Below are 72,089 nucleotides of genomic sequence, written 5' to 3' on the forward strand. Positions count from 1 at the left end.
CTCCCCCCAGCTTAGTGTCATCCATGAACTTGCTGAGGGTGCAATCTATCCTATCATCCAGATCATTGATAAAGATGTTGAAGAAAACCTGCCCCAGGATCAACCCCTGGGGCACTCCGCTTGATACCGGCTGCCAACTAGACATCGAGCTGTTGATCACTACCCGTTGAGCCTGAAATCTAGCCAGCTTTCTATCCACCTTATAGTCCATTCATCCAATCCATACTTTTTTAACTTGCTGGCAAGAATACTGTGGGAGACCATATGAAAAGCTTTGCTAAAGTCAAGATATATCACGTCCACTGCTTTTCCCATATCCACAGAGCCAGTTTTCTCATCATAAAAGGCAGTCAGGTTGGTTAGGCATGACTTGCCCTTGGTGAATCCATGTTGACTGTTCCTGATCACCTTCCTCTCCTCCAAGTGCTTTAAAATGGTTTCCTTGAGGACCTGCTCCATGATTTTTCCAGGATCTGAGGTGAGGTCTGTAGTTCCCCGAGTTCTCCTTCTTCCCTTTTTTAACGATGGGCACTATATTTGCCTTTTTCCAATCGTCCAGGACCTCCCCCAATCACCATGAGTTTTCAAAGATAATGGCCAATGGCTCTTCAATTACATCAGCCAATTCCCTCAGCACCCTCGGATGCATTAGATCTGGACCCATGGACTTGTGCATGTCCAGCTTTTCTAAATAGTCCTTAACCTGTTCTTTCACCACTGAGGGCTGCTCACCTCCTCCCCATACTGTGTTGCCCAGGACAGCAGTGTGGGAGCTGACCTTGTCTGTGAAGATCAAGGCAAAAAAAAGCATTGAGTACTTCAGCTTTTTCCACATCATCTGTCACTAGGTTCCCTCCCCCATTCATTAAGGCCCCACACTTTCTTTGACCTTTTTCTTGTTGCTAACATACCTGTAGAAACCCTTCTTGTTAGATGCTCAGTATTTTTTAATATTAGGCCACTGGCTCATGTTAACAGTATATATTAAAAAAAAAATCTTAGGGCTAAATGAAGGCCTGGTGTAAGTGGGTGCAAATCCATTGAAAGATAACGGCGTTACACCTGCTTACAGCAAGACTGACATTGGCTCTTGGTAATGATTTCCCCATGAAGTGGGTACTATTACATGTAGGCCATATTCATTCCAAAGTCTCTTTGTTCCTAGATTCAAGTTTCTTTGGCACCTTGATGGTCACAGAGGGTGAAATTCCACCCTGCTCGGAGGTCTTGAACCCGGACTATATGACATTTGTATCCCATTTATTTCATCATAGGGTTTAAGTAGAGATGGTTAAAAAATGTCCACTGAAACGTGAAGTTTTTTTTATAGAATGTGACTTTTTGATTAAATTTTCATTAAAATTTTGTTTTTGTCAGTTTCTGTTAAAAAAAAAAAATTCTCCCAGTTTTTGGGGGGTTCATTTTTCAAGAAAAACTAAAATATATATATATATATAGTCTCACAGAAACAAAACAAAAATAATGATTTCCATTGAAAATTTTCACAGGGGTGTGTATGTGTTAAAACAATTAGTTCCTTTCCAGCTCTGTATTTAAGTGAGACTGAAGTGGAATATAGGCCTTGCATGGGCTTAACATTAACGTTAACATTAACATTAGCTATGCACTATTTCGGTATGAAGTAAAGATTCCTTTAAACAGCATTAACCTCACCCAGTGTTTTCCCCAGAAATTGAAATTGGGGGGGTGTTCGAATTTACAGGGGGTGGGTCAGAGCTGATGAGGGGTGAGACTGTCAGGGTGAAGGTGGGCTGTATGGCACCAGAGTAAAAACCTGAAAAATGTTTTATGACCATTTTATTAGATTTAAGTCATGTTTTAAAATCATCACACAAATTAAAGTTGGCTACTCAAGCCTTCTATGAAGCACTACATCTACATCCTTCTTGGTTTCTTGTTATAATTTTGCACAACTCTGTTAATGAACTTCTTAAATGCAATGCGTTCATCTTTGGTGGCTTCTTGTATGTCCGGTACTTCCATTCCTTCAATTGATATGCTCATTAGTTCATTCACATGACCAGGCAGAAGGCGACTTCTTTCAGAACACAAATTCTATTCAATGAGGAAAAAGAACACTCAACTGTAGCTGTTGTGACTGGGAGTAGCAAGAGATGAATTCCTACTTCTTTCATCCCAGGAAACATAGCATAAAGATCGGGTCGAGCTACTAGTGATGATAAAAAAAAAAGTTGAAGTCAAATCTTCATTCATTCGTTGTATAATATTCCACTCTGTGTTCAAATTCTCTATTTTGTCCTGAGCACATGGAAGCTCCATTGCTGGTAGTGCCTCACTCCATTCAACTGTCTGTGTTTTATAGGCCAGGGTTCTGTAAAAGCTACATAGAGGTTGAGTAGAATCTAGAAGTCACTGTTGTAGATTTTTAAGAATCAAATCTGTGTACTTCTTCAGTTGTCTTAACAAACACTTCTTGTCCTCTTCACTTAAGGATTCAATATAAATGCCTTCATTAGTCAACTTCTGGACTGAAGTCTTTGCTTCTTCCAGTACTTTTTCAATGGATAGCTCTCTGATTGATCCAAATGTAGCTTCTATTGCTGGACAAAGATTTACTAGTGTTGTAGCAGATGCCTGGATGGCATTGTTTAATGACCCAAATGGTTTCAACAGTTGACTTACAAGAGAGAGAATGGCAATAGTCTTCTCTGAACGTAGTAGCAAAAGTAATCCACCAGCCTCACTACTTAGATCCATCCCATCTTGGTAGATACTTTCCAAAGCCAGTAATAATGGCTGGAGTAATTTTAAGACAATAGCCAAGGATCGCTCATGAGAAAGCCAGAGAGTTTTCCCAGATTGGACTAATTTGAACTTCAGTCCCAGTATATCTTCTATATTTTCCAAGATATTCAGTCTTTTTGGACCCTTGCTGAAAAAAATATAATGAAGATATTAAATTTATAGCTTTTTTAATGTCTTTTGAAGAGTCTGCAGCTCATACTAGCACTAGCTGGAGTAGATGGCCTCTGCAGTGTGTATAGGAGAGATTAGGTTTACACTTTTCTCTGACCAAAGCTTATACTCCACCATGTCTTCCAGAGAAGTTTGCAGCTCCATCAAATGCACAAACAGCCATCTGTTTTGGGTTCAATTGACAAGCATTTAACTCTTCTAAGATGTGCGTTGTCACAGATGCAGCCGATGTGTCTTCTATAACTTGAACATCTAGAAATGCATCTACTGGCCTACCACTGACATCAAGATAACGTACACAATGACTTAATACTTGATGACCATTTGCATCAGTGCATTCATCAGCCATGTATGCAAATTTTTTGAATGTGGTGAGAGAGTTCTTCACATTTTCAACTGTTGAGTCTTTCACTGTTGCACCACATGCTTCTAGCCAGTCAGTTGAGTTTCTTGCAGAAAGATAGTGAGCATTTGCTGGTCTTGTTCGGAACCAGTGTTCAACTTCAGGATGAACAAGTAACAATGCACTTCACATTGGCCTCCAGTTTGTAGTGTGTGGTATCTCTTGCTTAAATAGAAAGTAGGATGCCACAGCCATGTTTGTTCGCATGAACTGTGTTGTGTCTCCAGCATTCTTAACAGCCTCATTAACACTCACCGGAGTTGTCCTTGGTCAGTGGAGACTCAGAGTTCAGAGGTGCTTTCACATGAGTTCACCTCCCAGGTGGGGGGCAAGAAGGCACCTTGCTCGTTCCTCCAGCTGCTCACTGTTTGCTCTGGCCACTGTTCACTCCATTGCTCAATTGCCAATGGCCCTGCGCCGTCACCTTCTGCTGCCACCTGCCATGGTGGATTTCAACAGCTTCCACCCCACCATCAACCTCAGCCTGGACCAATCTACACGGGAGGTCCACTTCCTAGACACCACCGTACAAATAAGCGATGGCCACATTAACACCACCCTATACCGAAAACCCACCAACCGCTACGCCTACCTTCATGCCTCCAGCTTCCACCACACGATCCATCGTCTACAGCCAAGCACTGAGGTACAATCGCATCTGCTCCAACCCCTCAGACAGAGACCAACACCTACAAGATTTTCACCAAGCATTCTCAAAACTATGATACCCACACAAGGAAATAAAGAAACAAATCCACAGAGCCAGACGTGTACCCAGAAGCCTCCTGCTACAAGACAGGCCCAAAAGAGAAACCAACAGAACTCCACTGGCCATCACCTACAGTCCTCAGCTTAAACCTCTCCAACGCATCATCAGTGATCTACAACCCATCCTGGACAATGATCCCTCACTTTCACAGACCTTGGGAGGCAGGCCAGTCCTCGCCCACAGACAGCCTGCCAACCTTAAGCATATTCTCACCAGCAACCACGCACCGCACCATAACAACTCTAACTCAGGAACCAACCCATGCGACAAACCTCGATGCCAACTCTGCCCACATATCTACACCAACAACACCATCACAGGACCTAACCAGATCAGCTATAACATCACCGGCTCATTCACCTGCACGTCCACCAATGTTATATATGCCATCATATGTCAGCAATGCCCCTCTGCTATGTACATTGGCCAAACTGGACAGTCACTACTCAAGAAGATAAATGGACACAAGTCAGATATCAGGAATGGCGATATACAAAAACCTGTAGGAGAACACTTCAACCTCTCTGGCCACACAATAGCAGATGTAAAGGTAGCCATCTTACAGCAAAAAAAACTTCAGGACCAGTCTCCAAAGAGAAACTGCTGAGCTCCAGTTCATTTGCAAATTTGACACCATCAGATCAGGATTAAACAAAGACTGTGAATGGCTATCCAACTACAGAAGCAGTTTCTCCTCCCTTGGTGTTCACACCTCAACTGCTAGGAGAGCACCTCACCCTCCCTGATTGAACTAACCTCATTATCTCCATACTGATTTATACCTGCCTCTGGAGATTTCCATTACTTGCATCTGAAGAAGTGAGGTTCTTACCCACGAAAGCTTATGCTCCCAATACTTCTGTTAGTCTTAAAGGTGCCACAGGACCCTCTGTTGCTTTTTACAGATTCAAACTAACACGGCTACCCCCTGATACTCAATCAACACAGGCTAAGTACAGTTCTACTGCCCTTTACTCATACAATAAAAATAACATTTCGTTACCCCTGCCCCCTCGCATTCAAGTGATTTGTAACCCAACCAAAATCTATCACTTGGGCAACACAGCTCTGTTTGCTGGATACCTAGGTAGATTAGGTGTGAATGTAAATACAATCTGGTCCTGAAGCGTTTCCCCCCAGCTCATCACTAGCTGTCAGGGAAAGCTCATTTAGACTTACAAATCATAGTTTAAAATGATTAGGTTGGCCAACAGCACCGACATGAATGCATTGACATTGTCATAAAAAACAACAGCTGTATAAGGAAGCTAGTCTATGTTTATACTTTTCAAATCTATTATACTTTTTCAGATACACGTATTTTATCATACACTTTATATGCTTTTAAAGTGTGTATTAATGTTTCAATTTCAATTCAAATTTCCAAACAATCACTAAATTGGCAACACTGCATATAACTAGTTCACAAAACTGGGGGGTGGGTGTTGGGGAATTTCGGGGGGGGGGGTCAGGAAAATCCACCTCTTTCAGCTCTTCATAGGTTATCGCCATAACATTTTCATCATCCATATGCTTGTTCCATTCAACTAAATAATCAAAATAGGAGCCCCGGGACACTGGAGGAAAAAAACCAGAAAAATAGAATCAGTCAATAATAATGAGGTAAAGATTAATTGCGACAGGGGACATGGACTGCTTTTATAGGCTTAGGCTGACTTCTTGGTATCAGACAGTGTTTTGAGGTGAGGACTACAGTAATGCATTTTGCCACTGCTCTTCTGAACAGGAGCCATAAGTGTTCCTTCCATCTGATGGCTAGTACTGGCCACTAATGGAGGAGCACATATCTGCTAGGTGGAAAAGACTAAACACCCTTTTAACTACCTTAGGGACATAGCGTAGATTTTAGAAGCTGGAAAGCTAGCCAGCTGAACATTCCAGTGCACATCCTGTCTGACTGCTGGCTGGGTTGAAAAGGAGGCTCTCCTTTGCACTGATCCCAACTACAACTGAGTGAGTGATGGATTTTTTTGGTTCAGACAGTGAACTAAAAAATTCAAAAAAGAATATTGTTTGATTTGAACCAATAACAATGTTTAAATTTTTTTGTTGAATCAAAAAAGTAGAAAAAAATTAGTTTAGAAGCAACCAAAATGTTTCACTTGACTCCAAACAAATTTTATTTTGAATTATTCACTTTGATTCAGACGTTTTAGGTGCTTTTCACCCTTTTTTGTGGTAATTTAAAAGTGAAGTGCCATTTTGAATAGAAAAGTTGAACAAAATATTTCAAACTGAAAAAGTCAAAATGAAACGATTCAGAATGATTGAAACAAAATGTTTCCTCTGTTTAGGACTTTTGTTTCTAAAATTAGAAAATTTCTAAAATTACAAAATTTAAATTCTAAAATTTAGTTTCAAACAAAATTATTTATCAAATTCAACCTGAAATCGGCAAACATTTTTGGCCCCGCAAAAACAATTGGTTGAAAACATTTCGCTCATCTCTATTCCCAAGAATTTTAGCCTTCGATCCAGTAAATGAATTCAGCTTATGCATCGATTAGCAGAAAGAAAAGTTATAGGGTGAAGTTGTTTTGAGTGGGAATATTGGGTTTGGATTTCTAGGCCAGCATGCTTATGTCTATTTTAATAAGTATTAGCATAGTTGGTAATATAATTCATATTTAGTTTCCTAAATATGTGTTTCAGATTATATAAGATTCAGGGTAATGGTGGTCAGGCCATAAAAGTTTACATGACTTATTCAAGATCACAGAGGGAGTCAGTGTCAGTGAATAAATTCTCTCTTGATTTCAGGGGTCACAGTCTGATTTCAATTACATCATTTATAAATCTAGAATAACTTTAAGACCAAGAAGCTTTTCTTGAATTATAACAATACAACTGAGATCAGAATCTGCCCTACGTCTTCCTGAATCCCAGTGCCCAGTTTTGCCAATGCACTAATTAATCAGAGTAGCTAAAAAAAAAAAACCAGAAAAACAGAGTGTACTTTTTCCATGCATAAAAGCTGCAAAATACTCATCCCATGAGCCGAAGGAGGGAAGTGTAGGCATATTGTTGTGAAAATGGAAGTAAGATACAGCAGTGTCTTTTGGACTTCAAACTAGCAGCAGTATCTAAAAAACATAAGTAAATGAATTATTTGTTTAAAGGTTGAAAGTTAATACAAAAAAGTTTGTACTTTTCCTAGCACAATGAGCACTATGGTAATACAAATAATTAACAATAATTAGGTAAGAAAAAGTTTATATCTGTTTAACAATCACAGCATCAGTAGAATCAGTTTAATTTTGCCTTATTTGAAAAATAAGGAATGGCAAAGCTCATTAGCAGGATATTTCTGCTGAAATGATAGCAGAGAAACAGTAAACATTTAAATTGTCAGCATTAGGTTTCAGTATTCATGCTGAATGGGGCCAGTTTACTTCCAACCTAAAGCTATTCTTTCAGCTGTTTGCCGTCCCAGTACATAACACTGTATCAGTTCACATGCAGAAATCTTATCTTCACGACCATAAAACCTAGATGGAATCATAGAAAACACAAGGCCCTGCATATAACATAGAGGAAATCCAAACGGGTCTGAAAATGCCATTACAGTAGGTATTTTCTATGATACTGTAAATGAGGACTCACCTTGGCCTTGCTTTTGAAAATAGATTTCGGCAGGACTTGAGGAGGGAGATGTGTTGTTATGATTCTTCTGACAGGTAATTCCTTCATCCTCTTTAAATAAAATTGGAAAGAAACATAGAATTAAATAGCCTCTTTAATAGAATTTTATCATTTTAAGAACTGTTTTTAAAAAAGTAGACTTAGCAGGAAATAATATTTCTTTCCTGCCAATCCAGAGGGTGACTATTTCACTACCATTAACATACGGCAGAATCTAAGACTAATTAGCATTAATTTTTCCAAGGCCTTCTTGAATCTCTCATTTCTTTCAAACATTAACTACCATGCTCACAATTATTAATATTCCTTTAATTCCCTCTAATGAATGTGGCCCCATGTATGTTGCTCCTCCAGAGGAAATACTGTGCAAGACCCTGTTCTAACAGTATTTCCAGCCTGACTAGAAATAGGGGGCCTGTTCTTTTGAGATGTCCAGCTGAGTTTAGGCAGAACCAGTGATACACTCATTATCTAATGGCTGACAATAAGCACTTCTCCAGGACCTCTTAGACATTCAGATAAACAGAACTAGCAAACCAGTCTGCAATAGCATGACTCCCAGTAAGGGTGCATCTAGTGGCTTTGTGCCCTAGCAGATGGATAAAGCAGTACTGGTATTCAGGAGACCTGAGTGTTTGTGTGCAAGTCATTTCTCCACTCTGTGCCTCAGTTTTACCTTCTGTAAAAGGGGGATAATGATACTTACCTCCTTTTTAGCTTTGCAAGCTACTGGTTAAAAGTGCTATATAAAAGCATGGTATTATTATGCCTGTCTAATCAGTATCTTTCTATAGTTCCAAAAAGACAGGTCACCGTGTCACAAAAATCAGCATCATAGCTAGGGCCCTACCAAATTTATGGTCCATTTTGATCAATTTCACGGTCATACAATTTTAAAAATCATAAATTTCATGATTTCATCTATTTAAATCTGAAATTTCCCTATGTTCTAATTGTAGGGGGTGGTGACCCAAAAAGGAGTTGTGGGGGGGTTGCAAGGTTATTGTAGGGTGGGTTGCTATAATGGTACCCTTACTTCTGCACTGCTGCTGGTGGCAGCACTGCCTTCAGAGCAGGGCAGCTGGAGAGCGGTGGCTGCTGGCTGGGATCCCAGCTCTGAAGGCAGAGCTGCCTCTAGCCACAGCGCAGAAGTAAGGATGGCATGGTATGATATTGCCACCCTTATTTCTACGTTGCTGCTAGTGGGATGCTGCCTTCAGAGCTGGGTGCCCGGCCAACAGCCACCACTGTCTTGCCACCCAGCTCTGAAGGCAGCGCAGAAGTAAGCGCGACCCCCCTAAAATAACCTTGGAAACACACACACACACCACCGCAACTCCCTTTTGGGTCAGGACCCCCAATTTGAGAAACGTTGGTCTCCACCGTGAAATCTGTATAATATGGGGTAAAAGCACACAAAAGACCAGATTTAATGGGGGGAGACCAGATTTCACGGTCCAAGACAGGTTTTTCATGGCCGTGAATTTGGTAGGGCCCACGCACAGCTCTGTCTAATTGTCCTTAGAGATGGGAAATCCAGTTCAGACAGAGTAAAAACAACCTAAATCTTGAATCAAAACAATTTTTTTTTCAGTTTGATAAAGTGAAATGCAAGGGGCGGCTAAAGCATAGTACTGGTAGTCTGAAGACCTGGGTTCTTCCCTTTCTGGCTCCATCACAGACTTCCCATGCTACCACTTTCCGATAAAGGAGAGACAATGTGGCAGTGGGAGGAGGAGCATTACTTGAAGACTAGTGAGCTGATGTTGGGAGTGTTTTGGATGGATGAGAGAAGGAAAGGTGGAGAAGGATGGAATATGGGAAATGGGAAAGTCGAAGGGGGAAAGAAGTGGATTTTTCAAAACAATTCAGATTAATCTGAATGAGCATCTAATGGACCTGGAGACAGGAGGATGTCCCTGCTACTGGAGCAGAGCCTTCTAGGTCAGGGTTTGAGATCCATTGACAGGACAGGGTGAAGATGTTTGCATTGCTTGTGTTATGAGAGCTTTTTGGCCAAACAGAGGGCCCTATAAGATGAAGTAATCGATACGACACCTTTCTCAGGCAATAAAATCAGTTACTTGCAGAAATGATAAAATAAAAGCACACACAAATTCTGTCTACAGGGAGTGTACGTGGCATATCAATCAGCTGTTCAGCAGCTGCAGATTTTGTGAGCTTTGTACTGGTGTTAGAGGTTGTTCATCTAGGATTAATCATTTATCTCTTGAATTTTTGCTCCTGTTGATCTCTATATTTGACAGTGAATGAAACTTCTCCTTATGACATGGGAAGTAATATTTGTCCAGTAATTGTTATTCAGTCATGCTCCGACTATCCCTTTTTATTTACTCATTGACCTGCACATGTATCCCTAATGTTTGGGCGTTTTTGCCCATTGACACCTCAGAAAATCCACAGAACGAGAGAAAGTATAGATCCAAATATCTCTGCTGCAGTTCTAGCTTCCCACCAGATTTATGGACTGGTCATGCTGCCAGCCAGGGGCGGCTCCAGGCACCAGCGCAGTAAACAGGTGCTTGGGGCGGCCAATGGAAAGGGGCAGCATGTCCGGCTCTTCGGCAGCAATTCCGCAGCGAGTTCCTTGATCCCTCTCAGAGGTAAGGCCCTGCTGCCAAATTGCCACCGAAGAATGAAGTGGCAGCAGTAGAGCTGCCGCCCATTGTGGCTTTTTTCGATCGTGGCTTCTTCTTTTTTTTCCACCGCTTGGGGCGGCAAAAACGCTGGAGCCAGCCCTGCTGCCAGCAGTAGATACGCGGAAGCAGGAAGGGGTTCAGGGGCAGGTCCACCCAGATAGTTGATATGGTCCCTCAGTTTCACCATATGTGTCCCCAAAAGGATCAGTGTTCCCTTCACACCCCTCCCCGCCCTCACTCTTGGACAGATTACTACTGCTGTCTTCTGTGGGAGAGCTGTGCATGGGCCTAGGGTTAGCACCCTGCTGTGTTTACCCCCTCAGTCTGCTCTCAGTTTTGGCCCTAACACCATTCAGTGTTATCTAATGTCCTTTTCCTGCAATAGATGAATGCAATACCAAATCTTGATCTTGCCTCTCTGTGAGTGTGGAGCCCTTCAACAGCTCTATGGCCCATCTAGATCTGCGGAACAGTGAAGAGATTGAAAGGGGAAGACCCTCAAGGGCAGCAGCCATAGAACTATTCCCTACTACCTTTTTCTCCAAAGGCAGAGTCTGAGTGCTTTCCCATTGCCTCCCCCAGTAACTCTGAAATAAGGGGAGGGATCTCTCCAGCTGAGTGAAATCCTGGGAAACCGTGATGCAGAAAATCAACCCTGGAACTGACTGAGAATTTAAAAAGGAGCTGTTAGCAACCAGAATGGGAGACTCCTAGGTCAAAGACTACTAGGCCATTTTCCTATCATGTAAAATTAAATGGAGAGGGGGTAACAGAAACTCCCCTAAACTCCTAGTCCCATTCACAATTGCTTGTTTTGGAGTGGAGGGTCTCAAATCCCTCCTCTCCACATAGTCAGCTCTATGGGGACAGTAGTAGGGCAAAAGAGAGGGAGAGCGACAGATCAGGATTTAAGGAAACCCAGTGGTGTGGAGGTCATTTTCATGAATTCTCCACCCCTTGTCTGAACTTACATGGTTTATAGTCATAGACTGGCTAAGCAAATGCACTGCACCCTGATTGTGCTGACCTGATCACACCTTGGGGGAAGTAAAAGTTCTCCATAGTCTGTAAAATTCAGTCATTACATTTTATCAATTCTTAAATATATCAAACAGTTCATATTAACATTTCTAATATCATCCTGTGCTGACCTTAAATTTCTCTGGATCCCCAAATTCTAGACGTAGAAATACCGATAATTCATTTGTAACATTAATTCTCTCATTAATTTCCTCCTCTGTATATTTTGCATCTGTAATTTCCAAGTCATGTAGGACTTGATCAACCCAGTTAGTACCTGAAACAAAAGAGAAACTGGTTTAAAGACTATGGAAGTGAAAATTGTCACAACAAGTGTTGAATGTATTTAGTTGCAAATACCTGTGTGTATGGTATCAATTACTGTGCAAGAAAAAAACATTAACATTCATGGATAGTAGCTAACTAAACTGAAATCTTACTTTGATACAGGAATATTTTCCTGTTGTATATGACACAAGCTATGAGTGAACAGAAGTGTCATATAATTGGGCCAAGTAATCTGTCAACAAACAGGAACAGTCCTGTTTGTGAAGCTCATAGTTCTTTATGACAAACCATTAGGTTATAATTCACTAAATTAAAAACCATGTTCTCTGGGTGAATTCAAGTCACAGATAAATGCAGGCACCACCATTGTCACTGACTAGGCTCCTACTTGCCAATCCAGGGTAAGCCATTAGTACTAGCTTGACCAAAAGCCAAATATACAATAATGGTTTCTAAAAAGAAGAAATCAATTTGGGGGAAATGGACAGAAACACTTGTGATCACAGTTATGTGAAATCTGGATACCCTCATATCTGTGAGTCACATTGTGCTTTTTCTCACATCTCAGTTGTGTAAATTTGGAATCATTCCACTGGCTTCAATTGAGTGTTTGCAGATTTACAGCAGTGCAACTGACAGCAGAATTTGATCCAATTTTTCCATGTGAGACTTGCTGAATTAATAAGTGAAGGAATTGTTTTTCGAACCACCAGCCCTTCAAAGTCAGTCAAGCTGTCTTCTTCTCAGCTCATTCATCATCACAATGCAAAATATTAGTAAAGGTTTGTCGTCTGCATTAAATCAGATCTACAATGAGACACAAGAATATTTTCTCTAAACTGATAAACACTGAACATATATAGTTACTTAAAATGTAAATATTCAAAGGCAGAAGAAAGAAATTGACAGTTATTAATGGCTGAAATTATTATTCTCACCTCATTCATCTGAACAATCCCTAATACAATATCTTTATGATGGACCGCATTTACTATAAACTGCAGCCATGTATAATCATTGCATTAAATACTGCCTAATCATTCATAACTACTGTATAACATTTCACATTTAGTTTTTGTAACAAGCTAGCAATAGTCACCACTTTTAGGGTATGCTGCTAGGATCACATCGTCACTCCTGGCTTCAAAAGAATCAAGAACTTGCAACGTTTCCGGGTTGCAAAAAGTAGCAGGGCACAAAATTCTCTTATAGGAAAATAGCAGGTCTTCAGGGGCTACCTTTTCACTATCAGCCAATATCTTATCCAGATATTCAGCTACAGTCTTCCTGCTCTTGTCCATGTTTGTGAAACTCTCTATTCAGAGAGACTGAAACACAGGCTGACTTTTAGCGAAATAATTGTGGTAGTGATGTCTGGTGTAATTTAATGGTGAATGACACTCACTCGGGCATGAAGGTAAAAGTTACTGATTAATTTGGAGTGTTTGAGATTGAAAGGGGCTGTGGCCTTGTGTACTGAGCTTTCTAGATATCTGGAACTATAAGCATCCCAGAGAAACACACACTGCACTTTGCATTCAGCAGTTCCCACCTGAGTTAAGGGAAGTCTTCAGATACTCAACAATTTTGAAAATCAGGCCATTTATTTAAGTAGCTATAATATGGATTGAGGATACCATTTGAAAACACAAATCCTTGCTCAGTATATTATAGTTACGCTACAGTTTTCTTATGCTTCATATAATCTTTTACACATATCAGCTATCTGTGCTACAACCACACCTTGACTTGCAGTGTACCCCAAAATCTCACGCCAGGATCTATATTTTGGTTTGAAACGGCAGGCCACAGCAATTTAGTACAAGTATAGTCTGACACCTAGTGGTTTTACAAAAAGAACTAGTGGATAGAATTAGTGATATAACTAAGGCCTGGTCTACACTGTGGGGGGGGGAGGGTCGATCTAAGATACGCAAATTCAGCTACGAGAATAGCGTAGCTGAAGTCGACATATCTTAGATCAACATAGAATCACTTACTTCGCGTCCTTACAGCGCGGGATCGATGGCCGCTGCTCCCCCGTCGACTCCGCTTCCGCCTCTTGCCATGGTGGAGTTCCGGAGTCAACGGCAGAGCGATCAGGGATCCATTTATCCGTGTCTACACTAGATGCAATAAATCGATCCCCGATAGATAGATCACTACCCGCTGATCCGGCAGGTAGTGTAGACGTACCCTAAGTGATAATTTCTGGAGATCCAATTCTTACTTACCTTGAATCATGCCCTGAAGTCAGTGGTACTACTCATCTGAATAAGGCAAGTAGGATTTGTCCCCCAAGGGGTGCTGGGTTTCTGGGGTTGTGTGAAAAAACAGTGAGAATCTGTGAAATAGTGTAAAGACAGTTTCTTAACTAAAGTTTGATTGTATTATAGCTATAGCAGTCGCAATATCAATAGTTACAGATGACACATAAATGCATATAGTGCTTGATGCTGATTTCACACCACTTTTATGCCAGAGTAAGGGTAGCTGTTTGAAATGCAACATAACAGGCAAGTTTGAACTAATTTAGCTATAGTGCCAATATTTCAACACTGGCCAAAAACACACTTCACAATTTGATATAGCCATATCCCAAACTGTCCCCCTCAACACCAAGCATTTCTCATTAGAGTCAAGGGAAGAGTATCTAGGTACTCAGAATTTCGAATATCAGGCCTAATTTCCAATGCCTAAATTTGGACTTAAGAACCTAACTTTAGGCTCCTATTTTCAAAAATCTTGGAAATTTTAAACTGCTGTGTTGTTATACTGCAGTTTGACTGAGTTCTGTTCCACTTTGCAACCCTAACTTCAATTTAACAAAGTTTGTTTGTTTTTGTCTGTGAATAATAAAAGAAAGCTTGTCTTTGAATAAAGTGTTTTACATTATTTAAAAATAAAGGAAGAACTACATTTTCTAAATAGTATTAATATTTATTATTTATATTATACTAGTGCCGGAAGGCCCCAACCAAAATCAAGTCCCTGTATTGCTAGGTGCTGTATAAACAAAGGAAGAGACAGTTCAGTTCCTGCCCTGAAGAGCTTAAAATGTAAATAGACAAGACAAACAAAGGATGGATGATAAAACAGAGGCTTGGAGAGAAGAAGTAATTTGCCAAAATTCACGAAGTAGGCCAGTGGCTGAGCTGGCAGTAGACACGGGTCAACTGACTCCCAGGTTAGCACCCTAGCCAATAGACCTGAAGCAATAGCTAGCTTTTCGTTAACGATGAGTTTCTGGCTGCAGGAATAATAGAGGAATAGAGTTCATAGTCCAGTATTTTAAAAAATGACTGCCCAGAGCTAAAGGGCACATGTTAGCTTTGCTGAACTGAACAAAATACATCAGGCTTGATTATTCACTGCCTTGCCCTTTGTCTAGTATATCTATAAACTACTGTTGTTATTTTATAATATTTCAGGCACAGGCAAGTAGAGCCACATAGAGGGGAAATATCACCTCTTTGTTTCATTAGGATTTTCCCTTTGCACCCTAAATTTGTACTGACCATTTCACAGCAGCCATATAGTATTACAAACTGAAATGTAGTTTGCTGTCCACTTTCATCCCTTTCAGCATTGCTGCTTCCTATATACTCCCACTGATTATATGTGTTTGAGATTACTTTTCCCTAGGGAAACAGTAGGCATTTATTCAAGTTGATCGCTATTTTGCTATACTCTGGCCATTTTTATAATTTCTCTCTGACCCTCTGTATCATCTCTTTGCACTTGGTGTTCTTGGCTCCAGTATTTGAACAACTGCCTTATCTTGATGTCAGGTCAGCATGCCTGGAATTTTATTCTTGTTAACAAATCTGTTGAATGTTAGTGCTTAGGAAAGATGCTGAATTTAAGCCATGGAAATTAATGTCTTCTCTTTATTCATATAATAAGTACTATATGGGCCACAAGAGCACCAGTGTCCTTACCCTCCCCTGTCAATCAGCTTTTCCCTGCCTATTGCACGGAAAGCCAAGGGTATTTCAGTTTCCCTGTTCACTCAATTATTGCAATTGTTAACATATCCAGTTAGTGCCTTACATATTCAGCACACTTCAAACACCTTTTTCTGAAAGCTATTATCCCACTAGCGACCCTAAGCATCAGGATGGACTACCCCGAAGCCTCAAGCCAAGTTCTATATCTCAGAGACCAACAGAATCTGTGAAATAGCGTCTAAGCCATTGCTAGACTATAGTTTTAATTGCATTATAGCTACAGCAATAACAAAAGCAAGAGTTACTTCAATGTAATTCTACTGATGTCAGTGGAATTACTCCAGTGTAAAACTGCTATAATAGAGTCCATCTCATTAAGCTTCACTGACTAATACAGTATAGCACATAAAAAGGAAAATGCATCTCATTTAAGGAAATAAAGTAATTACTAGGACTTTATGCAGTACAGTTTTGTGAGGCAGCATTGAGCAAATAAAGGGGAATTACTTGTCTGAATTCCCCTTAGCAGATGACTGTGAGACTGGTATTCACAGCAGCAGCATCAGTGTAGTATGCTCTCCCAAGAGAAGGGACAAGAATCATAGAATCATGGAACTGGAAGGGACCTCGAGAGGTCTTCTAGTCCAGTCCCCTGCACTCATGGCAGGACTAAGTATTATCTAGACCATCCCCGACAGGTGTTTGTCTAAGCTGCCTTTAAAACCCTCCAATGAAAGAGATTCCATAACCTCCCGAGGCTATTTATTCCAATGATTAACTACATGGGAGGAGTTTTTCCTAATGTCCAGTCTAAACCTCCATTGCTTCAATTTAAGCCCATTGCTTCTTGTCCTACCTTCGGAGGTTAATGAGAACAATTATTCTCCCTCCTCCTTGTAACAACCTTTTGTGTACTTGAAAACTGCTATCATGTCCTCCCTCAGTCTTCTCTTCTCCAGACTAAACAAACCCAGTTTTTTCAATCTTCCCTCAAAAGTCATGTTTTCTAGACTTTTAATCATTTTTGTTTTTCTCCTCTGGACTTTCTCCAATTTGTCCACATCTTTCCTGAAATTTGGCGCCCAGAACTGGACACAGAACTCCAGCTCAGAGGAGAGCAGAAGAATTACTTCTCCTGTCTTGTTTACAACACTCCTGCTAATACATCCCAGAATGATGTTTGCTTTTTTTGCAACAGTGTTACACTGTTGACTCATATTTAGCTTGCGATCCACTATGACCCCCAGACCACTTTCCGCAGAAGGGTCCTTCCTAGGCAGTCATTTCCCATTTTGTATGTGTGCAACTGATTGTTCCTTCTTAAGTAGAGTACCTTGAATCATAGAATATCAGGGTTGGAAGGGCCCGCAGGAGGTCATCTAGTCCAACCCCCTGCTCAAAGCAGGACCAATTCCCAACTAAATCATCCCAGCCAGGATGTCCTTATTGAATTTCATCCTATTTACTTCAGATCATTTCTCCAGTTTGTCCAGATCATTCTGAATTTTAATCCTATCCTCCCTTCACCTCACACCTAGCACCTTTACGAGCAGGGTAGAGCTCTTCCTTCCTGTGCCTATTTGTGGGTTTGGGTTAATGGCTTAATTGGCTTTTCTGCCCTGCCCCACCCACTAATTAAGCACAGGTCTGCCTTGTCAGCTCCAATCAGCTATGCCTGATTGCAGCTGCTGTGAACTGAGTGTTTATTCAGGGTTCCTACTTAGCACTCTGTCACACAAGGCAATAAAAATGTATCCCCCAACATTCTTTGGAGAGATCTGCCTCAAAATCCTTACCTACCAGTGAAGGGAGAGGGGAGTTCCAATTCACTCTGTTCATAGATCTTTAGCCTTGGGCCTAAATCTAGAGCCTTATAAACTCTAGATTGCTCCTGTGAAACTATGTCCTCCTTGTCCTCAGTGATTTTTATAAAAATGATACATGTTCCCAAAATGAGTCACTCATTAAAGAAGATTGTCTGAAATTTTGAAGATCCTTCTATTAACCTCTGTCATATTTGTGATAAATTAAAATGAAAAAAGCATAATGAATCTGGGTTACAAATTCCATATTTTCAAATTTAGTCTACACATTGAATAATTGGCATAGGTAGAAAAAGGAACAGTACTTTTTCCAGTCATGAAAGCTGTGAAGAACTCATCCCAGGTCTCATAAGACGGAAGTGGAGACATGACATTGGTAAAATGGTAAAAAGATGTTGAACAAGCACCAGTATCTAGAATATTAATATATATTTCTGGATCTAGACCTAGCAAAACAGCAATATCAGAAAAATATTATTTAATTATAATATTGATAATTTCTTGGACCTCATATATTAGGCACATAAGTAACAATTTTATCCTAGATGCAAAGGATGCAATTCTTTCATTATTCCTCCTCATTAGATTTTGAAGATTACTGGCTAAATTCACTTGTGTGCTTGTCCAGAACTTCTTGGAGTCTCCAGTAATTAAAGATTAATCTTCTATTAAAGATTGTGTCATGTGATAAAACCTCCAGGAATATGTCCAAACAAAACTGGCAACCCTAACCAGGCTTTCGACAAACCCCCTCTGATTGAGACAAGATAAACCAATTAATAACATTTTAATACACTTATAAAAGGACACGTACAAATAATGAATGCAAGCAGAAAAAAAGAAACAGAAAAGCTGCTTGGCTAACAGTTATCCTGGAGGGAATCAGCCTCTTCCACCAGAAGATAGCCAGATTCAAGTCACTGTTAATGATAATGGCAAAAACTAATCTATTTGATGGAATTTCTATCACTTTCGGACACCTGGATCATCTGGACACTCTAAGCCTAATTCTGCACTGACTTACATCAAATGCAACCTCCAGGAACTTCATGGGATTTCTCAGTGCAGAATTGGCTCTCCGATTAAATTGTTTTTGATAGAATGGTTTAATAACTGATGGTGCTTCTGGCTGATTCTGCCTCAGAATAGCGTATATGATATTGAAGTCTACAGCTCCTTTCTAAGGCAGTGTCATACAATGGGCATATGCATACTTAAAAGATCTATTAAGCATGGTGAGGTATCACATTTAAAGCACACATCTGTCATAAATTACTGGTATTAAGGACCAGAACATAATGATTTACACTTGGATACACAGAAATTTAGATGATTTTTCCAGTGCACAAAGCAAGTGAACAGATCATACTAAGGAAAACAGATGCATTAGGTTTTGCTCTTTAGGCCTTGCAATACAACCCATATTTCATCTTTTCTCCCAGTTTAGTTCCTGCTAAACACTCTTCAAATTTTCTGTCCATTTCTTTATTCTGAGCTTCAGAGAAATGGTCCTTCCAATCACCAATAATTCCTGCAAACATTAAAAAAAATGTATATATAATCATTTGTTAGAGAGAAAGGATCATCACTCCTTGGTTGAAGTTGTAATTAGCTTTCCATTGCAAGGCTGATTTTTGCACATCACAACCTTCATTCCCTCATCTATATCCCTAAGAATTGATCCTTTCTTCTTGTGACTCTACATCTAAAGTTTGTGACCACAGGAGAATTCTTTCAGCAATCTATGAGGTGAATTGGAGAAGCCATTTCTAAGATGTAGGATTTTTTAAAAATACAGGTAAAGTTCTTGGTATATCTTATTGATTTGGTCATACCATATCTCAGAAATAACTGGCCCCAGAAACATCCGTTTTGTTATATTCAAGAGTCATTACACCAGATCTGATTTGGCCCCAAGTCTGTAGCTTTTTTTCTTGATAAGATGGTATTCAAACTTCAAACTAAGCATGTGTCTTGTTAGATGTGGTGCTTATTCTTAAATAAATGTAGGGGAAAGACATCAGATTCTCCATGCACACTCCACCATTAGCAGCAGTTCTTCTGTGCCAGCCTCATCCTGTGGCAGCCAGAGATCTTAACTCAGGGCCTGATAAGGCCCCATGATTCATAACCCACAGAGGGGAACTTCCACACATGAATCTGATGTATTCTCTGTGGAAGGTAGGGTGAACTGTCTTCACATCATCTTGCCCTTTCTCTACAGCCCATCTGATCCACACATCAGGAGAGGTGGGCCAGTGGTGAGGCTGAGGGAAAGACAGACGTAGTCTCCCCACCAACGGACGGGATTCAGTGAAATCCCAATGCAAGATAATAGAGCCCCATGCTAATATGAGCTACAGGTAACTCCACTGTATCTCGGATTACTTCCTGAGCTAACCAGTGGCAGTGCCAGAGTCACTGCAGCAATTGTATTAGGCGATTTCAACTTCTGCACTGATTGTGGCTCAAGTTTCCACAGCCACCAATAACAGACAGTCTGGCTCAACACCTATAGTTGGATGCACTCTGAATTTTGTCTTTGGCCTGGGATTGGAGGTGTCTGTTACATACTCATCACAGTGGGGGTTATCATTGCTACTCTAGTGGCATCAGAGAGGCCTTTCCCTGGCCATCTGCCCAGCAATAAAAGGTTCCTGGATACTAGCCCAGCAAGACAGATGTCCTGAGCCACTAACCCTTGCAGAGGACTGTGCCTTCACATCACACCAGCGAGCTAGAGTTGCCAAGCCTGTGATGTCACAGAGGGCCAGGCTTTTACAACAGCCCTAAAAGATGGGATGCTGCAGCCAAGACCTCATCAGAACCTGCGCCTTCAGTTCACCCAGCCAGCTAGAGGTGCTGTGCCAGTGACTTCACTGCCAGAGACTGGTGATCATTTATAGGGAGTTTTCAGAAATGTACCTTTACGGAAGAGAATTTTCCCAAATGTTCCATGAGTTTTGGAGGATTTCTCTTTCATAGCTTTGAAGCTGCTCTTCTCTGCAACAGTCTGAATCTCTTCCTCACTTAGGGAGAACCCAAAGAAGTCAGCTATTTTTTTCAGTCCTAACATCTGATTCTGAAAAAAAGGAAGATAAGAATGAATATTATTGAAATAATATTCCATTTGGATCTCACCTGTGCAGTGAGTATCTCTGCAGGGTTTGTACTTTCACAGAGCAGAATTACTGTGAAAAATCTGCAACTACTTCCTTTTGCATCACTGAGGAACTCTAAGAAGTGTAACTTCTAGGCAGGTTCTGTACGGCGGGCCTTGCCCTGAACTCCTTACTCATGGAAGTAGGATACTTTGTCTAAATGAAGAGTGGGCTCTATACTTTTTATATGTGGCTGTGCATACAAGTGAGTAAGAATAATACCTAGAGCTTTTGAGCACATGATTGAGTCCAGAAAATTTATACCTGTTAGTTTTCATACGCTTCAGGTGTGCTGAAGCAAAAGGCATTGCTAAGAAATGTGCAAATAAGGACATGCCTGAATAAGGAGTTCTGTACTCTTCACACACCAAGTGATGGTGCATTTTGACAGATACAATAGTGAGCAGAAAGAGCTGTTCTAGGGGGATTTGACAGTAGTGGACCTAAAAATAATAAGAGGAAAACTAGGAGAATAAAATAAGATAATAAAATAATTCAGCCCCTCAGAACAAACCAGGAAACAGAATTTCCATCCCACCAAAAAAATTGAATTTGCAGGACTTTTAATCAAAAAATGAGGATGAAAGGCCAAAATTTGAACTTCTGCAATATTTTGTTTTGGACATGCTGAAATGTTCCTATTGTGGAAAGGTTGTGGTGTTTCCAAAATGAAATATGATTTCTGGGATATCCAGCAGATCACCTATCTGGCAGGCAACCAAGGAGCCCAGTAGCCCAGGGAGCTAAGGAGTCAGCTGTTCAGGGAGCCTCGGAGCCCACCAGTCTATTCATGAAGCAGGCATCCCTGGAAGCCAGCCACCCAGACTCCTGGCCAGAGGCAATTATGGTTTTGTGGAGCACTGGGCCACAGCAAGTGGGATCCCCTCCCCATCCTGCCACCTGCAGACCTCCCACTCCTCTCTCAGCAGTCCTACTGAGGAAATGGGGTTGGGGCATGGGGGCTTGCCCCCCCTGCCTGGCACTTCTGCACTGGTACCCCAGCCTGGTCTGCCCACCCGGTGCTCCTGCCAGGATAGGGCAAGCCTCCGCACCCGCATTCCACTCCCCAGCAGGAGCTCCAAGCAGGCAGAGTTGGTTGGGGGACCCATTTTTCCAAGGGCCTCCAATTAGCCGGGGCCCCTGGACACGGACCTCATTGGCCCAGTGGCTAATCTGCCACTGCTGGTAGTTAGGGAACTGGTGAGCCTGGAAGCCCAGCTCTGCAACTGCTCACCAGATGGTCTGCCAAGGAGCCTGGCTGCTGAGGAACAAGGAGCCTGAAAGCTCGGGACAACCCCAGTTCCACCACTGAGGCTGCCAAGAAGCATGGGAATAGAGAGATGGGCAGGAGGGGGAGCTAGCAGGAAAGCAGGCAGGCAGGGTGGCCAGTTGGCCAGCCTGCCTGGTTTCCATCTAAAATGTTGAAGCAATCTACATGTAGCGTCCATAAAATCAGCATTTTCTGTTGGAAAGCTGACAACCTCTTCGAGAAAGAAAGAGAGAGAGAGAGATTGTATTAAGATTTTTCTAAATAGATTTAGTGTGGGGCCAAGGTACCACACTGCAGGCACTAAAGAAATTAGATCACCCTGTTTTTATTTTATTTTTTAAATAATCTCCCGAACACCTTGTCCAATTTGCAGCAACCTTTCCAGGAAAAAATCTACCCTTTATCTGCCCTTTATCACAGCTGTGAAATTTCAGGTGAATTCATTTCACTGTAGCAAGGTTGGGTATCGGGATCATAATCAGACTGCAAACGGAACATGTTTTCCCCATCGAAACTATTATACAAGTTGTTAGCGTTTCCCCCTGGTCACTCTCCATATGCTTTGTGGTAGCTGGGCATAATAGGAAGGCATGCTAAAGACAGCCTTGATTTACAAATGGAAATTGTTGTTAGATGGCTTTGTGGATTTTGTCAGTGCTTCACACACTTCATGTTACTGTAATTTAGGTTTTAATTCAATATGTAGAATACAATCCCATCCAGCTCACTCATGTGTGAGATTTTGAGAAGTCCACATTGGTTACATATGGGCATATCTTATTGTCCTCCATTTTGGCAAAATTTCCCACTAAAGACAATTAAAGTTTTGACTGAGTGAGGGCTGAAAAACTTGGCCGGTTTTATTGTGAAGATGTTTTATCTGAGTTTCAGAGATGCAGCGCACCCACCCCCCAGCGAAACCAGTGGGAACTGTTGATGTTCAGTATTTTTGAATATTAAGCCACTGGCTCATGTTGACAGTATATATTAAAAAAATCTTTATTAGGCCTGGTGTAAGTGGGTGCAAATCCATTGAAAGATAACGGCGTTACACCTGCTTACAGCAAGGCTGATGTTGGCTCTTAGTAATCATTTCCCCATGAAGTGGATACTGTTAGGTGTAGGCCTTATTCATTCCAAAGTCTCTTTGTTCCTAGATTCAAGTTTCTTGGCACGTTGGTGGTCACAGAGGGTGAAATTCCACCCTACTCAGAGGTCTTGAACTAGGACTATAGGACATTTGCATACCATTTATTTCATTATGGGGATTAAGTAGAGATGATTTTAAAATTTCCACTGAAACATGAGGTTTTTTTTATAAAATGTGGCTTTTTGATTAAATTTTCATGAAAATTTCTGTTTTGTCGGTTTCTGTCAAAAACAAAATGAATTGTATAGGCCTTGCATGGTCTTAGTAGCTGTCTTGTTATCATTAGTTATGCACTATTTCAGTATGAAGTAAAGATTCCTTTAAACAGCATTAACTTCACCTCTTTCAGCTCTTCATAGGTTATCGCCATAACATTTTCATCAGCCACGTGCTTGTTCCATTCAACTAAATAATCAAAATAGGAGCCCCAACACACTGGAGAAAAAAACCCCAGAAAATCAGAATGATTCAGTAATAATGAGGTAAAGATGAATTGAGACAAGGAATGTGGACTCCTTTTATAGGCTTAGGCTGACTTCATGGTTTCAGACAGGGTTTTGAGGTGAGGACTACACTAACACATTTTGCCACTGCTCTTCTGAATAGGAACAATAAGTGTTCCTTCCATCTGATGGCTAGTACTGGCCACTAATGGAAGAGCACACATCTGGTAGGTGAGTAATTCTTAACCTGGGGTGCACGCACCCCCTGGGAGTGCGAGATGCCCTTTCTGGGGGTGCGAGACATGCCAGATTTTTTTAGAAGGTAAATCATTGAAAACACAAATTAAGCACAGGCATGTAAGTACAACTACTTTGTTTCATCAAATCTATGTATTTATTAACATTATACGTTTTAAGGGGTGCGAGAAGGGTGATAAGGGGTGTGAGAACATATTTTGAGAACCAAAGGGGTGCAGGCTGCAGTAAAGGTTAAGAACGACTGTACTAGGTGGAAAGGACTAAACACCCTCTTAACCACCTTAGGGAAGGGAAGGGGCCGACCTCACAGCCCTGCGCATGCACACCGACCGGCCAGCCGGCGAGAAGCGCAGCTGCTGAGTTTGCCCCCTGCCGAGGGGAGAGGGAGAGGGAGGCCGACCTCACAGCCCCGTGCGTGCGCGCGCGCAGCGCTCCAGCTGGCCGGTTAGAAGCGCAGCTGCCAGGTTCGCCCCCTGCCGGGGGCGGGAGAACAGCAACCTCACAGCCCCGGCCGGTGAGAACCGCGGCTGCCGGCTTCGTCCCCTGCCTGGTGGGGGGGCCAACCTCACAGCCCCGCATGCGCGTGCCGCTCTCCGACCGCCTGGACGGTCAGAAGCACGGCTGCCGGGGGCCCACGCGCACCGCGCTCCAACCGCCCGAACGGCTAGAAGTGCGCACACGCGTGCACGTGTCTCCATTTCCCACTCCCCCCGCCTGGCATACAGCGGGTGCGTCACTTTTTCATGATTCATAAAAAAAATTAAAATAATTTAAAAAATTGTTTGCTTTAATTGAAAAATTCTTAATAAAGTATCACCGCCCCCCCCCCCCCAAAACACCTTCCTTTTCAGCCCACAGCTGTTTCGGCGGGGCAGCGCTGGGGAAGGAGGGTTTGTTTCCATGGTGCAGGTGGCGCTGGGGTGGGGGATGTGTTTCGGGGGGTGTAGCAGGGTGGTTACCCCGCTCCTACCCTGAAGGGCTTAAAACAGCCTTGGGGGAGGGCTGTGGCAGGGGAAAAGCTGAGCTGATTGGGGAAGCCGCTGCAGCTGGGCTATGCCACAGTCAGGCCCCAGCTGGCCTGTATAAAAAGGCTGTGAGCCAGAGGCCCAGAGAAAGTCTCTCTCTGCTTGTAGAGAGAGAAGGGTCTGGCTGCTAGGGAGTTGAGCAGGGTACTGGGAGTGGAGCAGGGCTGGGGAAGGCTAGAGGAGCTGGGGAACTCCAGCCTGGAAAACCCCCAAGCTGCGGACCTAGTTAAGGGCCTAAGACCAGTACCAGGGCTGCAGAGGGGCAGCCCAGCTATAGAAGGAGGCAGCAGGTCCAAACCCAACCTTGCCTGTGATGAGTGGCTGATATACTGCAGTCTACCCCAGGGCGCGGGGGCTAGTTAGTGACTGGCAGTAGCCTTATACTGAGGTGAGGTGGGGATTAGAGGATTGGGGGTTCCCCAGAGAGAGGAGACCAAGAGCCAGAGTGTGGGGGTATTGCCAGGGGGCAGCACCCCAGATAAAAGGGCACCGGGGTCCAGGAGGAACACAGATCCAGCGGCAGTGGGACACCGGCCTGCAGAGGTCGCTCCAACGGCTGGATGAGCTAATTCCCGAGAAGACCAATAGGAGGCGCCACCGGGGTGAGTCCTGCTTGCTTACACGGGAGCTGGGCGGCGCTGGGGGGGGGGGCGGGGTTTGGCGGGGCTGTGGCGCTGGAGTGGGGGCGTGTTTCAGCACGGCCGGGGGGTTTTGGCCCTCAGCTATTTACTTTGGAGTAATATGGCCCTCGCCGCTTTACGAGTTGTGCAGGCCTCCTCTAGTGACTCCCAGTAAGGGTGCATTTACTGACATCTCAGGGGTGGCTTTGTGGCCAAACAGATGGATAGAGCACTAGACTGGTACTCAGGAGACCTGAGTGTTTTTACACAAATAATTTCTACATTCTGTGTCTTAGTTTCACCTTCTGTAAAATGGGGATAATGATACTTACCTCTTTTGTAAAGTGCTTTGAGATCTGCTGATTAAAAAAAGCTATATAGCGCATGGTATTATTATGTGTGACTAATGAATATCTTTCTACAGTTCCAAAAACGCAGTTCACCATGTCACAAACATCAGCATCATAGCTCTGTATAATTGTCCTTAGAGATGGGAAATCCAGTTCAAACAGAATAAAAGCCAACCTAAATCTTGAACCAAACCCTTTTTTTCCCCCAGTTTGATAAAATGAAATCCAAGGGGTGGCTAACACATGATACTGTGAGTCAGGAGTCCTGGGTTCTTCCCTTTCTGGCTCCGTCACAGATTTCCCATGCTAGCCCTTTGCAATCAAGGAGAGACAATGTGGCAGTGTGAGGATGAGCATTACTTGAAGACTAGTGAGCTGATGTTGGGAGTGTTTTGGATGGATGAGAGAAGGAAACGTGGAGAAGGATGGAATATGGGAAATGGAGAAAGCTGAAGGGGGAAAGAAGTGGATTTTTTTCAAAACAATTCAGATTTATCTGAATGAGCATCTAATGGACCTGGAGACAGGATGATGTCCCTGCTACTACAGCAGAGTCTTCTAAGTCAGGCTTTGAGATGCATTGACAGGACAGGGTGAAGATGTTTGCATTGCTTGTGTTATGAGAGCTTTTTGGCTAAACAGAAGGCCCTCTGAAGTCTCAGGCAATAAAATCACTTACTTACAAAAATGATAAGATAAAAGCACACACAAGTGCTGTCCACAGGGAGTGTGTGTGGCATATTAATCAGCTGTTCAGCAGCTGCAGATTCCGTGAGCTTTGTACTGGTGTTAGAGGTTGTTCATCTAGGATTAATCATTTATCTCTTGAATTTTGGCTTCCAACCAGATTTATGGACCAGTCATGCTGCCAGCAGTAGGTACACGGATCTAGGAAGGAATTCCAGGGGCATGTCCAACCAGATAGTTAATATGGTAGGGTTACCATTCGTCTGGATTTTCCCTGACATGTCCGGCTTTTTGGTCCTCAAATCCCCGTCCGGGGGGAATTGCCAAAAAGCCGAACATGTCCGGGAAAATATTCCCAGCTTTGTTTTGCCAGCATCCCTGCCCCAGTCCCCCGCTTACCTTAGAGCGGCTCCAGCAGGCTGAAAGCTACAGACGGATTCCCCTGCGGCGGCGGCGGCGGCTGCTGCTGCTGCTCCCCCCAGACACCTCAGCTTTGTGTAGCTGAAGAGCCGAGCTGCCCGAACGCTACCGGCTTCACGGTTTGCCGGGCAGCCCCCAGACCTCCAGACCCTGCGCTCCCGGATGGGCACTTCCCCAGCACAGCTGGAACCCAGGAGGGGAAGCGCCGGGCCGGGGGCACAGGGTGTGGAGGTCTGGGAGCTGCCCAGCAAACTGTGAAGCTGGTAATGCTCGGGAAGCTGTTTCGCATGGCTGGGAGGGAGGAGGGGGAATGCGGGCGCTCAGGGGAGGGGGCGGAGTTGGGGCAGGGAAGAGGTGGGGCCAGGGCCCCGTGGAGTGTCCTCTTTTTTTAATGTTTAAATATGGTAACCCTAGATATGGTCCCTCAGTTTTACCATATGTGTCCCTGAAAGTATCAGTGTTCCCTTCACACCCCTCCCTGCCCTCACTCTTGGGCAGATTACTACTGCTGTCTTCTATGGGGGAGCTGTGCATGGGCCTAGGGTTAGCATCCTGCTGTGTTTGCCGCCTCAGTCTGCTCTTGTTTTTGGAGTAATTTGCTGCAATACTATGGACCTAACCTAAGTTCCCTCTAAGCTGCATGGCCACTCAGCAGTCTACCAAGTGCAACACACTTCAGGTGGTCCTCCCCACACTGCCGCACTGCTCCTGCCCTCTGTCTTGGAGCCCCTGGCCAGCTGCTCCCAGAGCCTCCTGCTTGCTGTGCAGAGTGCGTGTGGGGGGGGGGCACTGATGTCAGGGTATCCACCTCCCCTTCCCACCTCAGAACTCCATATCCACAGAGCAACAGGGGCACGACAGAGCTCAGAAGTGGGATGGTGAGAACTTGGTGGTGGCTGCTGGTGTCTGTCTCACAAACCCACACTGTGTATGTCTCTGTCTCACACACACTTTGTCTTTCACACTCACCTCTCAACACATACTTGTGGTGTTGTTGTTGTTAGTTCTTGAGCACTTTAAAAGAAATATGTTATTTGAATTTTTGACTGGTCTATGCATTTCATAATTTGTATTTCTCTCTTATGCTTAAGAGTCATGAGTTCTAAAATGCCTTAACTGTCCTGTCTGGAATAATTATCCCTGTGGTAACTCTTTAAAGGTATATATTATATCTAGGCTTTTTGTTTCTACTGGTGGCGCACATCCACACATTGCCTTAATATGATGCACATAACAAAATTCATTCACATGGATGGAAAAAATTAGAGGGAACACTGGCCCTAACAGCATTCAGTGTTATCTAATGTCCTTTTCCTGCAACAGATGAATGCAATACCAAATCTTGATCTTGCCTCTCTGTGAGCATGAAGCCCTTCCACGCTCTATGGCCCACCTAGATCTGTGGAGCAGTGCAGAGATTGAAAGGGAAAGACCCTCAAGAGCAGCAGCCACAGAACTTTTCCCTACTATCCTTTTCTCCGAAGGCAGAGTCTCAGTGCTCTCCCATTGCCTCCCTTAATAACTCTGAAATAAGGGGAGAGGGTCCCTCCAGCTGCGTGAAATCCTGGGAAACCATGGGGCAGATAATAAACCCTGGCGCTGACTGAACGTTACAAAAGAAGCTGTTAGCAATCAGAATGGGAGACTCCCTGGAAAATGAAATGGAGAGGAGTAATAGAATCTTCCCTCAACCCCCAGTCGCATTTCTAATTGCCTGTTTTCTGGTGGAGGCTCTCAAATCCCTCCTCTCCATATAGTCAGCTCTATGGAGACAGTAGTAGTGCAAAGGAGAGAGCGACAGATCAGAATCTAAGGAAACCCAGTGGTGAGGAGGTCGTTTTCATGAATTCTCCACCCCTTGTCTGAACCTCCATGGTTTATAGTCATGGACTGGCTAAGCAAATGCACTGCACCCTGATTGTGCTGACCTGATCACACCCTGGGGGAGGTAAGAGTCCTCCATAGCCTGTAAAATTCAACCATTACAGTTTATCAGTTCTTACAGTTCATATTAACATTTCTAATATCATTCCATGCTGACCTTAAATTTCTCTGGATCCCCAAATTCTAGACGTGGAAATACAAATAATTCATTTGTAATATTAATTCTCTCTTTAATTTCCTCCTCTGTATATTTTGCAGCTGTAATTTCCAAGTCATTTAAGACTTGATCAAGCCAGTTAGTACCTGAAACAAGATAGAAACTGGTTTAAAGACTACGGAGGTGAAAATTGTCACAACAAGTGTTAAATGTATTTAGTTGCATATACCTGTGTATGGTATCAATTACTGTGCAAGAAAAACATTAACATTCAAGGATAGTAGCTAACTAAACTCAAAATCTTACTTTGATACAGGGATATTTTTCAGTTGTTTATGACACAAGCTATGAGTGAACAGAAGTGTCATATGATTGGGCCAAATAATCTGTCAACAAACAGGAACCGTCCTGTTTGTGAAGCACATACTTCTTTGCGACTAACAATTTAGTTATAAATCACTAAATTAAAAACCATGTTCTCTGGGTGAATTCATGACACAGATAAATACAGGCACCTACCACTGTCACTGATTAGGCTCCTACTTGCCAATCCAGGGTAAGCCATTAGTACTAGCTTGACCAAAAGCCAAATATACAATAATGGCTTCTAAAAAGAAGAAATCAATTTGGAGGAAATGGACAGAAACACTTGTGATCACAGTTATGTGAAATCTGGATACCTTCATATCTGTGAGTCACATTGTGCTTTTTCTTCCATTTCAGCTGTGTAAATATGGAATCATTCCATTGGCTTCAATTGAGTGTGTGCAGATTTACAACAGTGCAACTGACAGTAGAATTTGATCCAATTTTCCATGTGAGACTTCCTCAATTAATAAGTGAAGGAATTGTTTTTCAAACCACCAGCCCTTCAAACTCAGTCAAATTGACAGTCAAGCTGTCTTCTTCTCAGCTCATTCATCATCACAATGCAAAATATTAGTGAAGGTTTGTCATGTGCATTGAATCAGATCTACAGTGAGACACACAGGAAGATTTTCTCTACATTGATAAACACTGGACATACAGTTACTTAAAATGTAAATAGTCAAACGGAGAAGAAAGTAATTGATGGTCATTAATGGACAAAATTTTTCTTCTCACCTTATTCATCTGAACAATCCCTAATACAGTCTCAGTCATGTATGATCATTGCATTAAATACTGCCTAATCATTCATAACTACTGTATAACATTTCACATTTTGTTTTTGTAACAAGCTAGCAATAGTCACCATTTTTTGGGTATGCCGCTAGGATCACATCGTCACTCCTGGCTTCAAAAGAATCAAGAACTTGGAAAGTTTCAGGGCTGCATAAAGTAGCAGGGTACAAAATTCCCTTATAGGAAAATAGCAGGTCTTCAGGGGCTACCTTTTCACTATCAGCCAATATCTTATCCAGATACTCAACTACTGTCTTCCTGCTCCTGTCCATGTTTGTGAAACGTTCTTTTCAGAGAGACTGAAACACAAGCTGTCTTTGAGATAAATAATTGTGGTAGTATATATGGTGTAATTTAATGGTGAATGACACTCCCTCGGGCATGAAGGTAAATGTTACTGATTAACTTGGAGTTTTTGAGATTGAAAGGGGCTGTGGCCTTGTGTACTGAGCTTTCTTGATATCTGGAACTATAAGTATCCCATGGAAACACGCACTGCACTTTGCATTCAGCAGTTCCCACCTGAGTCAAGGGAAATAAAATGTATGAAGATATACCTATCTCATAGAGCTGGAAGGGACCCTGAAAGGTCATCAAGTCCACCCCCTGCCTTCACTAGCAGGACCAAGTACTGATTTTGCCCCAGATCTCTAAGTGGCCCCCAGCAAGAATTGGGCTCACAACCCTGGGTTTAGTAGGCCAATGCTCACTGAGCTATCAGATACTCAACAATTTTGAAAATCAGGCCATTTATTTACATAGCTATAATATGGATTCAGGAGCCTAATTTTAGGTATCCATTTCAAAACACAAAACCTTGCTCAGTATATTGTAGTTACACTACAGTTTTCTTATGCTGCATATATTCTTTTACATATATCAGCAACATCTTTGGTGCAAGGCCAGAATACCTTCCTTTGGAGAGGAATTTACTTCATGAAGTAAGCCTTTTCCCTATGCAGTCTAAAATTGCATTGGCTTTTTGCATGAGCCATTTTGCAATACATAGTGAGGTGCAATTTGCTGTCCTCTCTCATGGATGTCTACACTGCAAGTGAAGGTGTGATTGTAGCACAGGTAGGCATACTCATGGTACCTTTAATCTAGCTAGTGCTGGAAACAGTGGTGTAGATGTGATGTCACAGGCTTCAGCACAGGTTAGCAACCAGCCTACAAACCCACTGGGAATCCTGGATATGTGCTCTGGTTGTTAGCCCATGCCAAAGCCTGTGCAGTCACATTTACCCTGCTACTGTTACCTGGGCTAGCTAAATTAAAACTAGCATAGGTGCCAACCTATGCTACAACCACACCTTCACTTGCCGTATAACCCAAAATCTCACGCCAGGGTCTATATCTTGGACTCCAACAGCTGGTTTGAAACTGCAGGGCACAGCAATTGTTAGTAGAAGTGTAGTCTGACACCCAGTGGTTTTACAAAAACAATTAATGGATAAAATTAATGATCTAACTAAGTGATAATTGCTGGAGATCCAGTTCTTACTTACCTCACTCATGCCCTAAAGTCAGTGGTATTACTCATCTGAATAAGGCAAGTCGGATTTGTCCCCCAAGGGGTTCTGGGTTTCTGGGGTTGTGTGAAAAAGCAGTGCGACTCTGTGAAATAGTGTAAAGACAGTTTCTTAACTAAAGTTTGATTGTATTATAGCTATAGCAGTCGCAATATCAATAGTTAAAGATGACACATAAATGTTTATAATGCTTGAGGCTGATCTCACACCAGTTTTATGTCGGTGTAAGGGTAGCTGTTTAAAATACAGCATAACAGACAAGTTTGAACCAATGTTGCTATAGTGCCAATATTTCTACACCGGCCCAAAACACACTTCACAATCTGATATAGCCATATCCCAAACTGTCCCCCTCAATACCAAGATTTCTCATTAGAGTCAAGGGAAGAGCACCTAGGTACTCAGCAATTTTGAATATCAAGCCTAATTTCCAGTGCCTAAATATGAACTTAAGAACCTAACTTTAGGCTCCTATTTTTAAAAAATCTTGGAAATTTTAAACTGAAGTGTTGTTATACTGCAATTTGGGTGAGTTCTGTTCCACTTTGCAACCCTAACTTCAAGTTAACAAAGTTTGTTTTTGTCTGTGAATAATAAAAGAAAGCTTGTCTTTGAATAAAATGTTGTATATTGTTTAAAAATAAAGGAAGAACTACATTTCCCTAATAGTATTAATATTTGTTATTTATATTATGCTAGTGCCTGTAGGCCCCAACCAAAATCAAGTCCCTGTATTGCTAGGTGCTGTATAAACAAAGGAAGAGACAGTTCAGTTCCTGCCCTGAAGAGCTTACAATGTAAATAGACAAGACAAACAAAGGATGGATGATAAAACAGAGGCTTGGCGAGAAGAAGTAACTTGCCAAAATTCACAGAGTAGGCCAGTGGCTGAGCTGCCAGTAGACACAGGTCAGCTGACTCCCAGGTTAGCACCCTAGCCAATAGACCTGTAGCAATAGCTAGCTTTTCATTAATGATGAGTTTCTGGCTGCAGGAATAGTACAGTTCATAGTCCAGTATTTTAAAAAATGACTGCCCAGAGCTAAAGGGCACATGTTAGCTTTGCTGAACTGAACAAAATACATCAGGCTTGATTATTCACTGCCTTGCCCTTTGTCTAGTATATCTATAAACTACTGTTGTTATTTTATAATACATCATTAACATTTTGGTCCCAGGGCAGAGTACCGTATATTTTATTGCTTATGGTGTTGACTTGCATCTTTGGCTTCTGTTCTGAAAGTCAGAGGCACTTGATAGGTTGGAATTGAACCACCCAAGCAACGCAGCTCAGCAACTACATTAGGTGTTTCTTCAGAAATCTCCCATCCAAATTCTTACCAGGCCTGAAGCTGTTTAGCTTCAGAGAAACTGCTGAGGTCACAACCTATAGTGAAATAACTGTAATTATTTCCTGCTCATAGAATCCTTTATGGAAAAAATCCGACGAGCTCATCCAGTCCATCTCACTGCCAGTTCAGGATTCTTCCCTGCAATACGTCTTCTGGTGCTTTGTTCTATCTAGATTTCAGTGTCCCCAGATGATGAGGTTTCACTGTATGTTACACAGCTTAATACACTTCTCTGTCAAGATTTTTTCCCATTCAGTTTAAACTCTCCCTTTTTCAGAGAGACACCTATAGTCTGGTAACCCAGGTGTTAAAAGAAAGAATTCTTCTCCCTATTTGATATATTCCTCTGCTTTCTGTCAAATAGGTGTCAGCTGCTTTCTTGTCCCTACTTAGCTGCTGTTTAGCCAATCTATACATTCTGGGCGAAATTCTTCACTGGGTTACACCCATGAAAATCCAGAGAAATTCCATAGATTTTGGCAAAGTCAGTCCTGACTTAAACTGGTGTAACCAAGAGCAAAATCTGGCTCACTCTATGGATCTCCTTTATAAATCAATCCCTCCACCCTGCCGATAAACTTTGTTGATCTTATTTGAACTGCACCTAGTTTGTCAATATCTTTCTAGCAATGAAGTTCTCAGAACTGAACACAATATTTCAGGCACAGGCAAGTAGAGCCACATAGAGAGGAAATATCACCTCTTTGTTCATTAGGATTTTCCCTTTGCACCCTAAACTTGTATTGACCATTTCACAGCAGCCATATAGTATTAAAAACTGAAATGTAGTTTGCTGTCCACTTTCATCCCTTTCAGCATTGCTGCTTCCTATATACTCCCACTGAATATATGTGTTTGAGATTACTTTTCCCTAGGGAAACAATAGGCATTTATTCAAGTTGATCGCTATTTTGCTATACTCTGGCCATTTTTATAATTTTTCTCTGACCCTCTGTATCATCTCTTTGCACTTGGTGTTCTTGGCTCCAGTATTTGAACAACTGCCTTATCTTGATGTCAGGTAAGCATGCCTGGAATTTTATTCTTGTTAACAAATCTGTTGAATGTTAGTGCTTAGGAAAGATGCTGAATTTAAGCCATGGAGATTAAAGTCTTCTCTTTATCCATATAATAAGTACTACATGGACCACCAGTGTCCTTACCCTCCCCTGCCAGCTTTTCCATGCGTACTGCATGGAAAGCCAAGGGTATTTCAGTTTCCCTGTTCACTCAATTATTGCAATTGTTAACATATCCAGTTAGTTCCTTATATATTTGGCACACTTCAAACACCTTTTTCTGAAACCTATTATCCCACTAGCGACCCTAAGCATCAGGATGGACTACCCCGAAGCCTCAAGCCAAGTTCTATATCTCAGAGACCAACAGAATCTGTGAAATAGCGTCTAAGCCATTGCTAGACTATAGTTTTAATTGCATTATAGCTACAGCAATAACAAAAGCAAGAGTTAAGAATGACACACCAGAAAATTTGTACAGGGCCTGACTCTGCTCTCCCTGACACCAATTTTGTACTAGTGTAACTTCACTGATTTCAATGGAGCTGCTGCTGATTGACACCCATATACCCAAGAGGAGAATCAAGCTAATGTAGTTTGGGATACTAACAGCCAAATTCTTTGTGGGTATTAATGGGCACAATGCCTCTGACTCCAATAGTTTCCCCATTTACACCAGCAGGGAATTTGCCCATAAATCTGCAGGCAAGTTTCCCAAAGCCATTCAGACCCAGACTAAAACTCTATTTTCAGAAAGATGAAAAACATGAAGAAAATATTGTGTTCCTTTATTTTAATAATTATTCTCTCTCCTTCCATTTGAGCAATGCTTATTATGGGTCTTCTTATGGAAAGATTTGTACTGACTTGAGCTGGGGTTGAATCAGTCCCTGTCTTTGTTAGAAATCCCTTTGTGAAGAAGATGCTTCATTTAAAACATTTTTTGAAAATGTCTCCACATACCAAATGCTGTTAAATATTTTAGCAAGACTGGTGGAGTTGGGTGAGATGGGGCAACAGTACGGGGGAAAGATAGTAGTGGGGGAGAGAGGTTCTTCCAGATGTTATGTACTGGAGCAGTGTTGTAGTATTAGTCTGAGTATGACTGATTACAATAGCATTGCATAAAGGAATGCAGTCTAAGCATGCTGAGAATCTGCTGTCACTGTAAAGAGAGCTGGAGAGTTGTGATCATTTACAAACATTCAGAGAAGTTTGGATCACTTGATCTATTTTTCTAGTGCATGTAATACAACTGATCTAATAGAATGGTGGGGAACTGTTGCTTTAACAATGTTTTCTTCGTCCTCAGGCTTTGCAGTACACCTCATACTTTATCTTTGCTCCCAGCTTAGTTCTTCCTAGGCGTTCTTCAAACATTTTGTCCATTTCTTGGTTCTGATCTTAATTAAAAAGATTCTTCCAGTCGCTAACACCACCTACAAAGAAGCAACATTTATTGTGTTAGTATGAATAATATATGTACAAAAACTGTGAAAACGAGGAATTTAACATTGCTATTTTTTTCTAAAGATCAGTCATTTTGATCACTTTCGCTAACTGGAGTGTGTTGCTATGATTCTTAAACACAAGGCCTGATTCAGTGTTACTTCAGTGTAATTCTACTGATGTTAGTGGAATTACTCCAGTGTAAAACTGCTATAATAGAGTCCATCTCATTAAGCTTCATTGATTAATACAGTATAGCACATAAAAAGGAAAATGCACCTCATTTAAGGAAATAAAGTAATTACTAGGACTTTATGCAGTACAGTTTTGTGAGGCAGCATTGAGCAAATAAAGGGGAATTACTTGTCTGAATTCCCCTTAGCAGATGACTGTGAGACTGGTATTCACAGCAGCAGTATCAGTGTAGTATGCTCTCCCAAGAGAAGGGACAAGAATCATAGAATCATGGAACTGGAAGGAATGCTGAAAGGTCTTCTAGTCCAGTCCCCTGCACTCATGGCAGGACTAAGTATTATCTAGACCATCCCCGACAGGTGTTTGTCTAAGCTGCTCTTAAAACCCTCCAATGACAGAGATTCCATAACCTCCCTAGGCTATTTATTCCAATGATTAACTACATGGGAGGGTTTTTTCCTAATGTCCAGCCTAAACCTCCATTGCTTCAATTTAATCCCATTGCTTCTTGTCCTATCTTCGGAGGTTAATGAGAACAATTATTCTTTAAAAAGGAATTTCTGATTAAATGTTAATTTATATGCAACAATATTTATTTTCAAATATTTTTATCAAATGAAAATAAAATGCATTTGCGGTTAATAAATGCTAGTGTTATGTCTGCAAAAAAGAAGTAGGAGATGATTTGCCACAGCTGCTGGGAGACTGGTTGTTGCATCTTTGGAACTTTTTAGGAATTCACCTTTGCGGAAGAGAAAATTGCCAAATGCACCATGGGTTTTGTGGGTATTCTCTTTCATAGCCTGGAAGCTGCTCCTATCTGCAACCGCTTGAAGCTGTTCCTCAGTCAGGGGCAACACGAAGAATTCAGCATTCTTTTCCCTCCCAAAACCCTGTTCTGGAGAGAGGATGTTAGTCAAATAAAATGCATTATTTTATTTCTGTGGTATTTCCACTTACAGTAGCTGACTCGATATTTTCCTGTAGTGTGTTTAGCGGGCTTCAGTGTGATTGAAGTGGTGCATATATCTTATGCTGGCCCTCTGTATAGACGTGAATTGCACCCAGTGAGAGGAAAGCTGTTAGACTTAGTCCCTACATAGCTGAGGTCACAATATACTATCTATACACACCTTACAATTAAATGCCTACTCAGATAGGGATATGCATATCAGTTATTTGGGAATTAGGCTTTAAAAATATTTTGGCTCATACTAGAGCTGATCAGAAAATGGGGAGGGGGGGGGAAATCATGAAAAAAATGGTTCCATTTTTTTTCTCATTGAAATTTCAGCAAAAAAATATTATCAGAAATCAAATAGGTGAACATTTTGGCTAGTTCTATTTCATATGGTAAACTGTTGGTGCTTTGGAGTTCACTCAAAAGACAATCTGTATAATTGTTACCTGAACACTTCTTCAGTAACCTCACCTCTTTCAGTTCTTCGTAGGTTATCGTCATAACATTTTCATCATCAACATGCTTGCTCCATTCACAAATATAGTCAAAATAGGACCCCCAAGGCACTGGAGGACACCAAAGCATCATATAAATTCATAATTATTAACACGAATAATGGCTCAAGACTGAGTATATTTCTTAAAACCTAGACTGATAGTTAGAACTTCAGACTGACCCCTCTGCCAGGCGGCATAGTCTCATGGCACCATGGAAGACTGTTAGAACTTGATGTTTACTTAGCCCACTAAAGACATAATAGGATTTAGTCCTGTTCCAGGTACCAGAATTTTAGAAGTTTCGCTTAGAAACCTCTATGTTCCTTTTATTCCTCAAACACTTTGTATTGGAAATTAATTATCATCTCTTAACTATAAAATAAAGTGAGAGATGCAGCTAGGTTGTTTTGCCTAGGTTTGAATGTTTTTGGTTACTTACCGTGATATTTTAAAAAAAGATATTTGCTATTTGTTCATTTGCCAACACTAGAAAGCCGCCTTTTAATAAACTGATTTGTGGCAGGCCAGACTAAAACAAAAGTCACGTCTGGGGACTTTGCAAATGGGGAAAAGGGTTTCTCAGCTGAAGGCATAGACGGGGTCTTTATTTCAATTCCCCTTCCACGGCAATAAAAATTTATCCCCCAACATTCTTTGGAGAGATCTGCCTCAAAATCCTTACCTACCAGTGAAGGGAGAGGGGAGTTCCAGTTCACTCTATTCATAGAACTTTAGCCTTGGGCCCAAAAGCCTGGGTCAGCAATTTGTGCTTCCTTATAAACTCTAGATTGCTCCTGTGAGACTATGTCCTCCTTGTCCTCAGTGATTTTTATAAAAATGATACATGTTCCCAAAATGAGTCACTTATTAAAGAAGATTGTCTGAAATTTTGAAGATCCTTCTATTAACCTCTGTCATTTTTCTGATAAAATAAAATGAAAAAAGCATAATGAATCTGGGTTACAAATTCCATATTTTCAAATTTAGTCTACACATTGAATAATTGGGATAGGTAGAAAAAAGAACAGTACTTTTTCCAGTCATGAAAGCTGTGAGGAACTCATCCCAGGTCTCATAAGAGGGAAGTGGAGACATGACATTGGTAAAATGGTAAAAAGATGTAGCTACGTCTTTTGGATTTCGAACAAGCACCAGTACCTAGAACATTTATATATATATATATATATTTCTGGAGCTAGACATAGCAAAATGGCAGTATCAGAAAAATAATATGTAATTATAAAATTGCTAATTTCTTGGACCTCATATATTAGGCACAGAAATAATAATTAATCCTATATGCAGAGGTTGCAATTTTTTCATTATTCCTCATTAGATTTCAAAGATTATTGGCTACATTCATTTAAGTGTGCTTGTCCTGATCTCCCCAAATTAATTATATGCTATCTGCATGTGCTTCATCTGAAACAAGACTTCTTCACCACTTTGGGTTAGTGAATGTTCTTAAAATAAACTGGATTAAAAGTTACAGGGGCAAATTCAGAGGTCATATTGGAAAAAATAAATGGTGGTATTCAAGCTCCATCCACACCGAAGCCCCTCCCACTAGTGACACCAAAATGAGAGACCACCCACAGTAGACTGTGTAGCAATTCCTCTATCACTGGAGGATCCCTCTTCTTCTGAGTGTCCTTATGGGGCTGGATACACTCTCAGACTTCATTGTGATGTGATGTGAAGTAGCTATGCTCTACCAGAGGACTAGGCCCTAAAAGTGGCCATACTGAGCACTTGGTACCTATGATGTAGACTTTAAAAATGACAATGGAAGTCTAAAGGAGCCTGAAAATTCTACTGAAGGATGTATGTCTATAAGACATTAAAATGAGCACTCACCTTGGTTTTATTCTTGAAGATGGACTCAGGTAGATTGTGCGGAATGAGATGAGTAAATATAACTCTTCTAGAAGATAATTTCTCCATCCGCTTTAATACAAATTGAAAGAAGGGGAAAGCAGACAAATCAATTAATGTAACATTACATTTTCTGTAACCCTATGCCAAAATACCCCATTGCTGGTATATCAATGGCTCTGGAAAGCTCTGCTGAGCTGATAGCAGATTTCATGTCTTAGGAGTTCTGTGATTTTTCTGGGACCAGTGTCTCTAATCTATAGACACCGCTGAGTGTAGTAGATTTGGGAAGAGACCTGGCTAGTATCCAACGGGTAAAGTGAAATATGATTTCACACTTCCCCCTACATGATGGAATACATCTAAAAATAAGGAACAGAATCTAACTGGAGAATGAGGGAAAAGGGAGATGAGCACTGAAGGACCTTCTTTGGGGTCAAAAGGGTGAGTTATAAAGATGGGGGGATCTGTTGGGACTAAGAGAGGGGGAGTTGGGAACCAGAAGAAGGAAAGCGATTCTGGTTGGGTTGAGAGGGAGAAAGATGGGACAAGGAGAAGAGAGGAACATAGAAAAAAGGGATAGCCCAGAAAGTTCAGGACAAGCATCTGAGCTCTGACTCCTCTTGGCGGTATCTTTCGAAGAGTGCCCATCAGTAACTGGCATCCTCGTTTGCAGGCTCAGCAAAAAGGCCAAGGACTGCATAGGCACTGGGGATGGAGCTACTCTGTCACCTCTAGAGCTAGCTCATCTAGGTTGCGACTAAGATACATTGGCAAGACAGCACAGGGAGCCTCTCACTAACTCTGCAGAAGCTGTATCTCTTTTCTGGATAAATTAACTTAATCCTTCACAAACACTAAGCTCACATCAGAAAAAAAACTAACCACATGAATGAAAATGTTAACAAATACACAGACTGGAGGCGGTGAGCAGCAGAGCAGTGATGGATTGAATCAGCCTGGTACTGGTGCAAGAGGTATTTCATCTAGGATTAAGCACCCAGGCCTGGATCCACAAAGGGACTTAGTCATTGCGATGCTCAGTATTGCATCACCTGATTTTTAGGTCCCTAGAAAACCACAGGAACCACACTGTAATCCACAAAGCCTGAATTAGACAACTGAGGCTCCCTATACAATGGATGTGGAGAGACAGCCTTAGAATGTGATCTGCAAAGCCAGCATGCTGGGGAGGAGCCACCTAAATTAGCCAATGGGAGACACAGGTGAGAAGGTGTATGCTAAGCCCTCAGAGATAGTGCTTAAGTCCGGGCTACTGGGAGGTGCCTATCTCTGCTAGTGATCCACAAACTTAGGCACTCCTCTGCCTAAGTCACATATGATGCTGGCAGACCAGGTGCGAGCTATGCCAAGGCCCCTACACCTCACCTGAACACTGACAAATGCACAGCTGGAAACCAGTCTGGCTCACCTGTATGTTCGTATTGTTAAAATCGGTATTAGTACAGGGCCGCCAAGAGGAGTGCCCACGCGGACTGTCTGTGGTACCATATTAAGGCTATTATAGTGCTTGAGAAGTTCACACTTGATATCTGGTTGGTGAAATCTAAGTATAGAGTTCACAATGAGCTTTGGGTTTGTGCCCTGAATCTTAACAGTGTGCCTTGAGGTTGGGACTCATGCTCTTGAGACACTCCAGACAGCTTGACAGTATGGTGGGCTTGATCTGGTAGGTGTGCTCAGAGGCAGCATTTCTCAAATGTGGCCACCGTGGCAGCATGCAGCCACCAGGGGCTTTTCTTGCAGCCACAGCCTCCTGGGCTGGGGGAGATGCGGGAAAGTAGCGGCCCATCCCCTTCCCTGTTGCTCCTGGATGCCCCGCCTTGGGGTTGGTTGCTGGGGCCACCAGCAGGGGTTGGGCCCTGCCCCCCTCTAGAGACCCCTGGGGCACAACGCTGGAGGAGCAGGCACCCAGTGAGTTCCCCACCTTCCCGGGGGCGGTGGGGCTCAGGCTTTGGACTTCAGCTCTGGGGTGGCGAGGTGGCAGGCTCTGGCTGCAGGGCTTCGGGCTCCAGCTGTGCAGCAACAGGCCCCAGGCTCCAGCATTGGGGCTTCAGGCTCCGTCCACCCACTGCCTTCCCTGGACCCCCGTCCAGGGCTTAATTTGTCCCCAGGCTTGGCAGGGCTGAGTAAGTCTGCTGTGAAAAGTAATACTCGTATGTTAGTCCTGTGGCACCAAGTCTGACTTGCATCTGAAGAAGTGAGGTTCTTACCCACGAAAGCTTATGCTCCCAATACTTCTGTTAGTCTCAAAGGTGCCACAGGACCCTCTGTTGCTTTTTACAGATTCAGACTAACACGGCTATCCCTCTGATACTCGTATGTTAGTTAATATCACTTTTCACAATGGACTTATTAGCTAGCAATAAATAAATGACAATGATTAGGACGTGTATATGTATAATTTATTTGTTTTTCCTAAAGCTAATTAAGTGTTTTAGGAAAAAGTGTGAGAGTGGCCACTAGCAAGAGTTGGTGGCCACACTCTGAGGCCACCAAAAAATTTGTCCTGAGAACCCAGATGTACATAAAAAACTGGGGTGAGGGTGCGGGATGGAAACAAGGAGGAGAAGGAACACCTCCCTTTTAATCTTTAGTCCAGTGGTGAGGGTACTCACTGAGGATATGAGAGACTCCCCCCCCCCACCCAGTTAACTCCCCCCTGTGCCTGATGAGGTGAATGGATTTGAACAAGAAACTCCAACCATTCATGTGAGTCCTTTAATCAGTGGACTATGGAGTTACACTCTTTTTCTCACCTAATTAATGTTCAATTAGTCAATTAAAGTGAAACAACTTCTGTAGGAGAGATTGAAGGAGGCCCACATCAGAAGATTCCCATAGTCCAGTGGTCAGGGTACTCACCTGAAAGGTGGCAGATTTCTGTTCAGATCCTTTCTATTCACTGGGTAGACTTGAACCAGTGGTCTCTCACATTCTGCTGGGCTAAAGAGTATAAGGGAGGTGGTTCTCTCCTCCACTGCCCATTCTGGGTAGAGCTCGATGGCCTCTTGAGCATGCCTACTGGACTGGTCTCAGCACACCAGCTAGGCAGAGGAACACCTATATTCCCCAGTTTGTGGATTGCACAGGAATTAGTGGGGAAGATAGACATCCAGATGCCTAGGGAAGTCACTGTGCACATGCCCAGAGGCAGAAACATAGGTGCCTAGAGAACTTTTACTGCAAAAACTTAAGTGGCATGTGAGTTTGGGCACCTACAGGGTTAGGTGGCAACCAATCAGGAGTTTTGTGGATCGCAGTGGAGCCTAAAATTAGGACTTCAGTACCTAAGAAACTTTGTGGGTTTGGCCCCAGCTCTTGCATTTCCATTTTATTCCATGGTCTTTGCATTTTACTTTGTATGGAACTCCTCCTTATACCCTATTTGGAATAATATATTATTGAGTTTTTGTAAGTGTCTCATGTAATTGTTATTAATTTGCATTCTCCTCAACTCTTTCTGACTGCTCATTTACCAACATTTCCCCCTGAATTGGGTGGCACATGCAGGATCTATTCTAGTCACAGATATTGCTGTAGTTGGACAGAGACCTTTCTTTGCAATGGGTATTTCACATACCATGTTGTCATCAATTATATGTGAAACAGTACATCTTAGCAGTTTCAGTAAGTGTTCAAGCCCAGATCCTCAAAGGAATTTTGGCACCTAACTCCCATTGATTTCCATGGGAGTTAGGTGCCTAAATTCCTTTGAGGATCTGGTCCTCAGTTCCCACCTGATATTTTTCAGCATCTCCAACTTCAAGGTAGGGAAATTCTTCCAGTTCCTCATCATTCAGGCTATTTGTTTCATCTTCATTATTCTCTGCAGATGTTGTTACCAAGTCAGTTAAGATCTGGCCAACTCAATTGGTACCTTAAAAATATACAGAATTGGTTTAAAACCTTCCCCTTCCCCTTTGGGGAAAACATAATTTCTCAGATTTCAATGAATATACAACAATTGGTAAGATTTGTACACAGTGTATTAAGTAACTAATGGACAAGAAAAATCAATGAGCTTCAAGGAGCTAAATAAATTATGTCTGGGCCTAGCAGACAAACTGGGACCAGACTTGATAGCAAGAGCTCCAGGGCTTCCTAAAAGAGCATAATTTTCAGGACTGCTCTTTTCCTACAATGGAAGAGAAGCCTATCTAACTTAGCTTGTAGTGACATGAAAAATAATGTGAGGCTAAATTTGCATATAAATTGTTTGTTGTTTTGAAATGTTTTTTTTTAATGCTTATTCCACTGCAAATAAACATACTGATTTTAAGAAGGCAGTTGGTCACTGTAGACGTCCAGGGTGGGGCTTCGTCCCTCTCAGGGGCTGCTGGGAGCCAGGCCGCCTCACTCCACGAGGCTGAGGAACAGATCAGTCTCGCAGATCCAAGCCCTAAACCGGGGCAGGGTCGCGAGCAATCAGTAGTCCCGGGCTCAGGCCCTCAGGCAGGGGCTGAGCAAACAAACAGTTCAGGGGCTCAGGCTAGGGGAGGAGGAGAGACTGCCACTCGGCGGGGGGAACACAGGCCCACCCACTCCACTGTGTTCCAACCTGGGGCCCTGTGAGCAGCAATCCATCTGCTGCTGGGTCAGTGGGGATCCTGACCGCAACACACTGACATGGGGTCGGGGTCTGCTATCCCCCAGCCTCTTCCCATCTCCTCCTCCATAGGTACCTGCACGTCCTTAGCCTCGTCTGCCATGTCCCAGATCATGGGCTCCTCAGGGCAGCGAGTGCTGGGTAGATTGGGCGGCTCCTCCGGACCCTCGGTGAGGGGAAGTTCAGTCCACTCCTCAGGATACCGGGCTCAGGGTAGGCTCGGCCAGTCCTCTTCAGGATACCGGGCTCAGGGCAGGCTCGGCTCAGCAGGAGCTCGGGCACCAGCGTCTGTCCTCTCTCACGGTCAAGCCGCAACTTAGCGCTGGGGCCGGGCCTTTATACTTCCTGTCCCGCCCCTTGACTTCTGGGGGGGGGCGAGGATAGGCAGTGGTGACTCCGCCCACTCCAGTGGCTGTTCTGGCTCGTCCCTCGCAGGGGCTGCTGGGAGCCAGGCCGCCTCACTACACGGCCCCCCTCCTCAAGGCTGGCTCCCGGGTACCGGGGCCAGACCCTTCCATACCCCCCAGGCGGGAAAGGAAGTCGGCGTTCGCATGGTCCTTCCTGGCCTGATGGCGAACGGTGAAGGCATAGGGCTGCAGCGCCAAGTACCACCGCTGCAGCCGCATATTATGGTCCTTCATGCAGGCCAACCACTGGAGAGCAGAATGGTCGGTGATCAAGATGAAAGGGGCTCCTAGGAGGTAGTAGCGCAGGGTGTCACAAGCCCACTTCGCGGCTAGGGCTTCCTTTTCCACCACCGCATAGTTTTTCTCTCAGGGGAACAGCTTCCGACTGATGTAGAGGACCGGATGCTCTTCCCCGCCGACCTCTTGGGAAAGGACTGCCCCGAGTCCCACCTCCGAAGTGTCCGTTTGCAGGACAAAGGTCTGGTTAAAATCGGGGCTATATAAGACCGGCTCTTGGCAGAGGCTTGTTTTAAGGGTTTGAAAGGCCTTGTCACACTCACAGGTCCAGACCACTTGCTGCGGGCTCTCCTTAGTCAAGAGCCCCGTTAAGGGGGCAGCAATCACCGTGAATTGGGGAATGAAGTGTCAATGATACCCTGCCAGCCACAGAAACTGGCGTACCTGCCTTTTCGTGGCGGGCAGGGGGCAGGTTGCAATGGCCTGAACCTTGTCCACCAGCGGTTTTAACTGTCCATGTCTGATAGCGTACCCCAGATACTTGGTTTCTTGTCGGCCGATGCAGCACTTCTTCGGGTTGGCCGTTAACCCGGCCGCCCGCAGGGACCTCAGGACGGCTGCGACCCTTTCTAGATGGTTCTCCCACTGCGGACTGTAAATGACTACGTCATCCAAATAGGCCACAGCGTAGTCTTGGTGGGGTTGGAGGAGGCGGTCCATCAGGCGCTGAAACGTGGCCGGGGCCCAGTCGAGGCCGAAGAGCATTCGGGTAAACTGATATAGGCCCATAGGGGTGGTGAACGCAGTCTTCTCCTTGGAAGCAGGTTCCAGGGGGATCTGCCAATACCCCTTGCTAAGGTCAAGGGTCGTGATGTAGCGGGCTCCTCCTAACCGGGCCAACAGCTCATCTATCCGGGGCATGGGGTAGGCATCAAACTTGGAGATGGCATTCACGCGCCTGTAGTCGATGCAGAACCGTTGGGAGCCGTCGGGCTTCGGTACCAGCACGACTGGGCTACGCCACTCACTGTGCGAGGGTTCAATCACCCCCAAGTCCAGCATCGCCCATACCTCCTCATCCATGACGCATCTCTGGTGATACGGCAAGGGCCTGGTCGCGCCCTGAATCACCACCCCCGGCTCAGTCTGGATCCTATGGTATACCAGGGTGGTGGATCCCGGTTGGGCCGTGAAGGTGTGGGGGGAAGGATCGTAGGAGGCACCGAGTCTGCTTGAGTTGGTCCTCCGTTAGGGTCTCCCCAAGTTGGGGTTCCTCAGGGTCCTGGGTATGGGCTATCTGGGGCCCTAGCTCGGGTTCTGGTGGGTAGGGGTTAATCAGAAGCCCTTCCCGTTCTCGCCAGGGCTTGAGAAGGTTGACGTGGTACCGCTGTATCCTCTTCTTCCGATTGGGCTGGTCGATCTCATATGTAACCGGGCCCACCTTCCGGACCACCTCATATGGCCCTTGCCAGCGAGCCAGAATCTTCAACTCGCTGGAGGGGAGGAGGAGTAATACCCGGTCTCTGGGTTGAAAGTCCCGTGTTTGTGTGTCCTGGTTGTACGTCTGGGCTTGCACCTCCTGGGCGGCTTTCAAATTCTCTCGTGCCCGGGCCCCAGCCTGCTTAAGACGCTCCTTGAGCTGGAGCACATACTTTAAGAGGCCCTGGGCCGGTGAGAGGGTTTGCTCCCAAGTTTCCCTCATTAGGTCCAATAGGCCCCACGGTCGATGGCCGTACAGCAGTTCGAACGGCGAGAACTTGGTCGACGACTGGGGAACCTCTCGGACTGCCAGGAGCAAGGGTGGGAGTAGCTGATCCCATCGACGAAGGTCCTCCTGGGGAAACTTCCGGAGCATGTCTTTTAGGGTCAGGTTGAACCTCTCGACCAGCCCATCAGTCTGGGGATGATAGACTGACGTTCACAGTTGCTTGACCCCCAGAAGTTCACACACTGCCGGAGCAACCGCGAAGTAAAATTAGTCCCCTGATCCGTAAGGATCTCGCGGGGTAGGCAGACACGGGCAAAAACCTTCACCAGCTCATCGGCGATGGTGCGGGCTGTAATGTTTCAGAGGGGAATTGCCTCGGGGAACCGGGTGGCATAGTCCAACATCACTTAAGATGTACTGAAATCCCGCACTGCCCTTGGGAAGAGGCCCCACCAGATCCATGGCCACGTGCTCAAAGGGGGTCTCGATTAAGGGCATCGGGACCAACGGGGCCTTAGGAGTCCACGCTGGGACGGCCAACTGGCAATCCAGGCAGGAATTACAATAATTCTTTACCTCCTGGTACACCCCCAGCCAGAAGAGGTGTCCCAAGATCCGGGCCAGAGTCTTCTCGTGACCGAGGTGTCCCGCTGCAGGGACGTCGTAGGCCAGCTGCATGACGGCCCACCGATGACATCGGGGAACAAGGAGTTGGGTCCGGGTCTCCCCCGTGTGGGGGTCCCGTTCGACGCGATACAGGCGCTCCTGCCACAACTCAAAGTGTGGCCACTGGGCCACTCGACCGGGGTCAAGTACCGTCCCATCCACAGTGGCCAGTTGTTCGTAGGCCCGCTGGAGTGTGGGGTCGGCGCGCTGATCTTGGCAAAAGTCAGTGGGGGCCAAGGGACCGTCCTCTGGTTCTGCGGCCAAGCTAGGAGGCTCGGGGGCTTCCCTCTCTTCTCCCTCACTCTCTGGGGCCTCCCCTTCCAAGGCTGGTGTGACCCACGGGCTGCCCCTGGTGTGGCGACAGAGGACGGCGGGAAACTCGGGCCAGTCTCGATCCAGGATTACGGGGTATGCCAGTCGTGGAGCGAGGCCCACCACCATCGGCCGGGTGACTCCCTCAATCATCAATTGGGCCCGAGCACTCCGGTAGGGCCGTACGTCCCCATGGATGCACTGCAGCCGAATCTCTCCTAGCTGGGCATCAGCCTGGGGACCTAAGTGTCGGCGGACTAGGGTCTGTCCGCAGCCCAAATCAAGGAGGGCCACCGTCGGGTATCCTTCAATAACCACGGGTACGGTGATCTTAGCAGCTTGTGAAGGGCGGGCACGAGCTTCCCCTGAGCAGACCTGGCCAAAGGTACATTCCAGCCCCGGGCAATCCCGCTGGAAATGGCCATATTCCCCGCAGGAGAAACAGGGGCCCAGGGCTGCTTGTCCCGCCCGTAGCTGCGTCCCTGGGTTGCCCCCAGGAGGACCCCGGTGGTCTCGGCGCGCCACAGGAGCTGGGGTCCGAGCAGATCGCCCGGGCACCCCCGGGGGACGAGTCCCGGCCTCAGCCTCCCAGGGGGAGCCCCGTAGGTTCACTCAGGCTGGCGCCCCCCTTTTCTCGGGGTTAGGTCGCTCCGTCGCTGGTGGGGCTGCACGGACCACCGGGCCTATTGGCATTTCAGTTGCCAGGAAGTCCTCCATTAGGGTAACGGCGGTGGCCAGGGTCGTCGGCCTGTGGCGGAGGACCCAGGCTCTTCCTCGTGATGGGAGAACCTGGGTGAACTGTTCTAGTACCACCTGTTCCATTAGCTCCTCCGAGGTCCGGCGTTCGGGCTGCAACCACCGCTTACAGGTCTCCCGGAGTTCCTGGGCCACCCTCCGAGGCCGGGCCCCGGTGGGATAGGTCAGACTCCTAAACCGCTGTCGGAAAGTTTCTGGACTCACGTCCAGGGCGTCCAGAATCGCGGCCTTTACTTGGCTGTAGTCCTGGGTGGCCTCCACCGACAGGCCTCGGTAGACTGTCTGCGCAGTCCCAGTCAGGTACGGGGCCAAGATGGAAGCCCATTGGTCCTGGGCCCACCCCGCGATGACCGCCACTCGCTCAAAGGTGACGAAAAAGGCTTCGGGGTCGTTGCTGGGTACCATCTTCGTCAGCCAGATCGGGGGGCTGGGCTGTGGGGTCTCGGCGGGCCTCCCGGCTGAGCCTCCCCAGGTCGGGCCAGCGCCGCTGCGAGCTGCTGGAGACATTGTCGCTGGAAGTCCTGGTGCTGGGTAACCAGGAAGCTGATTCTGTTGGGCTCCCAGCTGCTCAACGAGCTGCTGCTGCTGTTGCTGCTGGGCGGCCTGTTGCTCCTGTTGCTGTCGCGACTGGGCTGCCTGCTGTAGCTCCTGGGTTTCCGTCATTAGAGCCAGTAGCTGAGATAGATCCATCTCTTGGGAGAGGGACCTTTCTCCTGCCACCCCTTTCTCCCTGGGGTCGAGAGTTCGCGCCCACATCCTCGTCCGCCGTGTCCCAGATCATGGGCTCCTTAGGGCAGCGAGCGCTGGGTAGGTTGGGTGGTTCCTCCGGACCCTCGGTGAGGGGAAGTTCAGTCTGCTCCTCAGGATACCGGGCTCGGGGCAGGCTCGGCCAGTCCTCCTCAGGATACCGGGCTCAGGGTAGGCTCGGCCAGTCCTCTTCAGGATACCAGGCTCAGGGCAGGCTCGGCCCAGCAGGAGCTCGGGCATCAGCATCTGTCCTCTCCTGCGGTCAAGCCGCAACTGAGCGCTGGGGTTGGGCCTTTATACTTCCTGTCCCGCCCCTTGACTTCCGGAGGGCGGGGACAGGTGGTGACTCCGCCCACTCCAGCAGCTGTTCTGGCTCGTTCCTCGCAGGGGCTGCTGGGAGCCAGGCCGCCTCACTACAGTCACTATATCACTGGTCACAGGCTACCAAAGGGAAGAAATTCAGGTTTCCAGTTGGACCTGCATGGTAATAAGTGGTTGGCAAGATGTGGTGTTGAATCCTGATCCTCAGCTAAGGGTGGGGAAGTTGTGAAATTCAACACCTGAGATAGGTAAGGGCTTAAAGCCTAATACCTGAACAACAGGTGCACTAAGAGAGACTAAACAGGGGACAGAGATGCACCCAGCCTCAGTAGCGTGATACTTACCATACATGAAGTTCAGATGTACAGAATTATTCAGTTAGATAACACAGGAATATTAATCAAAATCAACAAGAAATATTCTGGTTCTGCGGTGAATTGTACTCTCTAACTGATCCTGTTGTTACTTTGTCAAAACTCCTGTTAAGCCAAATCCATCCCTAATGCGACTCCAAGTCAGTGACGTTACATCAGGATTGAATTTGCTCCATTAACTTCTGTTCTTGGTTACATTTTATACAGTAGAAGCAGTATATGGGAATTATTAAAACCATTGACATCTATTTTAATTAGGCTTGGAAACCAACAGAATGGAGAATAGAGACCCATTTTATACCTATTTTAGTAGTTCTAGATTAGTTATAAGAGATGTTTTCCTCTTCTTTTTTCTGGTGAAAGTTTTCTAAAGACCTGACTGGGACTTTAAAAATCTAGCCAAGTCTGAAGACTGTGCTGTATAGTAACTTTATTATGCTGGTAGGTAAAGTTGTACACAGACTCCAGTTTGTAAAACTATCTAGTAGAGAGTGATATTTTGATGCATCAAGTGTAAGAGAGCATAGAGTGAGTTCTCACCCTTAGCCTCGCATTTCCTGACATTTGGGTGCTGGATTTCTCAATATTTATTGTTGCATTAAAGACAGTTACCCCCACACCCACAGAATTTTTGGAAGAATGGGGAGAAATGCCAGTAGAGTAGATGTGAGATAATCTGCCTCCCATGTCTCATTCTCATCTGTAATAGTTAGAGATTGGCTTAAGCCCTTAATCATCAAATTTAATAACTCTTCCAAAAGTTTCATCATAATTATGATAATTAGATATTCTTGTCTTCCATGTAAATGTCCTGTCCCTTTTTGAATCTCCATAAACTCTTTGCTTCAGTGACTTCCTCTGGCAATAAATTCTAGCCTTTAAAATTTCATACAGAATAATTTTCAGTTTCATCACCCAACTAGGATTGAGTGAAATCTATGGAAAGAAAAAATTACAAGAATTCATGGAGAATTATTCACTAATTCACTTTCCATGATTTCACAATCCTAACATTTCAATTTTTCAAGAAGTTTCAGAAGACTGCAATGTTTTTAATAGGAAGAAAGTAAAGAATGTTGCGCATGAGAAACCAAATGCTAAATTTTATGCAAAAATACTTATTTGTAAATGTTGCAAATGTAACAACATGTACCATACTACAAAACAATATATATGCACCACAGAAGCGAGTAATGTTTGCTGTGAAAATCATTACTTTGATTTTCCTAACCTGTGCATTTAAATTTTTAACCATAGCATTGACAATAACAATAGCAATGGCATTTCTTTGGCAAGGAATATGAGATAAGTCATTTTATTTCTCTCAATCATATGAATAATTCCCATTGCCATATCTTCCTAACCAAGGTTATTTAACATAAACTGAAATAATTTGTTCAGTTTTAACTACAGCCTGGTTATTTATAATTATATTACACCTTATATTTCCATAGCAAACAAATTATATTCACCAGATTTAGGATACCCTGCTAGGATCACATCCTCCTGCCTGGCTTCAAAGGACTCAAGAGCCTTGAATATTTCAGGACTGCACACAGTTGTGGGGTAGAGAATCCCCTTGTAAGAAAAAAGCAGATCATCACGGTCCATTGTGTCACAAACAGCAATTCCCTTATCCAACAGATCGATGAATTTCTTCCTATGGTTTGCCATTCTCCTCTCTCTTGATGTAAAGCTGTATGCAGACAGAGACAGGTGCAGACTACCTTTTAGTAGACCTTTTGTGGATCAAGTAAACAACATTTGAGTCCTCCCTATTCATCTATAGAGAGAGATACAGCCCCAGACAAAGAGCCTGTTCTAGCTCGCATTGGAGTCATTTACAGTCCTGTCATTGACATCAGTGGGAGTTGGAGAAGACCAAAAGAGGAAAACAAGGGAATTAAATTGCTTCTTAAGCCAAAACTCATATATAATTTCAAAATATCACGTGTAAAAGATTGCTGTAGAATGAGTACCTAGTGCATGTATACATAATACATTAGTGACATGCAAAAAATTACACTGATGCCAGGCTCCTGTTGGGATGGTACATGCCCCAAAGTAGGTTTCCCATGGTAACCCTGCCCTTTTACATACGCATTATACTGGTTTTTTTCTTTACACAATCACATCATGCTTTGAGTCCTGAGACCTGAAGAAGAGTGGCCTCCGTGTAGGGCTTGTAGCTGCAGAATTCGCCTACTCGCGTGGGTAACCACAGGCTCCATTTGGTGGCCTTGGGGGTACAATGGCTAGCTCCTCCTTTCAGCCAAATATTTTCTCAAGTTTGGAGTGAGATGATGGAGTTTTTGCTATCTAGTGATTGGGGGGTGGCTGTACATATGAGTACATAATATTTTATTAATGATTAATATGTTTATATTAATATAGATCAATTGGTGTCTGTGTCAAGGGATGAAATCCTGGCTCCATTGAACTCAAAGGCAAAGCTCCCATTGACTCCAGCGAGGCCAAAATCTCTGCCTTGAGGAGCATTTATGGTCTCAGCCTTTCTCATATTGTATTCCCATGAGCAATAAATCCCATTCTCCTCATTCACTGAATCCCACTCTCACAATTCCAATCACTTATTTAAAGACTTTTGGACCCTCCTTAAATTCTCCTGTCTGCACAGGACTTTGCTAAATTCTTCAAAGAGAGAACTGAGACCATATTAGGGTTAGGGTGGGGTTTTGGTGGAAGAACCATGGCCCATTTTTTTCAAACCCTACCCCAATGAAATAATTTGGGATCTGTGTGGGAAATCTTAAGGGATTTCCCTCCTGCAGGTATTTCTTCAAGAGGGGGTGCGTGGGCCCTTTGTTTGTTATGGATGGATTTTTATGATCAGGCACAACAGTAAGATTAGGTCATGCCAGAATGGAGATTAGTGGTGGAAAGCCAGCTAGAAAAAGTGAGTTTTGAGGAGGGATTTGGAGGAGAATTAAGTATCTTGGCAAAAGGCTTGATAAAGTCTTAGTAATATGAGCTCTCAGTACAGCATTCAGCTATTAAACATTTGCTAAGAGATTAGGAGAGAGCACGATACTTTATACAGATTATATAAAATGTGCAAATTCACAAGGCCGTCTGAATGCATCAAATGTGAAAAGGGGAGATTGGCAGAGGAATATAATTTCGTTTAAGCTTCTAAGAAGGTGTTTACAAAAAGTGGAGAATTAAAAAAGATTAGAGCACTTGGTAGTATCCGGTGTAATGAAATCCATTCTGTCCAGCTCACCACCTCCCAAAGGTCTAGGACAACACTGCAGTGTCTGAACTGCTCTTTACTGAACATAGAGCTTTGCAGGGTAAGTTAGTGGGCTTCAGCCATGATGCCCACAGAACACTGGCAGCTGATAATAGCTAGGTTAGCGGTGAGCTGACTACTGCTTCTGATCTTCTATTTGGCTCCCTTAACAACAAACAACAACCCACCTCTCAACCATACCCTCAATACCTACAAATTGTACACACAGCTAGTCTAAGAAAAAAACAAGTTCATATTACTGTCACGGTGTTCTGTCTTCTCCCCACACAATCCTGCTCTGGTTTTTTCAGCCATCTGTTGCATCTGGTCTTAAACTAAAGGCATGTTTACACAGAGAAAGCTGTTCATGGGCTAGCCTACCTGAGCTAGCTTGACTCCAGCCAGCATGAGTAACAAGAGCAATGAAGACAGTGAATAGCAGGCTTCAGTGTAAGCAGTACAAGCCCAGCGTTGATCCTGGATACATGTTCAGCTCACTAGCCTGCTCTGAAGCCCGTAGTGTGCTGTCTTCACTTCTACCCATATTAGCTGATTCAAGCTATCTTGGGTAGACTAGCCCATCCACAGCTTTTGCTGTGTAGACATACCCTAAAAGTGTAAGCTGTTTGGGACAGGGATTGTCTTTTACTGTGTGTCTGTACAGCTCCTAGCACAGTGAAGACCCCATCTAGGCACTATTGTAATAATAATAAATAATTAATACATAATTAATAATGGGCCCAATTTGGGAAGGATTAACTTCCATAACCTAAAATCATGAAGATTGTGGGTGTAATCCTAGAGTAACTGATGTCAATGGGAGCTTTGCCATTCATTGAGGCCAGGATTTCATCCTGTATATTGCAAGTCAAGATTCTGAGGGCCCACGGGAGAACTGGACAATCAATAGCAATAGAAGCAGAAAGATTGGGTCCTGAAAAGGGGTGTGCTGGGGAGGGTGGGATACTAATTGATGTGTTAAGAGTCTCAAAATGGTTTCCGAATTTGTGGCAGTCCTAAAATAGCTGAACAATAGCAATCAAATTCTTTTCCAGTGCAAACTGGTGCAGATCCATTGATGTCAATGGAGCTGCCTGTGAGAGAGATGATGAACACCAGCAGAGCTCTGAGACTATTGTATCGACTTTGTAAATGTGATCTGCATTTTTGTGAGCCAGACACTGGAAGTATGAAAGCTTCAAAGTCTTTTTGCGGAAACAGACTAACACGGCTACTTTGAAACCTATTGTATTGAGATGAACCAGATGATATGGGTGTATAGGCTATTCATAGACCTTTGCATCAATACATGTTATATGTATGTGTATTCCTGGCTTGCTAGGTGGGTTTTCCATGGGACCTGGAATCACTATGGGGTGATTAATGCAAACTCCCAATACATCTTATGTAGATACCCAGCCTTTGAAGCTTTGCAACCTAGGGGAAGGGGCATTGATTGGTTTTATCTGTTTCAGGAATCCTGGAAAAGAAAGGCCCCAAAACTGTATAAAATGTCAGCCTGAGATGATTGCGGGACTAATTGTGATCCAACAAATTGACACAAACTTTTAACCAAGAGGGCAAACCCTGCTGAAGGATTTGAAGAACTGGAATTTGCCAGCATTTCCATAAGAAAGATGGGGGATCTCGGGTAAGCTTAGTATGCAGTTAGGCCTTTTCTTGCTTGATGATATGTTTTTCCTGTAATGTTTTTGTCCTAAAATAAATACACTTTGCTTTATGAAGTATAGGCGTGTAGGGGGTGTGTGGCTCTCCCTCACTGCCAATCTCTGAGGGAGGCCACACCTCTTTTCTGTCACTCCCCTGGAGTGGCAGTATACCAAAGGGGGAAAGTTAGCAGTCTCGCAGTCTCAACCCTCTGTCAGTGGAGTGCAGCAAACGATTCCAGGGCCCAAACACATAGGCAAGGCGGGGCCCCAAACAGTCTAGAGTTCCAGCCCTCAAGCAGGGCACAGTAGTAGGATGGGGTGCCTTGCAATCTAGTGCTCTGCCCCTCGAGCAGGGGCAATCACCACCCACAGTCTATGGGGCGCCAGCAGAGATTAGGCACCCAGCAAACAGTCTCGGGCGCCAGCAGGGGCGAATGCCCCCCAGTCTGTTGTCCTGGCTCTGGTGGGTGACAGACAATTGCAGGCCTCTTGGCATAAGGAGGGGGAGTATTGCCACCCCAAGGGGGGCATGGCAGGGGGGACATGGGCCCGCCCAATTCCACCACGTCCCAGCCCAGGGCCCTAACAGTGGCAGAGTGGTCTACCACTAGGTCAGTGGGGAATCCACCCAGAACACGTTGTTGGTGTCACTAGGTATAGCTACCAGGTAACTCGGGAGGGTGGAAGGCCATAAGTGCCGATGAAACCCCCCTGCTCTGGGTCTAGTGAGCCAAAGTAACTCCATCTTGTGAACTTTAACCAGCCTAAATGCTAACAGCCTAGAAGCAGAATATGTAACAGTCAGCGTTTTTTTTAGCAGACAGCTGCAGTTTCGCTCAAACAGCAAAAACAGTAGTGATAAGGAGCAGGAGAAGGGGAGGGGGAAGTCTACTACGTCTAGGCCAGCAAGGCCAAAGATAAACATGCGGACGAGAACTTTTCTAGCACGCCACAATGTAGTGCCTACTGTAACTGCTGTCGGGAAGGGAGGGGTGGAGGGGAAACAAAACAAAAGGCTTACACAAGCAGCTTGGAATATAAAATGGGAAACATGCTCATATTTGTTGCGCTTCTGATTTGAAACATGCTGGTCTCCTGAGTGCCTTTTCGAGATCTCGAATAAACTTGGTTTGCTTCTCCACCCTGGTATGTTTATCAGTGCGGCGCACACCGGGCAACGAACCCCCTGTTGCCCCCTCGGGCCCTCTGGGCCGGCAACAACGTTGACCTGGCAGCCTCACAGCCAGACAGTAGTCTGGTACCCCTGGGCTGCTTCCTATACTCCCCCTCAGGTGTACCTGAACCCTGGGGTCGTCCTTCATCTCCCTGGGGTATACTGCCAGTGGAAATCCCAGCAACTCCTCAGCGTCCGGTATGTCTGGCAAACCTGGTCCCTGAGACAGCAGTGGGCTGGAAGCATCTGCCTCCCTCAGTGGCTCCTGCTCAACTGAGCTACAGGACCTGCCTTTTATGCTTCACATTCCTGTCCCACCTCTCTGCTTCTGGCATGGCAGGCATGGACCTCCTGGTTCCGCCCACCAGGGGGTGCGTGGCCCTCCGTCACTGCCAATCTCTGACGGAGGCCACACCTCTTTGCTACACATACACACCCTCAAGCCCAGCTCCCGTTCTCCGGGGCCAGTCAGGTCCCCTTCCCCAAGTCTTGACAACGTGTCTGTGTTGGTGTGCTCCTTACCCGACTGACATTGTACAGTGAAGGCAAATGGCTGTAAGGCCAGATACCAGCGCATCAACCGTGTGTTGGTGTCCTTCGTTTGTTGGAGTCATCTGAGGGGTGTGTGGGCTGTTACCACCACAAAGGGGCTGCCTAGGAGGTACTAGCGAAGGGCCACTACTGCCCATTTAATGGCCGGTGACTCCTTTTCAATCACCAAGTAGTTCCTCTCCCTCAGGAACAGCTTTAGGCTAATATGGAGGACTGGTGTTCCTTCCCGTCGATGTCCTGAGAGAGGACAGTGCCCAGCCCTATTGTCGAGGCATCAGTTTGGACAATAAAACCGCGTCCCAAGTCAGGACTATATAACATGGGCTCCCGGCACAGGAGGTCCTCCAACCCTCAGAATGCCTTCTCACAGTCGGGATCCCACTGTACGTGCTGTGGCTGATCAGCAGGCCCATCAATGAGGCAGCAATGGTGGCAAAGTCAAGGATGAAGTGCCGGTAGTACCCCACTAGCACCACAAAGTGTCGGACCTGTTTCTTAGTGATGGGGACTGGGTGGTCCTGGATGGCTTGGACCTTCCTGACTAGGGGCTGCAATGTACCCTTGTCCCAGGGTATAGCCCAGGTAGTTTGTCTACTGCCAACCAATTCGGCATTTCTTGAAGTTGGCGGTGAGGCCAAGGGTTCTCAAGATGGCAGCCACTCGGTTTGGGTGGTCTTCCCAGCGGCAACTGTAGATGACCACATCATTCAGGTATGCCATGATGTACTCGATGTGAGGTTGCAGGAGCACCACAGAGGCCAAAGGGCATCCGGGTAGGGTGATCAGATGTCCCGATTTTATAGGGACAGTCCTGATTTTTGGGTCTTTTTCTTATATAGACTCCTATTACCCTCCACCCCCGTCCCGATTTTTCACACTTGCTGTCTGGTCACCCTACAGTCGGGTAAAATGGTAGTGTCCGCTGGGGGTGGCAAAGGCGGTCTTTTCCTTTGACGCTGGTTCCAGTGGGATCTGCCAATACCCTTTTGCCAGATCAAGGGTGGTAATATATCGGGCTTCCCCAAGGTGGTCAAGCAGTTGATCCACCCAGGGCATCGGGTATGCGTCGAACTTTGAGATGGCATTGATTTTTTGGAAGTCTATACAGAACCTGCGAGTCCCGTCCGGCTTGTGGATGAGCATGATTGGACTGCGCCACCCACTGGTGGACTGCTTGATCACCCCGAGATCCAACATAGTCTGGATCACCTGTTCTATGACCTCCCACATGTGGCGTAGGAAGGGCTGGGCGGTCACTCAAATCACTTCCCCAGAGTTGGTCTGGATAGTGTGTTGCACAAGGGTGGTCTGTCCAGGGGTGGCCATCAAAGTCCTCGCAAAAGCTTGAAGGAGGTGCTTGGTCTATCTCCTCAGTGAGGGGTATCCCTGAGCTGCGGTTCTGTTCATTCAGTCGCCATGGGGAACTGGGGCCCCAGTTCCGGTTCAAGGGGTAGGGTGTGATCATTAGCCCTTCCCTCTCACACCGTGGCTTTAAGAGGTTAATATGATAGACTTGTCACCTCTTTCGACAATCTGGATGACAGATTTCATAAGTAACTGGGCCTGCCTGGTGGATTACCTCATACGGGCCCTGCCATCAGTCTAGGAGTTTGGACTCCTCAGAGAGCAGCAGCATGAGGACCCAGTCTCCCGGCTCGAAGGTCCTGGTGCACATTCCCTGGTTAAAGGTTCTCGCTTGGGCCCCTTGGGCAGCCTGGAGGTTTTCCCTTGCAAGGGTCCCAGCCCGGGCCAGGCAGTCATGTAGATCTAAGATGTACTGGAGGAGGCCTTGAGTCCGGGATGGGATCTGCTCCCAGGTCTCTTGCATGAGGTCCAGTACCCCTCAAAACTGGTGGCTGTATAACAACTCGAAGGGGGAGAATTTGATTGAGGCCTGTGGCACCTTGCGGACGGCGAGTAACACGGCAAGGATCAATTGGTCCCAGCGGCGAAGCTTCTCTGGGAGAACCTTCTGGAGCATTCCCTTCAGGGTTCAGTTGAACCACTCAACCAACCCGTCTGTCTGGGGATGGTACACAGACGTCTGGAGCTTCTTGATTCCCAGGATGCAGCATACTTCCGGGAGCAGTTGGCACATGAAATTGGTTCCTTGGTCTGAGAAGATCTCTTGAGGTAACCCCACCCGGGTGATTTTCATAAGTTCCGCCCTGATGGTACAGGTGGGTGCGCTTCTCAAGGGGACAGCCTCAGGGAACCGTGTGGCATAGTCCATCACCACCAGGCCGTATCTGAACCCTGCAGTTCTCCTCGCAATGGGTCCAACTAAGTCCATGGCGACCCTTTCAAACGGCATTCCAACCATTGGCAGAGGAACCAGTGGGGCTTTCGGCATGCTGGGAGGCACCGCCAACTGACACTCTGGGCAGGACGCACAATGATCTTTTAACCTCTTGATGCACCCTTGGCTAGAAGAAGCGTGCCAAGACCCAGGCCTGAGTCTTCTCTAATCCCAGATGGCCGGCGGCAGGAATGTCATGGGCCAGCCATAGAATGGCCCATTGATGGCATTGGGGTATCACCAGTTGAGACCGGGGCTTATGGGTCCAGGGTCGCGGTCAACATGGTACAGTCAGTCCTGTGTTAACTCGAACTGCAGCCATTGGTTGGCCCACTGTGGGTCTGTCGCCAAGTCCACAGCTGTGTCCAAGGTGGAGTCATCTTCCCCAGGCCAGGTCAGGGTGCAGACTTCGGCAGTGACCTAGTCCTCTGGTGGGGCTGGCAGGTCACCTAGGTTAGGGTCCCCCTGTTCAGTGGCCTTGCCATCAGGGTGCTCTCCCTCGAGGGCCATCTATACCGGGGACTCTTGGTGACCCATGGCTTGCAGCAGCTGGGAGAATTCAGGCCAGTCCCGGCCCAAGATGATGGGGTATGGCAGCTTCTGGACCAGGTCCACAGGCAGAACCCAGGTTACCCCATCAATAGTTAGTGACACTGGTGTCTTGGGGTATGTCTTCACATCCCCATGGATGCACCGGAGGCATATCTGCCCCAGGGGTTGGTCAGCCCCTGGGACAAGCCACCGTTGCACCAGCGTTTATCCACACCCAGAGTCTACCAGAGCATATAGTCCTTGCTTGCCCAGGTCCACAGGCACCAACAGCTTGGTTGACGGGTGTCATCGGGCATGGGTTTCCGCCAAACACACCTGGCCAAATGAACAGTCCATGGCTGGGCATTGCCATTGGAGGTGCTTGAATTGGCCACACGCGAAGCAGGGGCTGATGTTGGCAGAGGCGATCTGGGTCTTGAGCTCCTGTGGGGTTCTGGAGGGTCCTGCGGCATAGGTTTCCCTCCGCCATCTCGGCCAAGGGGTGGTCAGCAGTCCATCGGGGCCAGTCAGGCTTGAGGACCAGGGCCGCGGCCACCCTTGCTGAGCAGGTTAAACTTGGCAGTCGTCCGGGGTTGGATGGGGGGACCGGACCAGTGGGAGTATTAAAAGAATCTACAAATGTCCACCAGATAGTAATGGAATTTTCAAGCAAGTCAGGAAGTCAGGAATGTAACCCAGGTGCCGTAATGGGAAAGTCAGAAAGTGCGGTGGGCAAATTCTGCAACAAATTATCCATAAATATATTTTGGAATTTTAAGTTAATTTGCTTTGCCTGAAACGTTATAATTCAAATAATACAAAAATTTGACTTAGACAAAGAGCTCTCATGTCAAGTGTAAGTGTAGTCACAGAAATCAGTGGTTAGTGACCATCCATTGTGAGACAAATGTTTAATCTTTTTTTTTTAACCATGACCTCTGTCCGAGGCCTTTGGCCGGGAAATAAAATTCAGCCTCAATACCTTTTTACAGTAGACAAATCAAATACTTGAACAAAACAACACCTGGAATCCAGCCATGTAGCCATATTATGTAATGATTGTTTAAGCTCTACAATTAAGCTCTTTCTCAGATTGCAAATGGTGGAGTATTAGGCTTCTGGTTTTATTTCAGTGCTCTCTTTTCTTAGCTGGGAATTAGAGTAAAATTAGATGTAATTCTCCACCTAGGTGTGTATATTTTAGGTGCTGTGGATATGGGTTCACCACTTCTAGGGCAGTGCACTGCCCTCACATGGGCTGGACTGTAGAGTTATAATCCAGCTAATATTGACATTCACTGCCTCAAAGATTTTATTGTCTAAAAGGGATTGTTAATGAAGCACAGTTCTAGTGCCTGGCAGACTCTACGGGGACACTAGCACATATATGTCCATTACAATGGACTTGGCTCAGTCAGCAGTGGGACTTTCCATTGCCCCTTAAGCCGGACAAAGACACTCCTCCTATGACCCCTCTTTTATGCACTGATGCAAAGAAGTTACGTATTACCCTTCTGACATGGTTAGTGACCATCTTACACCTTGTACCTCTTGGTTCGATCAAAACATCCTGTTGTCCTGACCTTATCTTTAGGAGGGGTCATTTTGGCCCTGTACCATCTTTAGGGAGTGTGTTTATACTATAACTTTGTAGCGGGGTGTTCTTGGACCACTCTTCTGGAATGTGTTGACATGAAAATTTAGTGCCTAGTACTTCTTAGGAGTGCCTGTGTTTTAGCAACACCAGCTATATTCTTGCCAAGTTCATGTACCGACCAGTGAACTTGTAAGCAGGCATTTGCTTTGTAATAGGGCCTGACTTTTGCTCATAGCGTTATTTTTGCTAATTTGGGTTCAGGCCTCAAGCCTTGTACTAAGCACTGTGTTCTAGGCTCTCTCTCTTTCCACTACACCAGGAGATAGTGGAACTATTAAAACCTAAGGTGCAAGGTGATAAAACTTGCTTTTTAATGACAGATAATGCACTTTGGCAGTTTTGTAGTATTATATTGGATGTGGTCATTACAATCTCATTGGTTAAAGGAAGACAGTAAGCTGTATGTTAAACATGCTTGTTGTAAAATTCAAGTCTGATAGATTTCAGAGGGGTAGCCGTGTTAGTCTGTATCACCAAAAACAACAAGGAGTCCTTGTGGCACCTTAGAGACTAACACATTTATTTGGGCATAAGCTTTCGTGGGCTAGAACCCACTTCGTCAGATGCATGGAGTGGAAAATACAGTAGGGAGGTATAAATAAACAGCATATGAAAAGATGGGAGTTGCCTCACCAAGTGGGGGGTCAGTGCTAACGAACCAATTCAATTAAGGTGGAAGTGGCCTATTCTCAACAGTTGACAAGAAGGGGTGAATACCGAGGGAGCAAAAATCACTTTTGTAGTGCTAATGAGGCCAATATAATCAAGGAGAGTGAGAACATGATTGTTTACAAATTCATACAAAGAAGTCTGGATCAAGTAAATAGGCTTTTCCTTCGGTGTACAAAAGCAAACAAGCAGATCATTTTGTGCTTCAGTAAGCTAGCTTTCGTTTTCATGCTTTGCAGTACACCCCATACTTGATCTTTGTTCCTAGTTTAGTTCCTGCTAAGGACTCTTCAAACTTTTTGTCCATTTCTTGGTTCTGAGCTTGAGTAAAAAGGTTCTTCCAGTCACTAACACTGCCTGCAAGCAAACATATTTATTTAATTTTAGTGTATATATCACTGCCTGGTAGCGAAGACTGTAGTGTTTCAACTTTTGTTCAGAATTGGTTCTTTTCAGCCCTGGTTTACACTAACTAGAGTGTACATTGGTGATCACTAAGGACCTGATTGAAAGCCTACTGATGACAGTATAATCTTTTCATTGACTTTAATGAGGTTTGGATCAGACCAGTGGTGAAGCCACTTTTTGCAGTAAGGTGGGGGTGATGGGTCATTCGTTGAAGGCTGGAGAGCAATTCCGCCCTGCATTCACATGTCAGCAGCGGTTCCTCTCCCATAGATCAGGGCCTGGCTCTCCACTTTGGGTGTTGACATGTCACATGGGGTCGCAGTAGCATTCAGGTTTGGTCCAGACACCCCTCCATCATGATGGAGGAGTGGCAGGGCCAAATTTCAGTGAGTGGCATTCAGACATGGTGCACAAGGTTGCAGCCCCACACCACCTCATGTGCCATGTTACAACGCTTGGAGCAGAGAGCCAGGCCCAGCCCTGTGGGACTGGAGCCGCTGTTGCCAGGTGAGTGAGCAGCTGGTTCGCTCTTTAGCCCCATGTGAAAATTTGTGTTGTACACCTCCTTTTGTCAATTGCATAATATGCTTGGGAAGGCACAGATGCTCCACCCCCACTCTACTCCCAGGCCCCGGCCCCACCCTCACTCCACCTCTTCCTGCCCCCCTCAGGCCCTCCCCTGCCCACGGACTCAGCGCGTATACCACACATACACCTAAAGGCCACAGGGGGTGGTTGTTCCCCTTGCCCTCCTATTAGTTCCGCCACTGGAATAGGTTCTTCAAGAGAACATTTACCTTATTACAGAAAGATTTTTCTTTGGCCAGTGCATTTTAAATAAAGGAAATATTTAAGCTAATGAGCTACAAAATATTTTTTTTTCAGTGTGGCCATCATGTTTTTCATTAAATACTATGTGCAGTAAATAAAAGACCTCATTGTCACACCATTATGATGAGTAATATCTTACACCCTGAGTAATCTTATTTAAATTAACGCCACGACTTTCTAAGATACTATGCAGAGTGAGTAGGAGTGGCAGACTCGGGCCCATAGAAAGTGCATGCACCTTGCTTAAGGAAATCAGATAATTAATTAGGAGTGGGTGAAACATACCTGTGGACCAGTTACATGCTTTTGATTATCTGGCATGGCAGGATAGAAGGGAAATAGTATTACTGTGGGACTGCTCCTAATCCAAAGTTATTTTGGGGATGCATGCATATTCTTTCCTCCCAGAAGGGCTGGAAGCTACAATAAAAGCTGCTTCTTAAAGAAAGGGTGTGGAAAAGCAGAGCAGAAACAGAACTATAAATTATCTTGGAAATACCATGGGCCAAATCCTTGGGAGCTGTAGATTGCTGACATATGAAAGAATGTGGCTGACTACAGGTGACATACAAACTGATTCCAGTATCTGTTGGGGAAGGTCTATCGATTGAAATGTAACAAATGACTTTCCCCCAAGTTGAAGACTGGTTTGGGGAACGGGCGGGGGGAGGGGGGAGCTTTGCTTTGAAGAGAGGAACAAAGAGGAGCCAACCTGAAAAATCTTTCTGATGTTTTTCTCGAAAGAAGAGTGACTGGTGAATGTACTTTAATGTGGAATGAATGTTTTAAATACTGCCTCAATGACGTGTATTGACTCCCAGTAACTTTTAATACGGTGTCTGCAAAGAGAAGTTTGAGAATAATCTGCCATTAGGGGACTGTCAATTGCATCTTTGGGAATTCACCTTTGCGGAAGAGAACATTTCCAAGTGCCCCCTGGGTTTTGTGGGAGTTCTCTTTCATAGTCTGGAAGCTGTTCCTGTCTGCAACAGCTTGACTCTCTTCATCAGTCACGGAGAACCCGAAGAACTCAGCTATTTTTTTCACTCCCAAATTTGGGTTCTGAAAAGAGGAAGAAGGTGTCAGGGGGCAAGTTGTTCATCGAGAATACATTGTTTCATTGTCATTGTGCCAGACTCACACTGGAACTAGAATGCTTTGCTTTACCCCCAGTAATACTTTTCTAAAGCTTCACATCTGAAGATTTCAAAGTGATTCATGAAGCTGTATAAACAACAGTGTGCCCACTTTACACATGAGTAAACTGAAGCTCACAGAGGTTAATGGCCTGATTTTCAGAACTGCTGGACACCCACAGCTGCTGTTTGCTTCCATGGGAGCTACGGATGCCCAGTACCTCTGCAAATCAGACCATTTGTGACCTGCCCACAGTTACAAAAGAAGCTTGTAACAGAGCAAGGTACAGCAAGGGCATTGGCAACAGAAGCACCCTCACAACGTTCCTCAAACCACTTTTAGGAGTGAAAGCAGAGTTTGGGCTCCATGCCAGTTCAATACTTAGCTTCTGTGCTTTTTTTTTTTACAGATAAACAGATACCTGTTTCTTTTTCTTCAGTATGGTTGCAATGCAGATGTTCGTGTTAAAGCACACAAGGAAGGAGTGGAAGCAGCAAAAAAGCCATTTATGAGAGGTGTTGAACTAAACCTGTGATGGGTTAGGTGTGCCTTGCATGTCTAAGTACTTAGGCGATTCGCTGACAGTTCATTTGCTGTGCACAAATATCAAGCCCCACATGTCTGTGATACATGGAGACTCTAAGGACTGTCTTTATCATTTACAATCTTAGGCCTTGTTTCTAACAAACATGTAATGGCTAAGGGCTTGTTTACACTAAAATGATAAGTCAACCCAGCTACATCACTCAGACGTGTAAAAAAAATCTACGCCTGAGTCATGTGGATGAGCCGACCTAAGCCCCGGTGTAGACAGCGCTAGGTCGACAGAAGCATTCTTCTGTCAACATAGCTACTGCCTGGCGGAGAGGTGAATTGACTAGAGTGATGGGAAAACCCCGCCAGTTGCTGAAGTAACTATCTATGCTGAAGTGGTACAGCAGTGCAGCTGCAGTAGCTATTTAAGCATAGACAGGCCCGTCGACAGGGGATGGGGGGGGCAAAAGGGGCAATTGCCCAGGGGCCTGGGCGATTTAAAAGGGCCTGGGAGCCCTTTTAAATCACCTGGGCAGGCTGCAGGGCTCCTAGGCACGCACAGGGTAGTACCAGCGGTGGGGAAGGCAGCCGGGCAGGCATGTGGAAGCCCTGGCCGTGCCAGAATAGTGCACCCAGTAGCGCAGCCAGCAGCTGGGCACCAGCCAGCACTGGCGCAGCACCGCCCAAATGTCAGGTAGACCTCTCTAGGGGGCCCATTGACTGTTCTGCCCCGGGCAGAGCCATCCCTAGGGGACAGCGAATCGGGGCAACCGCTCCGGGCCCTGTGCTTTGGGGGGCCCCACAGCCTGGTGCAATTGGCCAGCGCAGTCGGTCCTGGAAGTGATGGGTAGGTCCCAGAAGTGCGGGATTTGTCACTTCTGCCCCGGGCTCTGCACCCCCCCCAGGGGCGGCCTTGGCCCTGGCTCTAAGCCCGGAATTGCTGTCGGCAGGCCTGAGCATAGACGTAGCCACACTTCTCAGAACATCAGTGCTGTGAAAGGTGGCTTCATCCCCAGACCCCTAATATGTGAGCAAATAAGCAAACAGGAGAAACTGGCCTCTCCACCCTCACAAGAGCTCTGGTTGGCTAGACAATTGGTAGGAAATCCCACCCTTAATTCCTGCTGCCAGCTCTCCTCTGATTGGAGAAGGGGTTCCTGAGTACACAGCAGGCTGAGAGTCTAAGCTCCAGGCTGGGGTACTGGCCCCAGGAGCAGTCTGGCTGTGTGGCCATCTGTGAGCCAGCATCATGCCGCATGTGAGGATCAGCCAGAGCCCAAAGCAGTGCCCAGACCAGTGACTGAAGGACTGATGCTGGCAAGCATTGGGACTCTTTGCTGACAAGGTTTTGTTACCTATAATGGTGTTGGAGTGGTTTCTGAGTGAATCCCTTCCCCCGCCTGCCCCCTCAAGGGCTGTAGAAGGAGCCTTCACACCATTGCAATGAATGGGAGTTGGGAATTAACTCCCAATAAGGGGAGCCTCTAACACACAAGTCACTTTACACTTATGAGCAATCCGTACCAAGCTGGGGCTTCCCACATAGGTAAACTAACTCACATGCTTGCGTGTTTGCAGGACCTAGGCCTTAAATTGTAGCTAGGCCATATTGTGGTTTTCACCAGTTAGTGTCAATGTTACTGATTCAGGGTTTTTGTAGTGGAAAAAACAACTTCAGAATTGCTGAGCTGCCAGTAATAATTGCTTTCTGTACATTCACTGTTCAAAGATTTTAAACCCAGAAGGAACCATTATGATCATCTAGTCTGACTCCCTTCATAAGCACAGGCCATAGAATTTCTCCCAGTAATTCTTGCCTAATAGCTCATGGCTGAACTAGAGCATATGTTTTAGAGAGAGATGCAATTCAATCTGTTAACTCCCATCGATTTTCAATGGGAATGTTTGTGCCTTTGAAAATCTTCCTTCTAGTTCTTAGTTATTCTAAAGTAGTTTTGTTCACTTCTATGTTTCTTTGACACCTTAAAGTTAATTCAAATAAGACTGATAATGTCTGAATAGTTCAGTGACCAACACTACATGAAACACAAGATAAAGCACTCTTTACATAAAGTTAACCTCACCTCTTTCAGTTCTTCTTAAGTTATAAACATAATATTTTCATCATCAAAATGCTTGTTCCATTCAATGATATGGTCAAAATAGGAGCCCCAGGACACTGGAGAAAAAAGTGTCATATAAAGTGTGAATACTTAGGAGGCTGAAGATGGGTAAGCAAGGGACAAATGCATGAGCAAGGATGTGCACGTGAGGGGGATGGAGTTCTATGTCCTTCCTTCATCCTCCCGCACCCTTTCTGGACGTGTCTGAGCAGAGCCAGGAACAAGCTGGCCAATAACACATTTCACACAGGCCTAGGTGAACAGAAAGGATTCTCCAATTGTGAAGATAAAGGCTACCCAGTCAATCCATCTCCACAGACTTCAGACAAGCACTCAGTAATTCCAAATGCACAACCACTTTCACTACCTACCCAGCAAATGGAGGTGTTCAAAACTCATCTTGAAGTGAAATAACTCTTTAGAGAATCATATACTCAAGGAATTATTCTGGGGAAGTTCTATGGCTTGTGTTATACAGGCGGTCAGATGAGATGGTCATTATGGACCCTTCTAGCCTTGAAGTCTATTAATCTTAGTTTATTTTTCACATGATATTGAGGCTCCCAACCTCAAAGTCTGATTTGTATAGTGTATTTAGCACTTCTCTGTATAGTCAGCCTGATTCTGCGCTGTTATACCAGTGTAAATTAGGAGCAACTCCACTGAAGCTGAAGGCAGGTGCTAGTTTATAAATTTGGATGAAAATTTGAACACAAGTGAAAGAGCAAAGTGCTTTTTAAAAATATTATACACAGGAGCAGGAAAAGCCTACATAGATTCCAAACACCTGTTGATTTTACTTAGGGTTACCAGATACCAACTGTGAAAAAACAGGACAGGGGTTGGGGGTAATAGGCACCTATATAAGAAAAAGTCCCAAAAAATGGGACTGTCCCTTTAAAAACAGGACATCTGGTCACTCTAATTTTAGTGGACTTTGGAACAGACCATTATTCATCGAAAACCACCTTTTGAAATTCTTCTCATAAAGTTTTTGAATTCTTAGAATTCCTACTATCAAGTTCAGAAAACTTTGCGGTATAAATAATTTCATAAATTCATTGATTTTAAGGCCAGAAGGGACCATTGTGACCATCTAGTCTGACCTCCTGTATAACACAGGCCATACAACCTAATCCAGTAATTTGTATATCAAACCTGTAACTTCTGTTTGATAATAAATCTGGATTACCAGATCCAGCCCTGATTCTGCATGGTCTTACACCTTGTGTATTCATTTATGCCTGCGTATAAAACACAGCCATTCTGATCTGATAGCGTTTTACACCCACTTTGCACACACATAAATGACAACACAAGGTGCAAGGCAGTGAAGAAACAAGCCATATTTGCTTTTCAACTTTGTCTAACCACTATAGGTGAAATTCTTCTGTGCTCTCCTTAGCTACAGAAGGCCCCAAGCGCTAAGAAATTGGTGTGGTTCTACTATACAGGAGAGCCAGGAAGCTGAAGGATAATATATGTGGGCTCTACACCACTCTCCCATGTGCTAATGAGTTCCACAAATGGTAGGAGGGCCAGGGGAGTGACAGGGTTATGTCCAGAGCATCTATGGACTGTGTGGACTAACTGGCTACAAACCCTCATGTGGTGTGGGTTGTGTGGAGTGGTGTACAAGTGTTTGCCGGGGCTCGACCCTCTCTGGGGCGGTGGGGAGCCACACCGACTCACTACCCACAGGGGCTAGGGTACTCTGTCTGGCTGCAGGGTCTCCCCCGGCAGCCCTTGCAATCCTGAAAAGATACAGTCAGCCCGACCCTGGCTCAGGGCGGGCACCAACGTTATGTCAGGGCTCAGACCCTCAGTCAGGGCTGAGCAACAGTAAACAAAGTTATTTAAGCCCAGGCCCTAGGTCAGGGCGGGACAACAAACACTGAGTCAAGAGCTCAGGCCCTCAGTCAGGGCTGAGCAACAGTAGTAGGCCTAAGCCTCCACAGGCCTGGGAGAGGGGGAGACTGCCACCCACGGATTGGGTGGCAGGGGGGACGCAGGCCCTCCCACTCCACTGCGTCCCAGCCCGGGGCCCTAGCAGCGGCAGAAGGCCCGTTGCTTGGTCAGTGGGGATCCTGGCCGCAACACACTGACATAGGCTCTGGCAGTGCTGCAGCCAGACTGGGGTCGGCTGCCCCCGGGCTACTTCCACACTCCCCCTCTGGGTCTACCTGGGGGCTGGTGTCAGCCTCGGGGAGATCCTGGACCATGGGTTTGTCAGGCCAGGGATTGTTCGGCAAGTCCGGCAGCTCCTCCGGATAGGAGGCGCAGGGCAGGCCTGGCGGTTCCTGGAGGCCGCCCAGGGCTGCAGAGGTTTCCCAGCCCCGAGCTAGGCTGGAGACGTCTGGTCTCTCTGGTGGCTGGGGCCTGACTGAGTTCTGAGGGCGAGCCTTTGTACTTCCGGGTTGCCGCCTGACCCCCTGAGGGACAGGCTTAGAGCTCCCTAGCTCCGTCCACTCCGGCCTCCGGATGGGTTCTTCCCCCTCCGGGGCGACGGGGAGCCACACCGACTCACTACACACACACCCCCCTCAAGTCTGGCTCCCGGTCTTCGGGGCCAGACCCTTCCGTCCCTCCTAGGCGGGACAGGAAGTCGGTGTTGGCATGTTCCTTACAAGCCCTATGCTGGATGGTGGACGTGTACGGTTGCAGGGCCAGATACCACCGCAGTAATCGGTCATTATTATTCTTCATCCTCATCAGCCATCGGAGAGGGGCATGGTCCGTGACTAGCGTGAACGGCGCGCCCAGAAGGTAGTATCGTAGGGCTTCACAGGCCCATTTTATGGCGAGTGCCTCTTTCTCAACCACGGCGTAGTTCTTTTCACGGGGGAACATTTTTCGGCTCAGGTATAGAACCATGTGGTCTTCTCCATCAATTTCTTGGGATAGGACGCCCCCAGCCCTACCTCTGAGGCATCCGTGTGCAGGATGAACCCCCAGTGGAAGTCTGGGTTGTATAGGACCGGCTCCTGGCAAAGACATGTCTGGAGGGTCCGGAAAGCGTTTTCACAGTCTGGGGACCACCGCACCTGCCGGGGGCTGTCTTTCATCAACAGTCCAGTTAAGGGAGCTGCGATGGATGCAAACTGGGGAATGAACCGTCGATAGTACCCGACGAGTCCCAGGAACTGTCGGACTTGGTGTTTCGTGGTGGGGGTCGGGCAGCCTGCCAGCGCTTGTACTTTCCCGATGAGGAGCTTCACTCGTCCTCCCCCTATAGTGTACCCCAAGTATGTGGTCTCCTGCCATCCAATCCGGCATTTCTTCGGGTTGGCTGTCAGTCCCGCCTGCCGCAGGGCTCTCAGGACCGCCGCCACCTGTTCCAGGTGGTCTTCCCAGTGCCGGCTATATATCACAACATCATCCAGGTAGGCTGCCGCATAGTCTTGATGGGGCCGTAGAAGGCGATCCATTAGCCGCTGGAATGTCGCCGGGGCCCCATGGAGGCCAAAAGGCATCCGGGTGAACTGGTATAGTCCCGTAGGAGTGGCGAACACGGTCTTTTCCTTAGAGAGGTCATCGAGTGGGATCTGCTAATACCCCTTACTGAGGTCGAGGGTGGTGATGAACCAGGCCTCGCCTAAGCGGCCCAGCAACTCGTCCACACAGGGCATCGGATAGGCGTCGAACCATGAGATGGCATTCACCCGTCGGAAATCTATATAGGCTTGGGTACCAAGACCATTGGGCTAAGCCACTCACTCTGAGATGGCTCGATGACCCCCAAGGCCAGCATGGCCTGTACCTCTTCCTCCACCTCCTGGCGCATCCGGTACGGCAGTGGTCTGGTCGTTTCTCGGATTACCTTCCCTGGCTCAGTCTGGACCGAGTGATAGACCATGGTCGTGTACCTGGGTAGGGCCGTGAAGGTTCCTGGGAAAGCCTGCAGGAGACACTTGGCCTGCTTGCGCTGCTCCTCTGTAAGAGTGTCGCTGAGCAGAGGAGCAGGGGGATCCTCAGTCCGGTGTGCATGGGAGCCAAACTCTGGCTCTGGCGGGTAAGGATTAATGAGCAGGCCCTCCCGCTCCCGCCACGGTTTCAACAAGTTTACATATGCATACATGCATACATACGGGAGGGGGTGGGGTGAATTAAGGTTGCCTGGTCAGCTTTCATTTCCTAACCTGAATGTGCTTGATTCTGAAACCTTTTGATCCTTAACTTTGTATTTTCTAATTTTTTATGGTTTAGTTTAATTATGAGAACAACCTTAACTAACATTAAATGAAGTTTTTTTGTTTGTGAATTCTATTTAGGTTCCTATACTGCACCCATCACCCTGCTATCTGAGAAACTGCCAATGTTACAAATAAACTAGGTGACTAACATAGGTCAAAGGTTTCTCTCCTTTCCTCCCCTGAAGGGGCAGAGTTAAGGTGTGAGGTTTTAGTATCATGACTATAGTAATGAAAATATATAAGTCCAGATTCTCAGATGGTGTAAAAGGGAACCACTCCATTGGCTTCAAAAAAGTAACACACATTGACACCACCTAAGGCCAGTGCTCTATTGATATGTTGTTTTATGTATTGTGCTGTTTGGCATACCGTGTACATTAAAAATATATAATAAAAACACACCTTAAATTTTCCTCCTCGGGCAAGGAAAGAAAACCTAATCAGACTAGTATTAGTCACCTCTTTTATTGATAACTAGCGATGACCTGCAGCTTTGCCACTCAAATTTATGGTAAGTATGACCATTTCAGGCATCACCCGTCCCGCACCTTGGCAGTTTTAACAAAGCTCAGGTTGATGTGCGTGCAACTCAACCAAGCAACTGTCGGCATAGCTTTCCATCCGGCAGCTAGTCAGGAATGTGGAGGAGCTGGAAGGTTCTAGACTCCATGCCCAGGTGGCTCTCTAAGCTGCCTGACTCCACTGGCAGGCAGCTCTAAGAAGCCTTAAACAGATGACTTGGGAAAGTGTGTGTGTGTTGTGCTAGGAGATGTGTGTTGATTTGTGCAAGTGATGAATTAGGTGTGTGCACTGCAGGAAGGGGCTGTGTGTGTTTGGGGTTATTGTGTGTGCTGCTTGTGTTGTGGTTGTGTTGATTTATGTTGAGGGGGTTGTGCTGGGGGGTGTCACAGTTTCAGTGCTAACTGCACAGGTATACGAACCTCACAAAGGAGAAGAAGTGGCTAAGGAGCAGCTCTGGACCCGGCAGCCCCACCCAGCTGCACCTACAAAGCCTGCACAAGCTGGAGGTGGAGTTTAAAAGAGGAAGCAGAGCACCTCAGTGGGAGGTAAGTAAGGGAAGGGAGCAGACCTGAGGTCTTGGAAAATAACAGGCCAGGAGCTCTTGTTGCCTGAGACCTGACCACACAGTCCTGCCCAAGCCTGCAGAGGAGAGACTGTTGACTGTTTGGGAAGGTCAGAAACTTTATTTTTGGTTCAATTCTTTAATTTAATCTGGGGGGAATTCAGGTAGGAAGTGATCAAGGGAGGCAGCTATTTAACATTTCCAAGTGCAGAACTTCAACCCTGGATCAGAGCCTGGTAGAGAGGGTGGGCCCCTAAAGGTGGGATAATTATAAGAATCTACCCCTTGGCAGGGAATCCAGCTGGGGAAGACCCTGACTACACCAGGGTCCAGACCCCAAGTCCTGGAGCTAAGGAGAAAGCCCTTATGGGCACCAAACAACTTCTCAGGGTATGTCTATACTTACCTCTGGGATCGATCTTCTGGGATCGATTTATTGCGTCTTGTCTAGCCACGATAAATCGATCCTGAATCGATCCCGCAAGTGCTCGGCGTCGACGCCGGTACTCCTGCTCTGCAAGAGGAGTACGTGGAGTCGACGGGTGAGCCTGCCTGCCGTGTGTGGACCCGTGGTAAGTTCAAACTAAGATACTTCGACTTCAGCTACATTATTTACGTAGCTGAAGTTGCGTATCTTAGTTCGAAGTGGGGGGTTAGTGTGGACCAGCCCTCAGTTATTGAACTTTTCTTCCTGTCTGCTCTGAAAGGGGTGGATGCATGACTCAGCCTTAGGGCTGAGACGAAAAAGAAGGGACTGGCCGCACAGGCTGGAGTTGCAGAAGAAAGGGGAGATGTCTGGGAGGGGAACCCCTG

The 72,089-nt window shown here is 45.3% G+C and overlaps 3 pseudogenes; all 3 read right to left on the reverse strand.

The window, feature by feature from the left end:
- The window catches only part of LOC117874753, a 19,315-nt pseudogene extending 6,021 nt beyond the window's left edge, over positions 1 to 13,294 (reverse strand).
- A 5,010-nt stretch (positions 13,295 to 18,304) lies between these two features.
- LOC117874754 lies at positions 18,305 to 50,835 on the reverse strand (annotated as a pseudogene).
- A 10,357-nt stretch (positions 50,836 to 61,192) lies between these two features.
- On the reverse strand, positions 61,193 to 68,849 carry LOC117875486 (annotated as a pseudogene).
- Between the last annotated feature and the right edge of the window lie 3,240 nt (positions 68,850 to 72,089).

Source organism: Trachemys scripta, chromosome 3, assembly GCF_013100865.1.
Source record: "Trachemys scripta elegans isolate TJP31775 chromosome 3, CAS_Tse_1.0, whole genome shotgun sequence".
Taxonomy (NCBI): Eukaryota; Metazoa; Chordata; order Testudines; family Emydidae; genus Trachemys; species Trachemys scripta.